Below are 72089 nucleotides of genomic sequence, written 5' to 3'. Positions count from 1 at the left end.
TTTGATGAGGGAGTTAAACATCTGAAATAACTGGGGAAGGAAGGAGATGGGCTAGGATGTCAATAAGGATGGAGAAATAAATGGTGTCACAATTGAAAGCAACATAAGAGTCCCTAAGGCATGGAAATGAACTTTATTATGTAGCCAGCAGGAAAGGTATGGTACTTGACCCTTGGATACTTTTCAATCACCTCATCTCAGCTTTGAGATTAGTTTTCCATTCCACAGTGCATTAATGGAATCACGGTTAATCTGCACATTGCTTCAGATAAATTTTCTGTGGAGTGAGTCAATATGCCTCTTCCCTCTGTAAATACAAGAACTGAAATTTGGGTGCCACTTTTCCATACGGGCGTGGGGGACAGTCCAAGCAGGAGATAAAGAGGAATCAAAGGTCATGTCAGAGGAAGGGAGGGGAGAGAGAGAGACAGAGAGGAGACAGAGATCTAGAAACAGATGTAGAGAGGGAGAGAGAGCAAGGGAGAGCAGAGAGATGAAGATACACTGGAGAAAGAGAGAAATACAAAAATCTCCCAACTGCAGCTCAGCTAGTAGAACTCCAGAGAAATTATAGTTATGTTACCTTATTTGTAGTCATTATATATTATTTAGAAGAAATCCAAAAATTGTGTCTCCCTATAAAATGGCTCCATTTTCTAGGTACACTGTGGCCTTCAAGTTGTGATTATTATTAAAACCCTAAAACCTACTGTTATCATCTGGGACTATACATTATTACATCAAATATCAATGCTGCTGCAACTAAATATAGATCTTGGCAGTCTTCGAATCTGTGGGTGAAGAGGTGGACATTTTCTCAAAAGGAACACATGATACCTTACAATGTCATCTAAGATTCCCCGATATACCTGAAATTTAAAATGGCATTCTCATTTTTTAAAAATCTACCATGTCCTTAATACTTAAAAGGCATTCTATCTGGGTAGTCAGAACCTAAATGTCTAGTTTTCCCTGTTACACTACACACTGCAAAGGCAGCCATAAGAAAGAGGTTTACTCTCTGCCACATATCTTTAATTGCATAGCTTTAGTGCAGTGTGACCCATCTCTTTGGATCTCTTTTTAAGATGTGCTTCTTCACTCTCTCTGAGATGGTAATAATAATGTTGGTATTTGTTAAGCGCTTACTATGTGCAAAGCACTGTTCTAAGCGCTGGGGTAGGAGTGTACCAGCTGTGCAGACCCAGAGCATGGAAAACTGGCAAAGAGTCTGAGCTTTTATGATTCAGGATCATCTACAGCAGAGTGCTTAGGTAGTGTTTTTGCAGACAGTCCAGTTGAGAGGAAAGGGAGAATCGTGCTTTAATAATAAAAGTGGCTGAGATCGATTTTCTATTCTTTTATTCTTAATATACATGTACAAGTTGTGCCTGACCACCAGCCTGGATGCTTCTCACAGGCTGGGACCTTGTCTTCTACTTCCACCTTAATATTAATAAATAATTACTATGGTATTTGTTAAGCACTTACTATGTGCCAGGCACTGTACTAAGTACTGGGTGGTTACGAGAAACTCCAGTTGAACACAGTCCTGTCCCAGATGGGGCTCACAATCTTAATCCCCATTTTACAAACGAGGTAACTGAGGCACAGAGAAGTGAGGTGACTTGCCCAAGGTCACACAGCAGACAAGTGGTGGAGCCGGAATTAGAACCCATCACCTTCTGACTCCTAGGCTGGTTCTCTATCCACTTCGCCATGCTGCTTCACTAAGTAGCACTCTGACCATGGTTTAAGGGACACATCTTTCATTTTCTATTTATTCTGCATTTCCCCAAGATCAATAAATGATGATATTGATGATGTTGATGATGACAATGATGATAAAATAGAATCCAGGCTCCTATTGGCAATTTTGGCTACAAAAATTGGAACCCCTTTCCCCCAACTCCCCACAGCCACCCCCCATTTCACATCTGAAAAAAATAATCTTGGCTCATTCTCCAACCCTTCCTACACCCTAGAAAGTTTAAATGCAAAAGTTAAAGTATTGGGTCCAGAGAAATGGATGGATTTAAATAGAACACTCACCAGATACTTTGCTTGTGAGGTGCCTTGCTGAGGAGCATGTGGTTTTTGATGTTTTCAGCTTGATTTAGCATTGGATAACCTGATGGCTCAGCACTGCGTTAGCAACAACCACTCAGCCCATCTCTGTCTGAGTAGCTGCACAGGGTAGCTGTCTACAAAATAGGAGGGAGGTAATTAGCAATATCCTTCCAGGAGAATAGTCCCAGGGTGAAAATAGGTGGACATCACCTAGAGTGACTAAGGCAGCTCTGAAAAGGACAGAAATGGGGTTGGCTTGAGGGAAAATTTTGCTGCTATCCAATAATGTTGGTGAACAGCTCTCTCTCCAAAGACAGCCCACCCGTTAAAAAATTGTAAATGCAAATTCCTGCAGGTGTGTTTTAACACAAAACTATGCACTTCTGATATTTAGATTATAAACTTCAGAAGGGCAGTGTCCAAATCTTCTATCTTGATTGTATACTCCAGGCCTAGAGCCGTGCTCTGCACATAAAGTTTACTAAACAGTGATGATCACAGTGATCGTGATGGTGATTTAGCAAAGACTGACTTTCTAGGCAATTTCTACATTCTCCCTCCAGGAGATATTTCTGATCCATTTCATTTGCCCACTGGGTCTTCATGTCCCCTTCTTTCCCTCTTTCACTTCAGGATGACTTCCTGCCAACAAATCTGAGAATGTCAAGATCCTTTTGGCAGTTCCAATTTAGGGCCTCTCCTATTGGCAATACTTTCCAGGAGAAGCACCATGGGATGATACTCACTGTCTGTAACCTCTGCCCTTTTGTTAAAGTAGATCCTGTATGAATGGCTACCAAGACTGACCTTGGTGCAGTAAGATTCCCTTCCTTTCTCAGACGTTCCACTTTCTCCCCATCCCTCTCTGCTTCTTTCTCCTCCTCTTTTCTACCTACATGATGAGAAAGCAGGTGGGCTATTTTTAGTTTATCTCCTCTGATAGCAGGGTTGTCTGGGTTGATCAGGGTTAACAACTCAATGCTTGGAGTTTCTCCAGGGGTATTCTCAAAGGTTTGATCAGTAAAGAAAGTCCTCTCCGAAGCCACTCTCAGAGACAATACAGTGGGCTGGATGGGTCTCACTCAATATGGGTTTGCTTATGTTTTGATGTCCTCATGTTCATTCATTCATTCAAACATATTTATTGAGCGTTTACTGTGTGCAGAGCACTATACTTGGGAAGTACAAGTTTGCAACATATAGAGACAGTCCCTACCCAACAACGGGGTCCTGCCACTTCCTCTGAAACTGGAGAGCTCATCTGGTCAAATACCAGTCTCCAGGGATACTCACGATAAAACTCCACAATCAACTTTAGTCTTTCTGCCCTATTTACTCATAGCCAGTTGTCTCCCAGTGCCTGAGATGCCCATCTGTTTCTCCAAATTTCTAATTCCATCTCTCTTATTGACTCTTCTGGAAGGCTTTTCATACTAGGCATGTGGTTCCCCTATGACAGGTAGCACTGAGCAGTCATCTAATTAATTCAAAAAACTTCATCAATCTGGATAATTCAACCCTCCCCCCGCCAAAAAAATCACCATTTTTCCCCTTCAGAATATTGCTTATTTAACCTGGATAATATCCCCATTTGCCTTTGCAAAAGTAACCTACAGATGAGAAGCAGCATGGCTCACTGGAAAGAGCCCGGGCTTTGGAGTCAGAGGTCATGGGTTCAAATCCCGACTCTGCCAGTTGTCAGCTGTGTGACTTTGGACAAGTCACTTAACTTCTCTGTGCCTCAGTTACCTCATCTTTAAAGTGGGGATGAAGCCACCCATGGGACAACCTGATCACCGTGTAACCTCCCCAGAGCTTAGAACAGTGCTTTGCACATAGTAACTGCCTAACAAATGCCATTATTATTATTATTATTATTATTATCCTATGATCAAAGTACTATACTAGGCACCTACTGTGTGCAGAGTACTGTACTAGGCATTTGGAAGAGTATCATCAGTTCTCCCATAATTCGCATGGTCATTATAAGGTTTAGATAGAACATTATTAAGGAATTGGGACCGTTCTTCCCACAAATCGAATTTGCCTGGGTGCAATGCAGTGTGATGTTGAAGAAATGGGTTTGCATATGCACGTCATTAAAGACACATGTGCCACCATATAAATTTTCTGAAATCTAAGATTCATAATGAACACCCCCACACACACAAGCACACATTTTAGGAAACCTTATTGCTCAATAAAATAAAAACTCAGATCCTGCCCTCAAGGAGCTTACGTATACTGGGGGAGGAAGGCAGATAAATTATTTATAAAATAGTGTGAGCTGGGGGGTGAGATGCAGAGTTAAATGATTGTATTGTATCTAGCTGTTTAGTTCAGTGCTTGTAACACAAATACCAAACCTATTATAATTCAGTTGGTGGTACCAGAGTGTGAAAAGATGGGTAACTGAATGAACCCAGTAAATCAGAAGGAGGCTTATAATAATAATGATGGCATTTATTAAGCACATATTATGTGCAAAGTACTGTTCTAAGCACTGGGGAGGTTACAAGGTGATCAGGTTGTTCCACAGGGGCTCACAGTCTTAATCCCCATTTTACAGATGAGGTAACTGAGGCACAGAGAAGTTAAGTGACTTGCCCAAAGTCACACAGCTGACAATTGGCAGAGCTGGGATTTGAACCCATGACCTCTGACTCCAAAGACTTCCCTCAGATAGCAAGGAATCTGAAGGTCTTGGAATTTGGGAAACCCTCCATTGTCTCTGGGCTTGGAAGCAAGAAAGAAATATTGGATTTCAGTGAGAATAATAATAATAATAATAATAATAATAATAACAATAATGGCATTTATTACACACTTACTATGTGCAAAGCACTGTTCTAAGCACTGGGGAGCTTACAAGGTGATCAGGTTGTCCCACAGGGGGCTCACAGTCTTAATCCCCATTTTACAGATGAGGGAACTGAGGCACAGAGAAGTTAAGTGACTTGCCCAAAGTCACACAGCTGACAATTGGCAGAGCCAGGATTCAAACCCTTGACCTCTGACTCCAAAGCCCATGCTCTTTCCACTGAGCCACGCTGAAGAATGCAAGTCTCCCTTCTTCAGTTACTTCGGTGATCAGACAGGTACGACATGAACTCGCCACACAAATGAGCGTGGAAAACGTTCACCACTTGTACCAATTGTTGTCCCAAAAGATTGCCAATCCAGACCAAATTGTTTCAGTCTTCCACTGTCTCTGACTGAGGAAACATCTTGACATGACACTGTCTGCCCCCCCGCCAAACCCTTCAATCTCCCTCATGTGAAAAGATCTCTGGAACGCAATGCCACTTCCACCAGCATCATCTGGCATCAGAGAGGGCATTAATTGGATTATTTTAAAAGGTTTCAGGGAGCAATTACGGTTTCTCACTACAAACTTTGCAGCTGGAGCATCAGTAGCTGCCAGGGATAATGGAGGATGTTTAAAACCAAGCAGCAACACTTTCGTTTTGCTTATTTGTCCAGCATGCTGTGTTTCTCGGGCTTCCTCTTTATTTTAAGTACATAAGAAATGTTCAGTCACCATCATTACCATTATTATCTTTTCTCGGAGCCAGTAACCCAGTTCAGCACAGCTCTGCTTTCATAGTTGGTTCGGGTCTTCTTGTCCTGGGATAAAGCCATCATTTACCACCAGGAATTTCTCATTTGCTCCATCAGTCATTCTGATGCCATGCCATCTCCACAACAACGGTGTAGCCTAGTGGAAAGGACCCAGACCTTGAATTCAGTTGGCCTGGTTTCCAATCCCGGTTCTGTCATTTGCCTGCTGTGAGAGCTTGGACAAATCTCTTAACTTCTCTGTACCTCAGTTTTTTCATCTGTACAGTAGGGCTTAAATAGGGCTACAATAGGCCTTGGGGAGTGACCCTCATGTGGGGCCCTACCAAAGCACTTAGTATTGTTCTTGGAACAATCAATGCAAATATTATTATTATTACACGGGGGAAATCTCCCACAAAGAACCGTAAGTTGGTAGCAATTTCCTGGCTCTGGCCTGAATATACAATGAGTTGACACTACTCACTAGGATCAGATCCTGTGTCTGCACTCCTGTTTTTGTGGTGTCTATAAAGTGGCCCTGGAGTTGCCCAAGAAATAGCCCAGCAGGAGCAGGAGGCACTGCTGATGGCTGTGATCTGTAGCAAATGTTTGATGGCATCACTGAGGCTGATGGCAGTAAAATGCAACTTTGGCACAGGAGCAGAGAGGTGTCTTATCTTTACTGATGAGAGTTGTCAAAGGAGAAGCTCCTTTCAGAACAAATAGGACTTTCTGCCTTGATATTTGAGCAATGTCACATTCCAAAACAAGTCATTTTCCTGGCTCTTAGAAGAAGCCTTCAGAAGAGAGAAAGGATTCAAGAAAGGTAGCAACCGAGGTAGCTGTAATTCTTGGAAAGGCTTGAATAAGCAACTGAAGCCTGTTACACACGTCAGAAAACATCATTAGAGGGGGCAGCCTTTCAGGGTCATTTCTAGGGTCTCTGATCCTTGTCTCTTTAATGCTAATTCCTGAAAATAAAATTGTTGTTGTTTCAGGTGAGGGGTCATTTCTACAACTGAAAAATAGTGTTGTCTAGAGGATAGAGCATGAGCCTGGGAGTCAGAAGGACTGGGTTCTAATCCTGGCTCCATCACTTGACTGTTGTATAACCTTAGGTAAGTCATTAAACTTTTCGGTGCCTCAGTTACCTCATCTGTAAAATGGGGATTAAGATTGTGAGCCCCATGTGGGACAGGGACTGTGTCTAACCTGACTTACTTGTATTTATCCCAGCGCTTAGAACAGTGCTTGGCACATAGAAAGCGCTAAACGAGTACCACAATTATCATTCAATTCCGCTGAGTCAAATCAGGCTCAGACCTGATTTTAGCACTCTCAATGGACACACCTTCCATTACTGAAAATGTTTACTGCATCATCTTTTCACTCTTACTCCATATATAATAATTAATAATTATGGTACTAAGCACTTACTATGTGCCAAGCAGTGTTCTAAGTGCTGGGGTAGATATAAGTTAGTCAGGTTGGACACTGTTCCTGCCCCACAAGGGGCTCACACTCTTAAACCCCATTTTACAGATGAGGGAACTGAGGCCTAGAGATGTTAAGTGACTTGCCCAAGGTCACACATCAGACAACAACCCCTCTCCTGATTTCTGCCTGCTAAGCTGGTCTCGCTGTTGCAGTGGTCTCCTAACAGAAATCGGGGACTGTCTTGACTAATTTAGGCTGCATGGTCAACCTATACCTGATTTTCATAATCATACTAGATTTTCCCTTCAATTTGAATAATGCAGTCATTTTACTTCTCCCCAGTTTACGTCTTCCCTGCTATCACCTCAGCACTTGCCCATCACCTTAGCTCTCTGGCACTCACTACATTTTTGTACCTATCATTTTACGTACACTACTATGTGCCCATGTCTTCTTCCTATGTGTATATGTTTATATACGCTTCCCAATTAGGTTTTAAGCTCCCTGCATGCAGGCATCGTGTCTTCTTCTATTGTACTCCTGGTGTACACCCCCAAGCTCTTAGCACAGCGTCCAACAGGTCTACCGGCAGCAGCAAGAGCCAAAGGGCAGTCATACCTTTATGCTACTATTACAAAAAGAACATGATCGTAACTGCTGGAAAGAGTTGGAAAAAGTATAGAGCAATCTTTAAGCAATACTTAAGCATGCAAGTATGAGTTGCCCAAGCGATAGACGTTTGAACTCCGTTAATTCTCTCCATCCCTCTCCACCGTTGCCCCCACTGCCTCGAAAACCCCCGCAGTGATTCATCTCTCTGTAATTCAGGATTTTCGCAGGCCCTAGCAAGCATTAGCAGAAGAAGACATTATGAATATTTACTTACATTTCTGTGAAACCAGGGCCACACAGAGAAAATCCCTGTACAAGGAAAGATGGGAGGTTTGGCTTTGGTTCTGTTTTTTCCTACCTGCCTCTATTATGCCTGTCCTTTCTCCTGTAAAACGATGAGAGAGGCTTCAGAATACTGATATGGTGATATTGAAGACAGGCCTCCAGTGCCGTATTTACTTAATGATGAATATCTACTCTGTGCCCCTTGGCGAGACCCAGGTATTCAGGTGGGTATGGGATAAGCTAAGTGCTCAATAAATACGATTGAATGAATGAATGAATGAGTAAGCTCAAGGCAAGCAGGGACAGGAGGCCTGGTGTTTTACTACCCACCCTTTCGCCGCGGGTGGAATCAATCCCGAAAGTCTGAAAAGACGTAAATTTCCGTTCAGAAAGGAAACCCACAGGTGGGGTTTTCTGGGCGCATTCTCGGGCGTGTACACCGTGATATATCCCATTATGGATTACCTAGTCTAGTCTGAATGCAGAACTGTTTTATATGCAGATTTAAGGTAATGAGCATTCAAGTTTAAAAAATGGCTCTGGTATCCTGTAGCTTCTCAATAATAATATACTCTTACATTCCAACAGAGAAGGATGGATTATGGGTTTTTCAATTTGCATCAGGCATATTAATTGCAGAGTAGGGCTGCTACATAAAATATCAATGTACTGGAACAAACTCTTAATGTACCAGAATATGAACAGTCACATTCATTTCTTGAAACTTAAAAGAAACCATCCTTTTTGCCTCTCTACCTCTGGATATGGTACAGTTTTTTAGTCAGTTAATGAGAACTACGTAACCACTGTTTTCCAAAAATCTTAATTAGCTTAAGTGTTAATAGGGCTTTTCTAGTCATTGTGCTGGCAAACTACACAACAAGCCATTAGGGAAAGAGGATAATTCTCAGGGTCTGGAAAAAAAAAACTTTTCTGGGAGTTGCTTTTAGGAAACATGATATGGAAGATCAACTTTATGTCCTCGTAGGAGGCAGAGAAACGCCACGCTGAACTTTTATTTGTATTATATTTCTCAAACTGCTAAGAGAAATTCCTAAACTAGTAAAAGTGTAATTGGAAGTGTTATAAGTGATTTTCAACTGGGGATTTGCACTGCAGGTTTAATTGTATAGATCTCTAATTTATAGTATTTTATTTCTTGGGAGCTACTTAAATTATGTATTCTCTCCTAGACATCAGGCTTGTGAAGTTCCTTATTAAAAGGAAAGATGGTAAGGAACAAGTTATTGTTTTTAATTGAGAATGTTCTGATGACTGACATTAATAATGGATACTTTCGTCAGAAAGGGATAAAGATTAGGGAATAGAAATTCTTCAGCAATAAATAGCTTTAATCTAGGTTTAGTTGAAAAAAAAAAACACAGCAGCAATTTACAAGACAGCTTCATATGTAAAAAACACAAGTTGGGCCAGGAAATACAATCTAGCAGAGAGGTAACTGTAAATGTTTATTTTAAATAGACTCTATTTGATTTTTAGTACCGGTCTATTGTTTGTGAGCTTCCTTTTTTAACCCCACATGGTTTTTTGCTTCATATTAGGATTGCTAGTTTTTCTCTGTCTTTTGAGCCATGGCAGAGGATGGGATCCTCCTTTCAAAGCCCAACAGAAAGAAAAAATATTTAAGTGTGCATGCCACAGCTGCAGGCACTGAATTATCACACCAGGGAAGAGAAGAAATACCACCCACATAATCCAACCAGACCCGATTCATTTTGTGTCTGGTGCAATAGCAGCCGTCTTACAGAACCGAAATAAGTTTCCTTTTCAATCTACAGGAGGGGGGAAAAAAACCAAAATGTGAGAATGCCATGGTTTCTGGTGCAAAACAAACATTAAAAAAAAATTTTACTTTTTTAATTCCTCATTTTTCCAACTGCATTTTTGACCTTCCACATTCATATAAGCCTTTGGGGACAGTGGGTCATAAATTAGGGCTGAACCTACAACGAAAGGAACACTGCATTTTTTAGCAATTCCTACAGAAAATCCTTGTGCACTTTCACTCACTGTACCGCATTTGACAGAACAAATATGTACGGATACGATTTCATTTATGAGAACATTGTAAATCACTGGAGCCATAAACTGTGTTCGCTGCATCTGTAGGATACTAAAATTTTGAGAAAGGCTGAAAGCATGTTTTTCTAGTTTGTATTACATTTTCCAGGAGGATCTTAAACCTAGAGAATTAAATTTTAGTTTCTCCAAAGCAGAACGGAAGAAAGCCAAATGGAGTTTTGCGATTGTTTCATTTGCTGGCAATTATTTCAAGTGAACACCTTTTATTTCCAGATGCTTTTCCCTCGCATGAAGTGAGGCAATATGCCACACTGTCCGTGTTCTTTTTTATAATGAGAACTTTGATTGGAAGCAGTTTCCAGTGCCACCTTGAAACTACACTTCTTCAGCCTTTCTTTCGTTCTGTAAACATCTCGGCCAAAACACGGGGAGCCCCCGGACACTAACACGTTAGCGCCTGGGTCAAGAGAAGCTGTCAGTTCTGTTTTTGTAGAGCTTAATCATGAAAACATTTGCTCTACATGGGCTACTCAGGGTAGTTATTAGCCCGGACTCCGGCTCTCTCCCCACTGATCTCCCTCCAGCTCCCCTACCGAATGAAACCACAGGAAACTTCAGCTTGGTGTCAAAGTGCCTACAGATACAAATAGGTGGAATTGCATTTGGATGCCTGCTCCAGCCACCTTCACCTCCACCTGACCACCCAAATGGAGAAACCGGTCTCATTTCTCTGTAAAATTGGCTGGGGAGCACGGTTTTAATCTCTAAAATCCCTGTCAGTGAATGACACTGATGAACGCAGCCTAAGAGGAAGCCTAAACAGAAAAGAAGCCCATGGACGGGGGGGGGGGGGGGGGGGGGGGGGGAAATAACTGTTCTGAGAGCTTTTGCATGGTTCCCGTTGCTAGGGAAACCACTTCTTTGTCTGTACGTGTTTGGAATGACTGCCTCATTAGAACTCCGGCTCTCAGACAGTCGGTTGGTGGGGCGGTGTGCTGTAAAATAAAAGGGGACACATCCAGAGAGTGGCTTAACCCCAAATTAAGAAAAATAATTCTTTAAAAAGGCCAATCAAAAAGATAAAATGTAGACTTCTGTTAGGCAGCCGTGGTATAAGAGTGATCATTGATATTATTCTGGCCTATTCTACTTCTCGGTTTCATGTATTCTTCAAGGTTTTCGGTTGAATCATTCCACGTTTCCCTCCCTCCCCCCACCCTATAGTCCCCACCTCTCTTTTCTGCTTCTTTTTTTAAGGAAGTAAGCAGGGAGGAAATGATATGTGAGAGACAACAAAGAGTATACATGAGACCATTTGGAATTCTCCAAACGGAGAAAAACGCTTTCTTGCCGCAATCATCTTTTTCTTTATGCGTAGCAGCCCTCGGCTTTGCTGCCCCAGAATCAGAGCAGCTTTAATTTTCTCATTCGGGCCAGGAGAGGTAGTGAATATCTATGGAGGGAAAATTGTTGCTCTGACTGAACAAAAACAAGGAATAGTTACCAATATAGAAATTATCCTCAATGACTAAGAAAAGCAATTCACCACAGTCCACCAACTATAAACTCAGAGATGAAAAAAGAGTTGGTGTGAAAATACTAGAAGTTCTAGAAAGTTCCGAGCAGCTTCAAACTGTTACTTATGTTGTTCCTCAACTAGGAGTCAAATTTCCCCTAGGAATTCAATGTAGTCAATATTTTCATCCTTAAAAGATGAGAAAAGGGTAGCACTGAAGAAACCACCACAAGAAAAATAAAAACCTCCTTGCTCACAATTGGGAACCTTCTGCTCATTCCCTGTGGGTTTGCCCCAATCCCAGTGGCAGACACGTGTTTTCCAGTAATGCCACCTCAAGAAACAGAGACACCTCCTACGGAATCCTGGGAATGATTCATCCCAAAGACTCCTTCTGGGGAGCCAGACTGTACTCATTTGATATTCACAAAGATGACTGGAGAGAGCTGGTACTTCTTGACTTTTTTGATCTCTGCCTAAAATTTTGGGTTTGTGTATTTTTTTAATCGTTTTTCCTTTAAAACAGTCTATTTAACTGTTTTGTCTAAGAAAGTACCAAGAAAGTATGGTGTATCACCACCCACTCTGAACTGTAGCCCTAACTCTAACTTTAGTTCTGGCTCTACCTTCAGCCCATGATCTGAACCTTACTCACCAGTCCATTATAGTTGAGTAGCCTATGGTTGACTTTGATTCCTTGAATGGTTGATAATTCAATGTTATTGATAGGTTATTCATTGCAATCAATTTTTCACTCGCTCGTCAGAAGGCCCCAGGCAAACATACCCAGTACTTTTCATCCATTATTTAATTTACTTTCCTGAGGCTTGTGAGAAAAAAGGGTTCTTGCTATTCCCATATTGCACCTGGAGAAACAGATCTTCTGAAAGAGGAAATCCACCTCCGTGATACTGCTTATTGTTTCCTAACTAAATCTTAAAGAGAAAATTCATTGACTCTTTAGCATTAGCCTGAAAATGGTCAATAACTCTTTTACTGGATTTCTATCCCATTGAATAGCAATTCTAAATAAAGAGAGGGGTTCTCAGTGATTCAGTATATTTGTGGCAATTCCAAATTCACTGTTTCAAAGGAGAGGAGGCTCTGGGAGAGTTATTAGAATTTTCCTAGAGGGAACTGGGGAGAAGGCCATGATAGATGAGATGCCTCCAGTCAGTTAAATTGCATTTGGGGGTTCAGTGTAGCAGGAACTTTAGACTGACCAATGCCTTGAATCATAAAACATATTCTGGTTTTCCTACCAGTGAAATACACATATGATCATTTCTGATTAAGCACACTCAATCCACTAGAGGAGAACAATCAGTATTCTGCCTCAGTCTCTATACATGATAAAATAGTTTGGGGGGGGGGGTGGTCTGGCTCTGATCTCTGGAAATCTTTAATATTGGGAATATGGAGTTGAAATCATAATCTCCTGCGTGGTTTGACACATCCAGACCCATATCATTTTTACAAGACAAAGGATTAGATTTCCTTTCTCTTCTACAGACAAAAGAAAGGCATCAAGTGGAGATTGTGGAACCCCTTGAACTTATCAAGAAGAACAGGTTATGACAAAATTTGTTGGTCTGGATTAAGATGACTGAATTTGCGGGGGGAAGGTGAATGCACCTCGTTCCTAAGGAAAAAATGTATTTATACTGTTGGAGTTCATTTTTCACCTTATCCTAAAGATTCCGTCCAAACATCTAGGTCTTTCTCAGTCTTTTCATTTCTTCCTTCATTTTGCATCTTTATCTCTGTTTAATGACATGGTCAGTTTCCAAGTGATTAGTTTTATGAGAAAGCACAGTTCATTAAAAGTGGAATTCTTCCTGGATCCAGTTTTTGAATGTTCACAAGGTGAAATCTGGGCTCACCTTTGGCCACAAGGTGATTCTAGGTAGAGACAGTGTGGTGGAATGGAAAGAGCACAGATCTGGGTACTGAAGGACCCAGGTTCCGATGGGAATAATAAGGCCTGACTTTTTCTACCCCTCCAGGATGTTGTGAATACAACTTTGACTGTGATCCTCATGTGGAGGAGGAACAGTGACCTGAACTCCCTAATCATCTTGTATTTACCCCGGAGCTTGGTATAATGCTTGAAGCATAGTAAGCGCTTAATAAATGCCATAGTTATAATTATTGTTTTAATTACAAAAATGAAATGTGCTGTGAAATCACTGTGAAGCACTAGTAAAATCAAGGGATCTTTTTGTGATAGTTAGGGACCTGCCATCTCTCCTCTCTTTCCCTTCATACAGCAGAAATCCATTTAAAACAGTTTTTTTTTTCCAGAAAAATATAAACTTGATAGAGCTCAGGCCTGGACGTCAGAGGACCTGGGTTTCAATCACAGTTCTGCCACCTGCCTGCTCTGTGGCTTTGGCATGTCACTTAACTTCTCTCTGCCTGAATTACCTTAACTGGAAAATGGGGACTAAGTCTGAGAGCCCTATATGGGACATAGACTATGTCCAACCTGATTGGCTTGTATAATAATAATAATAATAGCTTTTATTAAGTGCTTACTACATGCAAAGCACTGTTCTAAGCACTGGGGAGGTTACAAGGTGATCAGGTTGTACCACAGCAGGCTCACAGTCTTAATCCCCATTTTACAGATGAGGTAACTGAGGCACAGAGAAGTTAAGTGACTTGCCCAAAGTCACACAGCTGACAATTGGCGGAGGCAGGATTTGAACCCATGACCTCTGACTCCAAAGTCTGGGCTCTTTCCACTGAACCACGCTGCTTCTCCTGTATCTACCGCAGCGCTTGCCTGGCACATAGTAAGCACTTAACAAATACCATTTGTAGCTGCTGGCATTTCTGTTCAGTCGACAGGTCTTCCACATCACTACATAATAATACATGTAGTATTCATTTAGCTCTTATTATATGCCAAGCACTTGTCTACCATGAGACCTTAGGCAAGTCACTTCACTTCTCTCTGCCTCATTTACCTCATCTGCAAAATGGGGATCAAGACTGGGACATGGACTGTATTAAACCTGATTACCTTGAATACTCCAGTGCTTAGAACAGTGCCTGACACATAGTAAGCATTTAACAAATATGATTTAAAAAAGCACCATACTAATTGAGGAGGTTGGTGTAAGATAATCAAGTTGGACATGGTCCCTGTCCTAAATGGGGCTCATGGTCTAAATAGGAGAGAGAACAGGTATTGAACCACATTTTATAGGTGAGAAAATCAAGGCACAGAGACTTTAAGTGACTTTCCCAGTCACGCAGCAAGCAGGCTGGGGAGCCGGAATTAGAACCCAAGTCTTCTGACTCTCAGGCTTGTGCTCTTTCCACTTGGCCACGCTACTTCACGTTGTGCTTTCTGTACCCTTTTACAATTTTTCACTCACCTTCCTTCAGTTGCCCCCATCAGCTTATCTGGCAGCAGATGCCCATGGATCCCATTAGCATCATTCTTACATACCAAAATCTGCATTTCTAACAGGCCCTTGAGAGTTCAGATGAAATATACTTATAGCAGATGTTTCTTTGAAGCCTGCACAGAGACAGGCATTATTAGGTCCAAAAGGGCATGCCAGAGGAAAAAGAAAGCACTAAAAATGTATTTCTAAAATGGATTCTGGATGTGTGACACATGTCCTAATGATTCCCATAATCCTCCAGGTCTTTTTTTTTTTGGCAGGGGGTTGGCGGGGTGGGAGAGAGAAGGATTAGCCAGGGAATGGCCAATCAGGATGGAAGGAATGCCTACAATGGAACTTGGAAGTCAGTCACCTTAAGAAAAGGTTGGGAGGGAAGGAAAAGGCACATTTCCCTGGGAGACCATGTGAGGTGTGGATTAGGTGTGGGAAGCAGTGTGGCCTAATGAATAAAACATGGACCTGAGGACCTGGGTTCTAATCCTGGTTCTGCCACTTGCCTGCTGTGTGTCCTTGAGCAAGTCACTTAATTTCTCTGGGCCTCAGTTTCCTCAACTGCAAAATGGGTATTCAATACTTGTTCTCCCTCCTACTTAGACTGTGAGCTCCATGTGGGACAGGAACTACAGTCCCACATGGAGCCTGATTATCTTGTATACATTCCAGCACTTAGAAGAGTGCTTGATACATAGTAAGCACTTAACAAATACCATAAAAAATAGAGGTGAGTGAAGAGACCTGGGATTGGCCGATAACCAGGTCAGTACTGGATCCAAACTAAAAGTGATCTTTGTATTCACGCTATTTGATCAAGGCCCTAAATTTGCGGTCTTTAATCTATGGTAATTTATGTGGTATATTATAATAAAAACAGAACAACATCAGTGAATAATGTTATTTGTGAAGTGCTTATGTGCTAAGCATGCCAAGCACTGTACAAAGCCCTGGGGTAGATACAAGACAATCACTTTGGACATAGTTTCTGTCCACTTGAGGCTCACGGTCTTAATCCCCATTTTATAGATGAGGTAACTGAGGCACAGAGAAGTGAAATGATTTGCCCAGTGTCACACAGCAGACAAGTAGTGGAGCTGGGATTAGATCCCAGGTCCTCTGGCCATTCTGCCTCCCAACAAGAATGCATCTCTGGACAAATATTAGACTTCACTTTGGATCAGAAATGAAAGTTCTGGTCTTCCCTCTCCTGTTACTCTGAAATGAGATCAGGGACTGAGGAGGCCTCAAATATCTTCCCCACACTCTAGGGTCCCCTTTCTTGTACAGAAATCTCCAAACTCCTGGATTGCTATTCCTCAGTTAGAAATGGAACTCAGGTGCTCAGAGGAAGAGTGGCTACACAGAAAGTGTACAGGGTAGGAGTCAGAAGATCTGGGTTCTACTCCCAGCTCTACCCCTACTCTGCTCTGTGAACTTGGGTAAATGATTTAATAATAATAATGCTGGTATTTGTTAAGCGCTCACTATGTGCCAAGCACTGTTTTAAGCACTGGGAATAATCAAGTTAATCAAGGTTGTCCCATGTGGGGCTCACAGTCTTAATTCCCATTTTACAGAAGAGGGAACTGAGGCACAGAGAAGTGAAGTGACTTGCCCAGAGTCACACAGCTGACAAGTGGTGGAGCCGGAATTAGAACCCATGACCTCTGACTCCCAAGCCCATGCTCTTTCCACTGAACCACGTTGCTTCTCTACATGCCTCAGTTTTCTCCTTCCCATTTAGACAATGTACCCCATGCGGGACAGGGCTTCTGGACAATCTGCTTTTTGACCATTCTAAATAGTTTGCTGAAAAGGGAACTTCCAGAATTCCTTTTCTGTCACTGGAATAGGGCCCTGGAACCTCCTCAAATCCCTTTGTGGAGTGAAAAAATAGAAGCCAGGTGTCACATCCTCCCCTACTGCTTAGTAGAGAGCTGTGCACATAAGTGTTCGATAAATACCATTGAAAGAAATGAAAAAAAAATATGAATTCAGGGATCTCAAATAGAATTGATCCAGATACCAGGGAATTTGTTATATTTGACTGATGGAAAATTAATCAAGAAAATTAAGCAATGACATTTACCCGGTTAACCTGATTAGCTGTTTAGACTGAAGCAGATTTAAATGGAATATATTGTCTTGCCTGGAAACTTAGGAGAATGGAATTCATCTCCTAGCTTTCCCCTTCCCTTCCCCTTCCTGACAAATACAGATACTAGAGGTAAGGGAACCTTTGACCCTTTGTTTAATTATCAAATGCATATGAGTGTACATTAGCAAAAAAAAAAAAGCCTCCTTCTAATGTTTTCGATGGTGTGTAAAAACTGACTTCAAAAAACATCTCAGCTCTGTTATTGATTACAATACAGTATTTTAGGCTGGGCAACTCACAACAAAGATAAATTGAACAATGGGTACAAAAGAAAGTTTCACCACAAAGGAACACTTGTCATTGCTGACAAAGTAATAGCCTCTCCCAATTGACCTTCAATTCAGTAGGGAAGTTTAGCTTTGTGAGAGAAAGCTTTCAGGTTGAAACTTTCATGCTGGAAAACTGTTTGCTCAGGTAATCCACTGAAGTATGGCATAGCATTACATCTGTTCTGTAGGGGGAAAAAAATGATTTCAAAGCCAAAGGACAAATCCCTATTGTAAGATTCTTCCACGGAAGTGAATATGTAATAATAATAATGATAGTAATAATGATGGTATTTATTAAACACTTACTATGTGCCAAGCACTGTTCTAAACACTTATTTATTTAGCACTTACTGCATGCCAAACACTCTGGTAGATACATAACTGGCAGGCACAGGCCTAAGAGTCAGAAGGTCATGGGTTCTAATCCTGACTCTGCCACTTGTCTGCTGTGCGACCTAGGGCAAGTCACTTTTCTCTGTGCCTCAGTTACCTCATCTGTAAAATGTGGATCAAGATTATGAGCCTGATATAGGGACTGTGTCCAACTCGATTTGCTTGTCCCCTCCCACCCCCGCAGCACTTAGAAGAGTGTCTGGCACATAGTAAGTGCTTAACAAATACCACAGTTATCATTGTGATTATTAAAGTGCAAGTGGTTTTATAATCTATTATTTTGTGGGGGTTCTCAGTCCTGAAATCTCAGGATTGAGGTGCATCCAGCATTTTCAAAGGCAAGGTTCCGTCACCATCAATAAAAAAAAATAACTCTACCTTAAAATCCCAACTTTAACTTAGGATACCTTTGGACACCACACCCAAAGAGAATATAAATTAGGAGAAGGAGTAGAATAAGTAGTAGTAGTAGTAGTAGTAATAATAATAGTAGTAATGGTATGCATTGAGCATTTGGCAAAGTACAAGACAAACAAAAGACGCTTTCACTGCCCACAAATTCTAACAAGAATTTAAAACTGCTGTTGCATACGCTTTTTTATTTCCTTTAAATTTACTGATTCCTTTTGGATTTGGATTTTTTGGATTTGAATAGTAAAGTCTATTTTCATAAGAAGTTTCATACTACTTACTTTGCATTATCTTCTGACAAAAATTGGCAAGACTCATCATCCTGGCAAGTAAAACTCTGGTATTGCTCTCCCTATTTTCAGGAATTAGAGGAATCCCATTGCCAAAATCATAAGGCCATAAGAAGGCAGGCAAGCATTAGTGACAATATTTAACAGTATTTTGAAATATACAGACGTTAAGGACATTATCCCTGACTTTGAGACTAAATTTATTCCAATGGGGGAAGCCGTAGACACATACTGATGGTTTTACTCTGGTAAAGAGCATGAGCACAGACCAAAATAACTAAATGACTGAAATAAAATAAATGACTAAAAAATAAAGAGACAGATAATAATGTGTGTGTTGTGGTACATTGTGAAATGATATGATTGGGAAGGTGAGGGAGTGTATCAAAAAATCCTTCCTATACGAAGTGACCACTTAGGAGGAGTTTGGAAGGGAAAGAGGAGGGGTCATAGTTCGGCAACCATGGGACCAAACTAGAAGAAAAGTTGTGAGTAATGACAGGCAACATAGGAGACAGAGTTGAAAGCCAGGGAAATTCAGAACTTTACTTGGAAGGACTCAAAGGCAGGAGCTGAGATGAAGAAAGAGAAAAGAGCATGTAGGTAAGAGCTATTAAATAGTTGAAGACAATGTTGTGAGTTTTTGTGTTATATAAGAAGGAGTAAATAGTTATTGGAGATATTTTATTAGGGTAATGATTTGTTCCAAAAGATCAAAATAATGATACACATAGCTGTAAAACAGTCTAAAAAGTGTTGAGTCCAGAAAATATAGAAGTGACCTAGAAGATGATGAGAAGGTATATACAGGAGATATCTGAAGAGGAAACACATATATTTATTAGTTAGTTCATATATTAGTTCAGTGGGAATAGGTGCTGAATAAATTATATTATTAATATTACAACTACCACTACTTTACTTTGACGATTACTACTACTATAGAAGCAGCATGGCTCAGTGGAAAGAGCACGGGCTTTGGAGTCAGAGGTCATGGGTTTGAGTTCCAGCTCCGCCACAAGTGTGCTGTGTGAACTTGGGCAAGTCACTTCACTTCTCTGAGCCTCAGTGACCTTGGGTAGGGACCGTCTCTATATGTTGCCAACTTGTACTTCCCAAGCGCTTAGTACAGTGCTCTGCACACAGTAAGCACTCAATAAATACGACTGAATGAATGGCTGACTGACTGAATGAATAAAATGGGGATGAAGACTGTGAGCCACACGTGGGACAACCTGATCACCTTGTATCCCTCCCAGTGCTTAGAACAGTGCTTTGCACGTAGTAAGCACTTAACAAATGCCAACATTATTATTATTATATATTTATTATGATCCATCATTCAAAAAAGGGTTGGCAATAATAATAATTATTATTATTATGTTATTTGTTAAGTGCTTACTACATGCCAAGCACTGTTCTAAGCACTGGGGTAGATACACAGTCCTTGTCCCATATGGGACTCACATTCTTAATTCCCATTTGGCAGCTGAGGTAACTGAGGCCCAGAGATGTTTAGTGACTTGTCCAAGGTCACACAGCAGACAAGTGGTGGAGCTGGGATTAGAACCCACGTCCTCTGATTCCCAGGCCCGTGCTCTTGTCACTAGGTCATTCTGCTTCTATAGTAGTAGTAGTAATCTTCAAAGTAGTCAAAGCAGTAGTAGTAGCAGTAGAAATATTAATAATATAATTTATTCAGCACCTATTCCCACTGAACTAATTGTTGGGGAAAATAAAAAGCAAAGAAGAGACATGTTCCTGCCCACAAAGGGCTTGCACTCAAATGAGTGTGTGGGGCTTGGGAGACACACATAAAAATGTTTCAATCTAGAGTAATCAAAATGAGAAACTGATAAAAGCTTATCTGCAGGTGCAGAGGATGGGTATTAATAAAGACATATCTAGAAACGGGTGATGGGTTTGTGCAGCTTGGGGTGTTGGGGATTAAGCAGGGAAGGCTAACAAATCTATTTTTGTTTAGTTACCAGACAGCTAATCTGACAAATGACTCTCCCAGACTCTCCCCTATGGGTAGAAACCTTTCCAAAAATGGTTTGGCCTTAGGGAAATACAGGGGTGTGTTCATCATGGGACCTGGATAATAATAATAATAATAATAGAATTTGTTAAGCACTTACTATGTGCCGAACACTGTTCTAAGTTCTGGGGTAGATACAAGGTAATCAGGTTGTCCCATGTGGGGCTCACAGTCTTAATCCCCATTCTACAGATGAGGGAACTGAGGCACAGAGAAGTCAAGTGACTTGCTCAAAGTCACACAGCTGGTCAGTGGTGGAGCCGGAATTAGAACCCACAACCTCTGACTCCCAAGCCCGTGGATTGTAGTCCATTCCTGCTACTGATTTCTGTGTAATCTTGGGAACTCTTTCTGTGCCTCAATTTCCTCCTCTATAAAATGAGATTAGTAACCATCAGCCTCTACTTACCTTAGAGGGTTGTTGCAAGGATGATATGGGATTATTGTTGTGATAATGCATTAGGAAAATAAAACAGTCTGCTACCAATTCCACGTATTAGTAGTAGCAGTAGCAATTTTGTATTTATTAAGTGCTTATTATGTGCCAAGCACTGTACTAAGAGCAGGGGTGTATACAAAATAATAAGAAGGACACAATCTCTGTCCCACATGGTGCTCACCATCTAAGTAGCAGGGAGTAGGATTTTATCCCCATTTTACAGATCATTATCAAGCACTTAGTACAGTAGGAACTCAATAAATACTGATGATAATGAATTGAAGTCTTTGCATCCTCAAAACCTAATTTTCCAGTCATAAAAGTTAAAATTCAAACACCTCAAAAGGACAAGCAATGCTCTGGCTGTTCTTAGTCAGAAATCATCCTCAGCTTTTCCATGAGAAGAAGTCAGACTTGGATATGTAGAAATATCAGCTTTAAAACATTGCTAATAAATGAAACAATGGATCTTGTACCATCTTTTATTGCATTGATATGGTATCCCAGCATTGCAATCCCTGGCAACCTAAAGAGCTCTCTAAACTGCAGGTGTCAGACAAAAGTGTGAAACAGTTGAGCCAGGTAGAGAATTAGATGTGAACATCGAGTGCTTAGTACAGTGCTCTGCACATGGTATGGGTTCAATAAATACCAATGACTGATTGATCAACACCCGAGATAACTGGAAGATGCACTCAATCCTCAAACTGCCCCAGATTAATGCAAAGATGGGCAATTCCAGTGGTAAACGAAGGCCTTCGAGTCATAGCTGCCCCCAACCCCCAGCAACTTTGAACATAATAATAATAATCCTAATTAATTAGTAATTGCAATAATTGTTAGAGCTTACTATATGCGGAGTGCTGGGATATAGACAATACAATCAGATCAGACACAGTCACTGCACCCTATCCAGCTCCCAGACTAAGGGGGAAGGGGAACAATTCATTGAGAGAAAGCTTGGGATCTACCAACTCTATTTTACTTTACTCTCCCAAGTGCTCAGAACAGTGCTCTGAAAGTAGTAAATACTCAATAAATATGATCGATTGATTGACTGAATCCCCATTTCACAGGTGAGGAAACTGAAGTACAGAGCATTGAAGTGACTTCCCCAAGGTCACCCCGCGGACAAGTGGAGGAGCTCAGATTAGAACCCAGGTTTCCTGATTCCCAGTCCTGTGTTTCATCCACTAAGCAACCCTGCTTCCTGGCAGAAGTTCTGGCAATGATACTATTGATAATGGCCCTGGACTGATAGGTTCAAGTTCACTATGAATCTCAGCCCACAGAAAAACACAGACTATCTTGCAATTGCCAGGGCAGAGGGGATGATGGATAAAGAAATACAAACAAAACCTAAGAGGAAAACTGTAAATTGCCTCAAGGGCAAAGGAGCTGAGGAAGGAACCAGTTGAAAGGGATGCAACAGAAGCTGCCTTATTTCCCTGCTGAGATCTGTGATTCCGATCCTATTGCCCATGGACACCTACGGGAGTTTCATATGTATAAGCAGCCAAGCTCAATGGCCGCCTGTTTTGATCTCGGTTGCACAGTGGAGGAAAATGATGCAGGCACCTGTGGGGATTGCTGGTTTGTGCTTTTCTTTGCCTTTTTAAGGAAGATCCTATTGACACTTTGTGACTAAAGTGAAATGAAATACAGAATCCATCTGACTCTTTCCCACCAGCTTTCTATCTTCTGGTTACTATCCCTTTTGTGCTTGGAATACAGAATCAATAGGGAGGGAAAAAAGAGAGGGGAGAGAAAGATAGGGGGAAGAAGCAGGAAGGAGAGATTGAGATAATGTTTGTGAGGGGAGAGGGGAGAGTTAGCGAGAGAGAAGGGGAGAAAAGTGAAGGAAGAGAGAAAGTGAGAGGAGAAAGGGAGGAAAAAAGAGGTAAAAGGAGGGATGGAGGCAGAGGGGGAGTGTGGAAGAAAGGAAAGAACTCACAGTCTAAAGGGGAGATATGTAATCCCCATTTAACAGGTGAGGAAAATGAGGCTCAGATAAGTTAAGTGACTTACCCAAGCAGGCAAGTGGCAGAGCTGGAATTATAACCCAGGTCCCAATTCCGAAGTCCTGTGTTCTCCACACTAGGCAACATTGCTTCTGGTTTAAATCAGGGAAGTCCCCCTGGAGGATGTGATGTTGGAGGAGAGCTTGAAAGGGGAGAAGGGATGCAGTTTGGTAAAGCTTTTAGAATGATTGTTTCAGGCAGGGTTTCGGGTAGGAGGAAAATGGCGAGCGATGAGTATGAAAGGGAGAATTGGAAGTGAAGGATGAAAGCTTTAGTGGGCAAAAAAGCCCAAGATGGGAGGAGGAGAAGGCAGATAGGAAATGGAATGCAGGGTTGGTGGAGACCTTTGAACCTAATGATCAAGAACTATTTCAGGTGGAAAGCAGAAACTTCACAAAACCCAGGAGCCAAGGAAGAAGGATGCCACTGTTGATCCCACCCCTTTAGCCACTTCCTGCTGTGGTTTCTGAACAAATCTGAACTAGATTGGTCACTGCTTCAAGCTGAACAAATTTCCTAAATTTCTGACCAGTCTTAAGTTCCATTCAATCAGTCACTCATTCAGTATTCCAAGCACTTAGCACAGTGGTTTGCACACAGAAAATGTAAAAAACATCATCCGTTGCAAAGTTTCATGAAGGTGTTAGGTGTTGGAAGCAGCATGGCCTAGTGGAAAAAGCACAGGCCTGGAGTCAGAGGACCTAAGTTCTAATTCCAACTCTACCACTCGTTTGCTGTGCCCTTGGGCAAGTCATTTAATTTTTCATGCCGCAGTTTCCTCATCTTTAAAATAGGGATTCGATATCTATTCTCCCTCCTACTTAGACTGTGAGGCTGAGGGGGGACAAGGACTGTGCCCAACATGATTATCTTTTATCTACAACAGCATTTAGACCAGTGCTTGTCATGTAGTAAGCATTTAACAAAGATCACATTCTTGTTTTGATGTCTAAAAACACAGCAGAGCCTCTAATGAGAAACAGAATATGTCATATTTCAGTTACATCATTCTGAATTCTGAACATACATACAGAATTACAAGCCTTCTGCTTATAAAGCCCCATCCCACACCCAGATGTGTTCATACTTTGCTGTCTCTCTAGTCTGACTGATTGCTCCTCTCTCTTTCTATCACCAGTTTGGCTCCATGAGCACTAGACTGTATCATTAGTTATGACTCGTCAATTGTGGCATAATCATATCAATTCCTGCCCAATGTCTTCTGCCCTCATTTAAATATAAATTCTTCTTCTATTGCCAAGTTATCAAATATGTTTTATTCACCGAGGCTCCTAATAAAAAGTGAACAAGCCCATTCTGCATTTTGCATCAGAGGGGGAAAAAAAAGCTGTGGGTATTTTTTTGCTTTCATTTTCTTCGGTCTTGAACTGCCTTTGAAATCCAGCTAACGTGCATTCTAATGTACAGCTTGGGTGTTTTTGATTAGCAATCTGAACTAATACAGATGGTCAGGGCTGAGTTCAGACGTGGCTGCCTCGAGGTGGGGAAAAATTTGTTACCCCCTACTTCTCTGTATGACATCTTCTTGTGCTCCATGTAAACCCAGTGTTCCATATGATGTAATATCTGAATCTGTTCGAATCCCAAACTCCAGGGGAATCCCAGATGCTTCCCCTTGGTTTCTATCTCCACAGAGTTGTCCTGTGTTTTCGCTGATGGCAAAGTTCACATATGAGTAGGTGTATGGCTGAAAAGGCCAACAGGGGCTATACAATCATGGCCACATTGTGCACATAAAAAGACTGCTCCTTGTTGTGTCATCATCTTTTACTTTTTCAATGCCTCTTTTCCCTCCTTCATCCTCATTCCTTATGAAACTTTTGCTCCAAGAGAGGTGCTCCTTTCTTGATAGCTATCCTGACCTATCCCCAGGAACTGACTCCCAGTTTTCAGTTGGGTTGCATTACCTCCCCCTCGCTTTAGAACAATTGTGTTCTCCCAAATCACTGGCCAAACAGGTTGGGAGCCCTTTCAATTCTGACCACTAGTGAACTGCCTCACTGTCTTTACCACACTCATGGGAAGCCAACCGTGCAGATGGTAAAGTCCACCTTCAATCAATCAATCAACGGTATTTATTGAGCACTTACTATATGCAGAGCACTGTACTAAGCACTTGACGGAGTACAGCTCAATAGACTTGGTAGACAAGGTCCCTGCCACCGAGGATCTTACCATCTACACCAACAGCAATAAAAGTCAGTACTCTCTACTAGAAACATTTCTTGTTTAAATGTTAAAGTCAGTCAATCAATCGCATTTACTGAGCACTTACTGGGTGCAGAGCACTTTACTAAGTGCTTGGGAGAGTACGATATAGAAATAAAGTCACATTCCCTCCCCTTAGCAATCAACTTAAAAGGCATGACCAAACATAAAGGATAATTTACAAATTGCTGTAACCCAAAACATACCAATTCATTCTATTTTGAAATTGCAAAGCAAATTTGGCTGCCCAAGTAGTTCAACCAGACTTTGATAAATTAGATCAATCGACAGTACTTATTGAGCGCCCTCTGGGGGAAGATTACTGTACGAAATGCTTGGGAGGGAAAGTAGAAAGGATTTGGTAGAGATGATCTCTGCCACCAAGGTGTTTCTGATGGCATGGAAGTTTATAACTTACAGAGTCTCTGGTCAAGACAGAATTGAAAGTGTCTTGTCTGGTCCTTTCAGAGTGATGCAAGGCTGTGGAGTAGGTCTACTACAGTTCAACCTCTTTTATAAAACCATACTTAAAGATGTGACAAGAGATGCCTGAATCAGTATGTTTTCAAATCACCAGGGAACTCTTCCAATTCGACATAATAATAATAATAATAATAATAATAATAATAATGGTATTTGTTAGGCAGTTACTATGTGCAAAGCAGTGTTCTAAGCACTGCGGTAGATACGAGGTGATCAGGTTGTCCCACGTGGGATTCACAGTCTTAATCCCCATTTTACAGATGGGTATCTGAGGCCCAGAGAAGTTAAGTGACTTTCCCCAAGTCCCACAGTTGACAAGCGGTGGAGCCAGGATTAGAACCCTTGACCTCTGACTCCCAAGCCCGGGCTCTTTCCACCGAGCCACGCTGCTTCTCTACAGTGAACGTGTTTCGAAGTATTGAGATGCTCCTTCAGGAGCTGCTGTCTGCTGCTGGCTCTGGTCGTGAGGTACTTCCAGAAGAAGGCATGAAGAGGTAAAGCAGCCCTGTAGACTGACAATGTTCCTCAAGAAATCTGTGGTGATTACTCGTCCACAGCTATTAAACCCTACGCACCATTCCGAAGCAGTGTGATCTAGGAGAAAGAGCTGTAAATCTGCCTGCTGTAGAACCTTGGGCAAGCTCTTTAATTCCTCTGTGCCTCAGCTTTCTCATCTATAAAGTGGATAGTAAATCCCTGTTCTCTTTCCTCCTTAGACTTTGAGAACCATGTGGGACAGAGACTGTCTGATGGAATCCCCCCCCCCCCCCCCAGCGCATAGCACATAGTAAATGTTCGACAAATGAAACTATTATTATTATTACAAGCAACATAGCTCCTAGAAATAGTAGTCATAGTAGTAGTTGTAATAGCACTGAAGGAGCACACTTAGGCTGCGATTCACTATGCTGTGCCCCTGAGAATTACAATACAGGGAATTGATACTTTCTGGCCTTCAAAGGGCTTACACTCCAGCAGGGGAGAAACTGGTTCTATCACTAAATTCTATCCTAGAATCCTAGACCGGGCACTATCTGAAGTATACTGAAACACAGAGAAGAAGAAAATTAAATCAAGAAGGTCAGAGGGGATTTTGGAAGACTGACAGACTTTTCACATTCAAGATCGTGAGGAAGAAGCAGGAAAGGCATCTGTAAGAGAAACTTGATTCAAGGCTGATGAATTAGAAATTGGAGAGTTCCAGGAGTATGCTTTAATCTTTCCGAAGAGCCCTGGAAACAGTCTCAGACTAGGCTCAAGGCCTTCAGTTGCAAAAGTGAAAATAACATTGGAAACATTACTCAGCGCTCAATTGAAAGCATAAACCTTTCACCAACAATGCCATCCCCTTCAGACTAAATCACACAAACCAAAGTGGGGCATATAATAAGTGGCAGAACAATTGTTTTCTCCAGAACTGATCAATTCCAAATAGATTATGGACTATGGGAAACAGCCAAGCTTGCAATCTCCTAGGAATAAACACTTTACCCAAGATTTACGGCCCTCTTTAGTTATCTACGGTACTATTGAATCTGTTTCAAAAATCAACCATTTCCCAACAGTTCTCATGGACGAAGTGGCATATTATTGCTATTTAAATTAAATTAGACACCCAGCTCCAGACTTCGGTAATGCAACAAGGGTATGTTATAGTAAATTTTGTGTAAAATGGCCAGTTTTCTTACTGGATGGTCCAATTTTCAGCTGGTCTATCAGTCCTCTATCCAGGAAAGATACAGCATCAGGCACCCCTACATCTTGCATTTTTTCCCTCAAATTTTCAGCCTTTCTCAGCTGCAGCTCCTGCAAACAAGTTCCAAATTTCAGAAGGAAGCAGGGAGGAGGATGAAAAACCTCTGGAGTAAAAGTGGGGCATGAATCAAGAAAGGTTGAATGTTTGGGTGAAATCGGTATGCATATGCCATTCAGAGCCGGGGGCAGGGGTGTTGATTATTGGGAGAGCTACTGCCTGATGCATTTGGGGGGAGTTTCAAGCTGGGGGAACAGCTTGAGCAAGGGGAGAATCTGGAGCCAGGTATAATCAGGTGGTCATCCTAAGGAACAAAGAGAGTTGGTTGGAGAGTAATAGTGTCTGCTTATTGGTGTATTGTACTCTCCCAAGTGCTCAGTACAGTTCTCTGCACATAGTAAGCGCTCAATAAATATAATGGAATAAATAGTAGGTGAAAAGAGCAGCTAGGTACATAGGATGAACTGGGGAAAGCCTCGTTGTCAACTATGAGGAGGTTTAGCTTATACAGAAGGACATGTGGCACTCGTGGAGAGTTTTGAGGCATGGAGAGCTATGTCCGTGGTAATGTTTCCAGATGACTATCCTTGCAGTGGATATAGAATAGATGGGAGAGGCTGGAGGCAGGGAGGACCAGAAAGGAAGCAGATACAATGGTCGAGGCTGCAATATGACCAGATCTTGTACCAGAGTTGTATCTGCTGAGATGGCTAGGAAAGGGCGATCTAAGAGATGTTACACAGGGAGAATTTACAGGATTTGGCAATAGATTGTGAGAATTGTAAAACAACAAGGACTCCAGGATTACCCTGAGGATGCAGTCTCCTTGGGTCAGACAGGATGGTGGTTTTATTTTAGTGGCCTGTCAGTGACCATCCTAGCTATGCAGGGGGTATCACTGATTTTAATCATAATAGTAATTATTAATTATTACGGCATTTATTAAGCACTTTATTCCAAGAACTGTGCTAACTGCTGGGGTAAATACAAGATAACTAGATCAGACACAGTGCCTGTCCCTCATGGGGCTCACAGTCAAAGAGGAAGAGAGAACAGATATAATAATAATAATGTTGATGGCTTTTTATTAAGCGCTTACTATGTGCAAAGCACTGTTTTAAGTGCTGGGGAGGTTACAAGGTGATCATGTTGTCCCAAACGGGGCTCACAGTCTTAATCCCCATTTTACAGATGAGGTAACTGAGGCACAGAGAAGTTGAGTGACTTGCCCAAAGTCACACAGCTGACAAGTGGCAGAGCGGGGATTTGAACCCATGACCTCTGACTCCAAAGCCCGTGCTCTTTCCACTGAGCCACGCCGATCTTCTCTCCATTTTTCAGATGAGAAAACTGAGCCACAGATCACAGAGGAGATCATCGGCAGAGTTAGGATTAGAGCCCTGGTCTCCTGTCTCCCAGGCTTCTATTCTTTCCCCCTAGCCCACAAGGTCTTTGGTCTTATTTTCACACTAACAAAACTGGGTTTGAATGAGTCTGTCAATGCCCTTTTTGTTCTCCTCTCGTCTGTCTCTCCCTGATGACTGGTTCTTTCAATCAATCAATCAATCGCATTTATTGAGCCTTTACTATGTTCAGAACACTGTACTCTTGGGAGAATACACTATAACAGAGTTGGTAGACATTTCCTGTCTTGTCTTATGCTGTCGAGTCATCTCTCTGACCCATAACAACGCCACGGACACATCTCTCCCAGAACGCCCCACCTCCATCTGCAATCATTCTCGTAATGTATCCATACGGTTTTCTTGGTAAAAAAATATGGAAGTGGTTTACCATTGCCTCTCTCCACGCAGTAAAATTGAGTCTCCACTCTCAATTCTCTCTCATGCCGCTGCTGCCCAGCACAGGTGAGTTTTGACACTTATCTTCTCACAAGGTAATGGACAGAGGCAGAAAGAAGACCTAAACCCCAAGTCATCAGTGTTCTTGTTAGCGGCATTTTATGGCTGACAGAAGGTGAGGTTGAATCTATGGAATAAAATAAGATTTAGGGATTATTTGAGGATTTAGTTTATCCATGCTCACTATGCCATTAGCATAGAGAATGGAAAGTGAACTGCATATATGAAGAATAACAGTAATTTCTTTGACTGAATTATGATTAAGTAAAAGGAAAACAGTAGGCTGACTCAAAAGTTTTGCCAGTTGTATTCCACTTTCTGTTACCCTACATCAGACTCTTTAATTTGTGAAGAACGGCACCTGATTGAGAATGTCAAATAAGCGCCTGAGGGTAACGAAAATCAGGGAAGGCTTGGTTTGTGAAGGTCAGGTTGGTAGTGGTAGCTTAAACTGACAAATGGAGACTTGTTTTATTTCAGGAAAACAAGTTGGAAGGATTTGAAAACATTCTCAGGTGGTTGGCTGTGATGCACCAAGGTCATTATTTTATACAAAATGAAATATCTAACTATAAACTTGGCTCAATTTGGCAAAGCACATTGCATTCTGGGACTTCAAGGTACAGACCCCAGTTGTTTGCTTTTATAGTCAGTTTGCTTTTATAAACCACTTGGCCTGAAAACAATCTCATTTTGGAAACATTGCCCAAGGTTGTGAGCTTCTGGGATGTGAAGAGTGGTATTGTTACTGCCAGTGATGGGAAAGTTAACAGCATGGCTCAGTGGAAAGAGAACAGGCTTTGGAGTCAGAGGTCATGGGTTCAAATCCAAGCTCTGCCAATTGTCAGCTGTGTGACTTTGGGCAAGTCACTTAACTTCTCTGTGCCTCAGTTCCCTCATCTGTAAATGGGGATTAAGACTGTGAGCGCCCCGTGGGACAACCTGATCACCTTGTAACCTCCCCAGTGCTTAGAATAGTGCTTTGCACATAGTAAGCGCTTAATAAATAAATGCCATTATTATTATTGTTATTATATTAACAGGGTAAGTTTCACATAATGGTAAATGTAAAAACCTCACATTCAAAGACAACCATAGTTCTGGAAATTTGGGCAATATGTGAAATCAGGCTTGATTCTATAGATCTCTGAATCTTATTAGATTGTAAGGTCAATGCGGACAGAGAATGTGTCACTTGCTTGTTTTATACTTTCCATGCATTTAACTCTCTGCATTGCACACATAGGTATTCAATTAACACTACTATTACTACTACTACTACTACTACATGAAAGATTACTTTGGGATCCATTTGATTACAGTGGTTTGGCACAGCTTTCAGAATGCAGTGTGACTGACACTTACACCAACTGTAACCAAATGGTGAAAAAGTTAAATTCTTAAAAATACCCAGGGAGTTAAGATAAAAGGTGAATCACTTGGGTGCATCCAGGTTACCAAAAAGGGAAAAAATTATCCCTGGTAATCTCAAAATCCTAACTAAATAGCGATGAATAAGCAACAGAATTAGTGAGGTTCAGAAAAGAAGAATGCATCCAAATTCAATGATCTTGCCACAAGTTTTTATGGGCAAGGAACATCTCTGCTAATTCTGTTGTACTCTCCCAAGTGTGCTCTGTGCAAAGTAAGTGCTCAACAAATACCATTGATTGATTGATATCAGACAAGACAACCCAAAACGGAAATCAGAGGCTTCCAGGAGCTTCCAGGCCTTCCCTTTGAACATTCTGGATACCCGAGAGTTGTCACAGAGTTTGGGAAAGAGGGGTATATTTTTCAATCATTCAACTCTAACTCTGTAATGGTAGTCTGTCAGATTTAATCATCATTATCTAAGTACTTTTGAGGGCCCCTAAAACTTTCTCTAAAGTCAAAGGATAATAACTGCCAAGCTTCAAGGCTCTCTTCAAAATAGTGTAGGGTTACCTGATGCCCAGGCCACCACCTCCTATCTTACAACACCCCAGGAGCCAACTGTACCCCACCTTCACACACCCAAGAGCCGGGGAAGGTGGGCATCAGCTGTGTTCCTAACATTCAAATAACTGGCTAAGTTGTGGCAGCTTACGGAGAGAAGAGCCCGGGACTGTCCACTCTAAGTACTTATGAGCAGATATGTTTTTATAGTTGTTTATATTGTTGAACTTTTCATTACATCTCCTCAGGCAGCTAGATTGCAAGCTTCTAGAAGGCATGGATTGTGGCTACTTAATCTATCATACCCTTCTAAACCCTTAATACAGTTCTCTGAACCCAGTAGGTCTTGATAAATTCGGTTGGTTGATTAAGTGAATGATTTGTTCGAGATGGCACAATTTTCACTACTTTCTCTTTTCTCCTGGGTGACGAGAATCTGGATCTATACATATTTCTTCGTATCGATCCCCAGTGTCTAACAAGGTGCGCTGCAAATAGCAGTCGCCTTCGGAGGATGGCAACGGTCAGAATGATGAAGAAAGTGATTATAATAACATTGATGATGCAAAGGGAAAGCGTGACAGTCCAGCAATATAATCAGACCGGCCCAAAACCATCAATAGTTGATCAAAATGGATTTGGCTCCATGTTCAGCTCCTGAAATAATTAAATCTTCAAGATCTCTAGAGAAGTGTCCGTGGTTCGACTGGTTAAGGGTACTTCCCAAGTGCTCAGTACAGTGCTCTGCACACAGTAAGCGCACAATAAATACAATTGAATCAATGAATAAATGTACCCCTGCCAAGCCCATTAAAGTAGAAGGCAAAGGACTGTTTCCTCCCTAGACCAATAATTCACTCAGTTTCCTCAGGCTGAGTCTGGACTAGAGCAGAGTCATATCAATGCCCTTCCTCCAACTCAGGATAGAAGAGATTAAGCTCATGAGGAAAGTTGAGCCTTTTGAGCAAAGGATCCATTTTCATCCTGCAATTGTTATCTTTAAATGACACTTAGGAGGAAGTGTTCACAGACATGTGCATTCAGCAGAGATCAGAACAACTCCTTGTGATGGAAGTATGAGATACTCTGGAAGGCGAGAAATGAAAGGCACTTCTCTCCATGCGTTCACTATCTCCAAACCACGCAAATTCAATTCATCTTCTGCACAGGAGGAGTAATGAGATAAAGATATGTTTTAAGCACCGAACGGTAATATTTTGGCGGTATGCCCATATCAGATGAACTCTGGGCTAGCATTTCTTTTTTCTTATTTTCTCCTCTGGAGTGCAAAAAGCAACGAATCTGCACTTTAAGTTTTATCGACAAAGTGAATCAAATATTAAAATGTGAACTTTTTTTTACAGGTATGCGGTAAATAATTTGGTTCTCTGGCCCTGGAATTAAAGATTTCTGGAACAGCTGAAGGAAATGGCATGTATTATTGGTGTCCCCAAATGGCAATGAAAACTGTGCCTTGCCATACCCCTAAGCAATGGAACAGAAAAGTGTGAGCTTGTTCAAATATTCATCAGATCAATAATGGTTTAATTAAAATATGACATTCAAATCCACTTAAGGGGATGCACGTTACAAGTTTAGAATGTCAGTTAAGATTCGATGGCAAAATGTAAAATAAACTTTGACTGTTCCAAGACATGGTGGGAGGAGAAAATGCTGAAAAAAACTAGTTTAATATGAAATAGCCCAGTTGTAAACCTACATGGCCACATATTACATTGTTAGAGATATAGTTAGGCTAACTGCTTTGCTTTTAAGATAGAGTAGTGTCAATAGCTGCTGCTGGGGCATTGGACTCTATCGAAAGAAATTCTCTTGTCAGACTTCTCTTTCTTTTTTCTTGAAATACAGTAGCACCTCCAGTGTATGTATGAGTTGGGTGTTGGATTAAAAAACTGGATAGAATTAATTTTAGATGGTGCATTACCTGATCCTTTGTTTCTAGGACAACAATGGGGTACTAAGCTCCTCTTGATTGTAAGCTCGTTATGGGCAGGGAATGTGCCCATTTATTGCTATAATTGTACTCTTCCAAGCATTTGGTACACTTCTCTGCACACAGTAAGCATTCAATGAATATGATGGAATGAATGAATGAATACTATGGGTTATCATACTGATATAGACTGGGGTTCGCTGAGTAGTTTGGCCATCATTTTCTTCTCCCTGGTAATGAGGAGTTCAACTTTTTAAAAAGAAAAAAAAACGTTTTCTTTCTTACTTTTTTTCGGAGAACATACAGTAACCTTCAGACTGGTTCACCATAGAAAATGTGGAAACCATCTGTGTTTCATAAATTGATTTAAGATTTGAGAATGCATCTTCTAGGAAGGATTGATCTGGAAGAGACTTGTTAGACTGTTTTGGAAACCTTCTCTTTGCTCTGTTTATTGGAGGATTTCCATAGGTGCAGCAGACATTTTTCAGTAACCAAATAAAAAATGTATGGCAGACAGATGAAAGCATAAAACATTGGATTTGACAAGTCACAGGGTTATTACTTGTACAATGGAAATATTTAGTTTTTTGAATCGCAGCTTTGGGAAGATCGGGAGGTGATGTGGGAGAATAGAAAACAACACCAGGCCTTGCAGTTGGCAAGTGCAGCAGCACCGCAAAAAACAGTCTTTACGTGCACCCAAAGTGGATTGGATTTTCCATCACACAACTGTCTTTTGAGCCGCAGCAACATGCAAGTGTAAGATTTTACTGTCAATGAGACTATCTTCAAAAGAGTATGCACACACACACGCACACAAATGTAAACTGAAATGGTTAAAATTTCAATCAGGTTGGGTGACTTCATAAAATGGAATCTCCGGCATAGTTCTTAACCCAAATGTTAACTAATATGGCAACAGCTGCAGGAGTGACAATTCCCATAATTCTGGTCTCTCCCAGAGCTTAGAAAAACAAAGTTTCCTAGTCTGTCTTCAATAGTCCTATTACTGTGATGTAAACATTGCTGATAAATATCCTCTGTGTGTTTCATGAAAATAATCCTATTACCATAAATCTGACATAACACAGATGTTGAAACACTGCACATGGGAGTACACTTGGTAATCAGCTATATATTTTTAAGTTGCATAAGCTAGCTAGCTCATTTCCAACTCTGCAAAGTCGCAAAAATAGTTTAATGAAGTTAACCTTTACTCACCAAAAATTATTTTACAAAAGCCAACCAGATTTGTGTTACTAGCATTAATTGGGTATAATAACAATAGCATTAAGTACTTACTATGTGCAAAGCACTGTTCTAAGCGCTGGGAAGGTTACAAAGTGATCAGGTTGTCCCCGGGCGGCTCACAGTCTCAATCCCCATTTTACAGATCACGGAACTGAGGCACAGGGAAGTTAAGTGACTTGCCCAAAGTCACACAGCTGACAATTTGCGGAGCCGGGGTTTGAACCTATGACCTCTGACTCCAAAACCCAGGTTCTTTCCACTGAGCCACGCTGATAAATTCATGCTTAACTCTGATCCGTAAGTACCTTGCTTTTGTTTTCAGGACCAAAAAAGAATCTTCCTTCTAGAGAGTAGCATTATGCTGACTAGATATTTAGCTTTTATTTCTCTGAACAGGGTTGGAAAGCAATTCAGATTTGAAGTATTCACATGTTTGAATTATCCAGATCACGTGTCCAAATTAATGAATGAATTAGTGGGCTGAGAAATCTTCACTGCATGTTTGAACTGGACAGCTAGGTTTTTCATGAATGTGTTTCTCACTCAGTTCATCCATTAGTTTGGGATGTGGGACATGGTGCCAATGACTCCCACGTATTCCTCTTTGGGAACATCCTAATCTAATCATGCAGAGTCAATATAGGTCAGGGAGTAATTTTGTATAAACTGTATTGGCATTTCCAGCTGCTTCTATGAATCTTGCTTGAGCAATGAAGATTTAATGGCGAGAATAAAATCCTGAAAAATCTAGAAAGTCCTAGATCTCTTCAGACACCTGCGGCAGATTTAGAAGATAATGGGAATCATTTACTTGTGGTCAGAGATGCCCAAAATAATGCTTAGAATCAATCGATCAATGGTATTACTGGGGAAGCAGTGTGGCTCAGTGGAAAGAGCCTGGGCTTTGGACTCAGAGGTCATGGGCTCAAATTCCGGCTCCACCAACTGTCAGCTGTGTGACTTTGGGCAAATCACTTAACTTCTCTGTACCTCAGTTACCTCATCTGTAAAATGGGGATTAAAACTGTGAGCCCCCCGTGGGTCAACCTGATCACCTTGTAACCTCCCCAGCGTTTATAACACTGCTTTGCACATAGTAAGTGCTTAATACCTTTATTATTATTATTATTATAAATATTATTATTATTGAGCGCTTACTCTATGTAGAGCACTGTACTAAGCATTTGAGAGAGTACAATATAAGACTATAAAAGAGATGGTAGACACATTTCCTACCCACAATGAGCTTACAGTCTAGAAGGGTTGACATTTAATATAAATAAATGTCAGTTCCTTTTCAATCTTTTCTGTGCAGCCATGTTCTAAAATGTAGGAAGGAATCTGGAAACTGGTGTCAAGGAACAAACGTCATGAAATGTCCTTGAATCACTCATGTAGGAGATCATCAAACTGGGTAGAACTAAATTAGAATCATGACCCACAATGATCCATGGTAACAGAAGGGCTTCAAGATATGAGCCATTGTAGCCTAAGGAGGGAAGAGCAATGATTTCATTTACGAGAAGATGGGTGTGGAACTCAACGTGGGATCAATGGTGACTAAACTAGGCCCACTGTGTACTTGGAAGGGGCTAATGATGCTTGCTGTGGCCCCATGAAGCTCAGACTAAGACTGATAGCTTTAAATTGAAGCATAAGGGATTGAGGTTGGATTATGGGAGAGCTTTAACAATGGCTGTTATGAATGGAAAAGTGTGATGGAAATAAGTATAGTCATGGCAAAGATTTCTTGAAGTGTTTTTCAAAATAGGACAGTCACTCTTTGCCCCAAGGTGTTTTAAGTAAGGTCTGGCTGCAGAAGGATAGTACAATGGCATCTAGGAGTCCTATTCAGCAACTCAATTCCTACTCCTCTCCCTCTTATTTTTCAGTGGATGTTTGTGTATTTGTCCTGAGGGGAATTTGGGCCAGAAAGAGTATGGGGATAATGGAACCACAGATTGAAGGAAGGAATCATTCCATTCATTTTCTGGCTATCTGACTATTTCATTTAATTATCCTAGCCCATTCTTGTTCCTTGCTACTGCTCTAAATGAATTGTTTTTATTTATAATACACCTTTAACATGCTTAGCAGTTCAGGATGAACAGCAAATGCTTTTGAGCCAATTAGTTAGCAAAATACTGACAAAATGGACCATATTACTCTGAGACTGTGTCTCTGGTGCCAGGCTGGGCAATGTGCTGTTTGAGGAAAAAAAAACCCAGTCAAGCCAATTCCATACACAACTCGGGAAGTAATAGAAATATAATACATTTTTTTTCTCTAGAGGGTTTTATTTGCTTAGAAAATTGTGCTATTCTCTGAATGCCTGCCCCCTTAATTCTGTTACAGTTAACTTAAATTATACAATCTTATATCGCAAGTTTCCGTAGCTTGTGCTAACAAAAATAAATGAAAGCAGGGATTTCAATAACATTTTGCAAACAATTCTGTTATAGCTTGTCAAATATGCACAAGATTTGAGCTCTAAATCCTTTCATGTACGTGTCATTGCCGTGAACATCAGTGAATGGGGAGTGTGGACTTCTGACAACAATCCACTCAAAAAAGGATCCATTGATGGTAGAGGAAGGGGCTTTTAACTGTTTCTGCAGCACTGAAATGTTCTTCCCTTCTGCAAAAGAGTTCTTGTCTGGACCACACAGGTAACACTAAGGACTAGTCTCACCAAATATCTAACATCCAATAATATTTTTAAGAAAATATGTTTGGGGGCATAATTTATCTAGCAGTTTCTGCTTCTACTACTGTGCTTTGCAGTGATTCAAACATCTTTCCCTTACAAGGCAGGAGAGGCCCGGTTTCAGAGAGAGGAAGGAAGTCCCAGCAAATGTCACTTGTTTGGTAGCTAATTACAGAAATAAAACATTTTTAGAATTGTAGAACCACCAAGGTTCTAATTCCACACTCCCCCAGCCTAGAAGTGGATCTATTAATGGGTAAATGGGCTCCAAGACCTCTGAACTTGAGGGGCTCCAACTGACCAAAAAGAAAAAAAAAAGACCCTGAAAACTGGTTGCATGTAGAAATCGGCTTTAAAGCATTAAATCAGTTCGTCCCCACCTTCTATCTTACCTCGCTAATTTTGCTCTACAGCCCAGCCTGCACACTTTGCTCTTCTAATGCCACCCTACTCACTGTACCTTGATCTCACCTATCTAGCTGTTGAACCCTCACTCCGATCCTCCCTCTGGCCTGGAACTCATTTATTGAGCCCTTACTGTATGGAGAACACTCTACTAAGTTCTTGGGGAGTACAATATAAGAGAGTTGCTAGATACATTCACTGCTCACAGGCAGCTTACAACCTAGAGGGGAAGATGGACATTAAATATAGTAACTACTTTGTATCAGTTTTTTTTTTCTTTTCAGTTGGGCTTAACTAACTTGGGCAGACAGATCAGGAATAAACCATCAACTATCTCTATTACATATTCCATTATTTTTATCCTTCTTTGACACTTTTCTGTGTTTATTCAATTTTATAGTCAGTTATTTATTTTGATTGCATTATTGGTAAATGGTTTTATTTTCTGCCTCCCCCATTAGTGGCTCAGAAGCAGCATGGCTCAGTGGAAAGAGCACGGGCTTTGGAGTCAGAGGCCATGGGTTCAAATCCAAGCTCTGCCAATTGTCAGCTGCGTGACTTTGGGCAAGTCACTTAACTTCTCTGTGCCTCAGTTACCTCATCTGGAAAATGGGGATTAAGATTGTGAGCCCCAAGTGGGACAACCTTATCATCTTGTAACCTCCCCAGTTCTTAGAACAGTGCTTTGCACATAGTAAGCACTTAATAAATGACATTATTATTATTATTATTATTATTATTATTACTATTATTAGTGTATAAGCTTGCTGTAGGCAGGGGATGTGTCACTTCTTTGCTTCATTCTTCCCAGGTGCCATACTGTTGCTGCTATTTTAGAAAGGGGATATGGGGAGAGAGGAGAGAAAAAGGAGGGTGACAGTTTGGATGCTAAAGCTAATGAGGAAGAGTCAATGCTGATTATAACTACGCCAAAAATATATTTTCTATACTTCACTCATTATGTCCCTGATTTTTCCATTCAATAAGTGTTTGCACAGTAAACTTGACAGATGCAAAAAGAGAAAAAAAGAAAAGATAGAAATTTGGTGTCTTAGAACAGAGTGATGTGTTTCAGCCAAAATCAAAGGTAAGCATCTTATAAATATTCATCTCCTCTACAGCTTGGTGATGGACTTGCCCAGACTAACACATGTGTATGTTTTTCGGGTGTGTGTCTGTGTGCCTGTGTGTGTATCTTTACGCGGTTGTGAGCCACAGTACATTTGCACAAATGTTTGCGATATTTTCTACGTCAGTCCTAAGGTGATATAATGAGACTGCAGTTTAGAGTTTGAGATGAGAAGCAGTTCATAGCAGATAAAAAAGCTTAAGTATAATGCTGAATAACTGCTGTGACAAACTATACAGTGTTTAAGAACTTGTTCTTCAGTGACACAAACATTAATGTCAGCATTATCATCTTCAAATATAAAGGTCAACCCTTTCTCTCTCTCTCTCTGTATATATATATATATATATATATATATATACACATATACATATGTATATATATTTGTCATTTGAAGGATGAACAAATGCACTGAAAGAATATAGTACACAAATTAAATGAGAAGGGTTGTATTGAAATTTTCAAATTAATTAATAATAAAACCTCCACAGATGCTTTCCTAATGGGTACACTGCTCTGAAGATATATCTTATATTAACCAAAACAAAATATGTCAATTTCCAAAATGACAAATAGAAATAAACTTCCATCCATAATATCTAATGGAAATTTGTTTTGATAAAGGACAATTGAACTGAATCATTAATATAAGCAAGAGCAATAAGAATAATTCTCAATTATAAGTAAAAAAAAAATCATGGGGTGAATTGTGGTCTAATTCAAAGGGTACTGTTTTAGGGATCAGGAGATCTTGGTTCTAGCATCTGCTACTCGTCTGCTAAGTGACCTGTGCAAGCTATTTAAACTCTCTGAGCTTTGGTCTCTCATCTATAAAATGGGATGCTAATCCTTACCTCACAGGGTCGTTGTCAGGAGAAGATGAAATCATCGATGTGAAAGCTTTTGGAAAAATAAAAGCTGTATAAAAATTAAAGATGCAATTGTGTTTTCTAAATAACAGTAACCGAGAATCATGGTCGGAAGAGAACAGGACTAGTTTTCCTGTCCACTGCATGAGGGACAATGTAAAGGTCTCAGGATTTTTTGATAAGAGAATCAAAACCAGTAGAGCAAGTCTTGTCAAGTGTAGGGAGAAACTAAAGAAACAAATTCAATTAAGTTGTTGATTGGCTCTTGAAACAGCTAAGACCTTGATGAACGTTGACATCTGTGGAGTAATAAGTATTATATCTGGAAAAATAACTGGAGCTCTACTCTATCTTGTTTTAAAATGCCCAGAGAAGACTAAAGAGGCTTGGGAAGGACTGCATTTAGTTACAAGGTCCTGGACCTGAAAGTGAGTTTCTTACCAGTTTCTCAGCATTATTCAATACATTGAATATATTCCCTCAATATAAAGCCAGAATCACTGAAGTAAGAGGGCTATCTGACTCAGAAAGCATCATATATCACAGAAGTTCTATAAGGCAGCTCCCAGCCAAGTGGCTGTTATTCCTAGTTTAGTCTGGTGAGATAGGATTTTATGGCTGGCTCCCAAAATGAATGGCCAAAGTTCATCATAGAATGGCCATAGAACATCAAATCACTTCAGCCTTAATGTAAAAGTCAGAGTGACCATTCATATCCATAAGCGAGCAGAGTAAATGGGATTTTCCCATTGATTGGAGAATGGAATTCTTATTATTATGAACTGCTTCCCATCAAAGCTGTGTCTTAATGGAATAGCCATGATGGGTCATAGGCTTTGGCTATTTCACTGTGTTTCACCTGCCCAGTTTCATATCCCTGTAAAAATGGATAGTCCCTCAGAAGCCCCCAGTCTTGATGGATGTTTGACTGCAGATCTGGTGCGGCTAATGAGAAGATGGTGAACACTCATGCACCCGCTATCGAGATTTATGAACCATTAACAAAGTGCAGGAAGCAAAACCAAGCAGAGTTAGTGGACCAATCCCTCTAGCTTCCCTTAAGTGAAACAGAATTAGGCAATGAGCAAAAACCTTTTCTAGAAACCTTGGCAAGCTCTGACAAGGGTTTCTGAATCCCCCAGAGTTTTGGGGGTTTTTTGTCTTTAGCTCCAGCCCATCCTTCACTGATAAACTAGAGAGGCATGAGGAAACAGACTTCAGAGTCCCTCTTCCATGGGTGTAGTCTAAGATAGGCAGGCCATTTTCCCAAATGGGGCTCAGGAGTAGGAGAAGGGAGTTTCCCTGCTCTGTCTCTCCTTTTAATCTCTCTTTCAAGCACCCGCTGCTGCTAGGAATTACTTGCCAGACTGTGTCTGCTCATTCTCCTGCCCTCTCTGTATTGCCCCAGCGCCTTAGTTAAACCGATTATTATTAATAATTCTGGAATTTGTTTAGTGATCACCACGTGCCAGGATAATAAGCTCAACCAAAATGGGCATTATTCATGGAAGACTTCCTGGAGGAGGTGGAATTCCAGAAGGGATTTGAAAATCTGTGACTCGGAGGATTTGAAGTGGACGGGGTTTCCAGAAAGAGCATCATTGTGTTCAAGGGGTAGGAAGAAGAGGTGCTTGGAAATCTGAGACAAGCAAAGAGTGATGTGGGTATGAAGGGTACCAAGAGGCTTGAAGCCAGTGATAAGGGAGGCCTACCTTGAAAATAAATAAATTTCAAGGTAGAAATAAATAGGCTTTTGAGGTTTAGAAGGAGTGGAGAGATGTGTCTAGTAAGACTTTGAAGGAAGATGATTCAGCAGCAGGGGGTATAAGAGATTAAAGTGCGGTTAGCCTGGTAGTTAGGAGACCGGTAATAAAAAACAAAACAAAAACCTAGCTAAAGAAATTGGTGAAAGCAAAAGAAAGGGTGAGATGAAACGATTGGCAAGAATTTGTGACATCATATTCTACTGCGCCAAAAACTAGGATTTGGGCTGGAAACATTTCAAAGTTTGAAGTGCAAGAACATATTTGATGAACTGTATAAACTTTATAATGAATAAATTAAGGGTGTCAATAACTTGGTGCCAGCTGGAAGAAAGATTATAAACCTGCATCAAGCTATGCAGAGGTGGAATTAGCTCAAAATGCATAGAGAGCATCCTTCTTGGATCTGGATCTTGAGAAGTAGTGTGGCTCAGTGGCAAGAGCCTGGGCTTGGGAGTCAGAGGTCCTGCGTTCGAATCCCGGCTCCACCGCTTGTCAGCTGTGTGACTTTGGGCAAGTCACTTCACTTCTCTGTGCCTCAATTCCCTCATCTGTAAAATGGGAATTAAGACTGTGAGCTCCACGCAAGACAACCTGATCACCTTGTATCCTCCCCAGAGCTTAGAACAGTGCTTCGCACATAGTAAGTGCTTAACAAATGAAAACATTATTATTATTATCTGGATCTGATCTGAGAGTTTTGAAGATCTAGATTCTAATCCAAGGCTCTGTCACTTATCTGCTGCGTGACCTTGGATAAATCACTTAACTTCTCTGTGCCTCAATTTCCTCATCTGTAAATTGGGGGGTTAAAATTTGTCTCTTCTGCCCTCTCCCCAGCCTTAGACTTGGAATCTCACATGGGGTAGAGACTGTTTCTGACTTGATTATCTCATCTATCCAAGCACTTAGAAGAATACTTGACATTAAGTAAGCATCTAACAAATACCATCATTATTGTTATTTTACTGCATGGACCCAGCATCCTCCATGGAGTTAAGCATCCTCTAAGGTAGATCCAGGAATCTTCAAATGGATATAAACAGCCCTGACTGTCCCCATCCAGGAAGATGGGTCCTGGGTCCATTTCATCATTTCATCAGTCCTCAAAGAAATCCAAAGTGATGTCAAGCTGAAAGCAGCCATTCAGGTCCAAAAAGCCCTGCACAATTTTTTGCCATTTCTTATACTGCCTGAATTTTCTCTCACACATTTTCTCTTGATGGCTTGCACTACTGTATTTAAAATGAGACTTTTTCCCCTTTGAAATGTTAACCGTCAATGTATTATTCATAACATTTTTTTCTGAATTAATAATTCATTGGCTACCAAAAAGCTGAAATTCTAAATGCTGCATAGAAGTAGATGATCAGACAAGAAGGCAGTTTTCTTACCTATAGAGCCATAATTATATCCCAGCTCCTGTAACTAACCGATGCTGATGATTCAAAAGGAAAACTAATATAGGCACCAGTGTTTGCTTTAGAAAGAAATACTTTGCTATCAATGAATTATGCAATCCTCCATTTATCAGTAGTTTCATAAACAGAAAACATTAACAACAGTAAGTAAATTTTATAATGTAACTTTAATAACAGTAAACTCAGTGTGGAAATATCCATCAACAACAATAGCAGAGCCTATAGTCCTGATTTGCTCTCAATTTCCTCATTGTAGGGTAGAGTACTTATGTAGGGAAATTCAATAGGCTAAAAGGGCAAAAGTTCAAATAACTAATTAGTAGGAGATAGAGGCATATTCATATAAGCATCAGACTTATGGATAATAGTAATAATAATTGTGGTATTTGTTAAGCACTGTGCCAGGCACTGTACTAAGTGCTGGAGTGGATACAAGCAAATCGGGTTGGACACCATCCCTGTCCCACATGGGACTCACTGTGTTAATCCCCGTTTTAAAGATGAGGTAACTGAGGCACAGAGAAGTTAAGTGATTGGCCCAAGGCCACACAGCAGACAAGTGGCAGAGTCAGAATCAGAACTCATGACCTCTGACTCCAGGCCCGTGCTTTATCCACTACGCTAGTAGAGTTATGTTTGAAACCAAAAAACAGCCCTGGCTCTCTCTTCTCTCTCTACCTCTCTCTCTCCGTATATAAACATATAAATGTTTATTTATCAATGTCTATGTTAATATTCAATATTAAATACCCAGGAAGACTAGAATAAACAGGACAATTTAATTTTGAATGCAATTCCTTCATCTTTTGAAAAGTTACATGAGCCATACATTTTAAGTGAACTTTAAAAAGGATTTTATAGTCTTTGGTCTCACTTCTTTTTGAAGCCTCAAAGTTTAGAAAATTGAAAATACAAATATCATACTTTGGAAGAGTTATCTCTGGAACATCATATATGCTCTACCATTATTTTATAATGCTATGACTAAAGATATGCAAATTGAATAGGTAAGGAAACGCATTTTCAGCAGAAATATATTTAATGTAGTTTATGTAAAATGCACTTATTTTGGAATGCCTAAGGAGAAATAAAGAAGCATATTCACAACAATATGCTAATGTTTACAATGCGTGAAAATGCTTTTAGCATATTATATTTAAATTGGGTTTCCATGAAAACAGTAACAGAGGGTGTCACCACCATCACCACAAAACCTACTGAATTGGCGAATAGAACTGAGTTTTACAGCTATTTCTTTGCTCTCCATCTGAATTTCCCTAATGAAAACAGAAAACCAAATTTGAAATCGCAATCTATCAGTTGCCTAAAGGTAGTCTATGATGTAGAACTTTACCCATGCCCTCTTTTTCCCTGTAGTTTCCAACACTGATTGTTGCCTTCCATCCCTTCAATCCATCATCCTCCTCCCAACATTAGGTGAGAGTCTCCTGAGTGGGAAATTCTGGTCTCTTCCTAGACAGACTGTTGGATCAGGGGCTTCGTCTCAGGCCAAACTCCCAAACTCCCCTGAACAAAGTCTTCAGCTTCTGTACAATTTATGCAGCCTTGCAGGAGCCTAGGCAAAGGACTGGACTGTTAAGAAGAGGCCATTGCTTGGACCAAGGCAACAAGAGGTTAAGAAGTAATCAGTCAATCAGTGATATTTATTGAGCGCCTACTGAGTGCAAAGTACTGTATCCTGTGAACTCCTTGAGTGACCAGGATTTTTTTTTAATGGCATTTGTTAAAGGCTTACTATGTGTCAGGCACTTTACTAATTGTACTAATAAAAGATAGTTTGGATGCAGTCCATGCCCCACATGGGGCTCACAATATTAATCCTCACTTTTACAGATGAGATAATGGAGGAACAGAGAGATGAAGCGACTTGTCCAAGGTCACACAGCAGACAAGTGGTGGAGCCAGGATTAGAACTCCAGTCCTTCTGACTTCTAGGATGGTGCTGGATCCACTAAGCAATGCTGCTTCTCATTGAATCAGACCTGACTATCTTGTAAGTACAGCAGCAGCAAGGCACAAACTCCACAGCCTAGTGAAAAGAGCCCAGGCCATGAGAGTCAGAGTTCCTGGGTTCTAATCCCAGCTCTGCTCCTTGTCTGCTGAGTGACCTTGGGCAAGTCACTTAACTTCTCTATGCCTCATTTATTTTATTTGTAAAATGGAATTTAGATCTATGTTCTCCATCCCTCTTAGATTCTGAACCTCATGTAGGACAGTGACTTTGTCTCATTGGCACATACTGCTTCGACCCCAGTGGCTAGTACAGTGCTTTTTTTATAGCATTTATTAAGTGCTTACTATGTGCAAAGCACTGTTCTAAGCGCTGGATAATAGTGGCATTTATTAAGTGCTTACTAGGTGCAAAGCACTGTTCTAAGCGCTGGGGAGCTTACAAGGTGATCAGGTTGTCCCACGTGGGGCTCACAGTCTTAATCCCCATTTTACAGGTGAGGGAACTGAGGAACAGAGAAGTTAAGTGACTTGCCCTAAGTCACACAGCTGACAAGTGCTGGAGCCAGGATTTGAACCGATGCCCTCTGACTCCAAAGCCCAGGCTCTTTCCACTGAGCCACGCTGCTCTGCTTGGTATATAATAAGAGTTTAACACATATCGTTATTATTAAGGAGTTTACCATCTAATTGGAGAGGCTGGCAAACCAAAATGACTTGCAAGGAGTGGGAATCGGAATATTTGCATCTTTGCACAAGGCTAGGTACACATATGACCCTGCCCACTTCGCTTATGCCACTTAAATCTGCCACTATACTAAGTGCCCAGATTCTTCCCTGTGTACAGGGGGCAGAAGGAGGCACCGTTTGTCCATCTGGGTTAGCTTTCTAACTGGGCTGCAAAGGATAGGTGAAATTGTATGGGTGAATGATGAATTTCAATTTTCTACACCTCACTAAGTCTGGCTTGGGGATAGAGTGAAATTTGCAAAGCTAAAAATGCCTTTATGGTCATTCTATTTTCAGACCACGTTAACAACCTTGTTTTTTTTCTACTTATTTCCCCTGTGATGCAATTTGATTATTAAGAATTTATATTGTATCTGCAAGATGCTTTCAATCATTTCTATTACCTATTCTTCCTATACAGTGAAATAGGTTGGAGCTATTTAATTTTACAGATAAGGAGACAGGCACAGAGAAGTTAATGATTTCTCACGCTTTACCTTTTTTTAAAAAAATTCTTCACCATGTCCTAGAATATGATAGAAAACAGACATACTCACTTGCCAACAGAAGATCTCGAGGACTCTCGACTATGGTCTAAGAACTGAGTCTACGTGAGTCGTTTCCAAACCGTATTGTTGAGCTAAAAAACATGTACTTTCCCCTCTTCACTATCATTCTACAGAAAGGTAACACATTTTTAAACTGTAAAGAAGTTTGGGGGAATTCATTGGTACTGAACTAGCTCAATTTCTTCTTATTGATATCATAATATAAAGGAATTGAAAAGCTAACTCTTTTATGGTACAGCCTGCTTTTTTTAATGCAGGGGTTGCCTACTTGCAAGAATGTGAAACCTTCTGCTATATTAATGGCTGTGGCTGATTACAAGCCATGTTTCCGAAAGGTGTGCTACCAAAGAGATTGTGTTGTAAGCTCAACATTCTTCACTACCCTAGTAAGTTTCTAGCCACAATGTCTAAGGAGAATGTGTAGAACTGAGCAAACAAGAGACATCTCGAAGGAGTTGGTGCTAATTTAGTTTGAAAATGCTTGCTGACAGTAAGACCTGCATTATCAAGTGAAGAAATGATTCCATTCTCTAGCATTGGCTTTCTGGCAAATATCTAATGGCTATATGTCTTCTCTGAGGGAAGGCTAGACTGTTCTGGTCACCCTGTGAATGAATATTTTACTCTTTGAAATTCCTGAACCTGCAGCCAAGTCATATCCTAGCAGGTCAATTTTTAATGCATCTTCTCTAAGGGGAGAAAGCAGATCAAGTGACATAAACTGGGTTGAGATGTGCAATCCAGAGTCTCAGAGCTAAAACCTTTCGCCAAGGTTTCACCAACCTTTCTCAGGACCAAGGGCCTCAACCGTCTTTTCCAATGGGAGAGTTTATCAGACACAGAAAGAAGGTCTCTGTGCCAGCAGCTAGAGAGAATAAGATCTCACTATAGAAGATGATAATAGGGAATTTCCTGTGGTAGTCTCAGGGCTTCATCTGGAAGATCGATGCAGGAATCTGAACAGAATATATCCTCCTCTTCCTGCTTAGGTTGAGAGCCCCATATGGGACCTGGCTATCTTGAATCTATCCCAGTGTTTAGTGCAGTGCTTGGCACATAGTAAGTTCTTAACAGAAACCATGATTATAATTAGTATTATATATATATTATATACTACTACAACTACTACTACTAATAATAAAACAGGAGATGCATGCTCTGATTTGGGAGTTCTGTCATTCTTGGTGGTCTACCAGTAATTTGTTTTTAATGATACTTGTTAAGTGCTTACTATATGTCAAGCACTGTACTAAGCACTGGGGTAGATACAAGATAATCAGGTTGGACTCTCCAAGCCACATGGGAAGCAGCATGGCTCAGTGGAAAGAGCATGGGCTTGGCAATCAGAGGTCATGGGTTCAAACCCCGGCTCCACCAATTGTCAGCTGTGTGACTTTGGGCAAGTCATTTAACTTCTCTGTGCCTCAGTTACTTCATCTGTAAAATGGGGATTAAGACTGTGAGCCCCACCTGGGACAACCTGATTATCTTGTATCCTCCCCAGCACTTAGAACAGTGCTTTGCACATAGCACTTAACAAATGCCATTATTATTATTATTAAGTCTAAATCAGAGGGAGGAGAGTTCAATCTCCATTTTATTTGGTGGCAGCAAATAGGAGAGAGTTTGCTTCCTCCATGCAAAAGCTTTGTCAAGATTAGGACACTAAGAGACCCCAGAAAATGAAGGCAGAGGCAGGCCCCCTTTGGGGCAAGTGAAGCAAAGCAGAAATGATCTAACTTTACATGCACACAACATGGAGTGGAGAGCCTTGGGCACATTGATCTTTTCAATATCAGCCACTCAGCTGGATAGGATTTCCCACCAATGTCATCTCTGAAAATAGAGGGTAGCAATTAATAGGAATAATAACCACTAATATTGATATTATTATTACAAGTGCCATCCATATCAAAATATTGATATAGAGAATATGAATGGAAGACTATGGGCCAACAATCCTTAAGTGCTTAGTCAGTACTTTGCAGATAGTAAGCGCTAAATAAATATGATTGAATGAATGAATATAGCGATTCAGGCTCATTTTTAAGAAAATCAGCATGCTCATCAGAGACTGGAAATAATCCTTTAGTTTTATATCTCCATCCCACTGGAGACTAAATCCTGGACCATATAGCCTTATACCCCCTAATAGTTCCATCACTAAGATTCATTTGACTAAAATTATAAATGTTCTCTCCTTTTCCTTCTTTTTTTCCCCTTTGGTCTTCCTTATGCCTTCTTGAAAACATGAGAAATCATCAGGAAATCATTTAATTACAAGGAAGGAAACCAAATTCTTAAATAATAATAATAGCAAAGGCTATTTAAGCCTCCTCTCATAATAGAGAATCTTTTTTTTAAGTCCCCAAAGCAAAATTAGTACCATCTAGTACGTGTGGGGTGGGAAAAAGGCTAATTCAAAGTGAATTAATCTGCAGTTCATTAACAACCACTAATGTTGCTTTTGGGAGTGAAGGAAATTAGCAGGATTATAATTGCGAGCAACAAGTGACTTCATAAACATTCAATTGCTTGTCAAGGATGTCCGATATCCTCTTCAATGTCCACAGATCATAAATCGGATTTTTCTATTCTACCCCAGAGTGGGAGTCTAATATAACACCGTGCCTCTGAAAAGATAGGCCAGTGACCAGAGCAAATTCCTAGATGCCAGCCAAACTGTTGAATTGTAATATGAAGTGAGTGAAAGTACAAAATAACCCAGTCTCTTTCATCTCCTTCTTTTACTAAGCTCTTTTCACTTAAACTGGTGTTAGGGGTACGCTCAACTCACTGAGTGGAAAGAGTGCGAGGCAGCCAAACTGTGCATTCCGAGCACCGCAGAGGAAATAGAAGGAGCAAGATAATGTTCCAGTTTCCATCTTTCTGTATGTGAGGACGTTGGGGGTTGGAGCACAGGGCTATGTGGAATTTCTGGATCCTCTGAATCACTTTCTCCTCTCCTGGAAAATGGAGTTCTGATATTGGCTCCTATGGGGGCTTGTTAGGTTCCCAAGCAGACACACTGCAACAGCCCTGAATAACAAGCAAGTTGGGCAGACAGAAATTATTGGGATGCCTGCGGTGGCTACAGTCAGTCTCTTCTAGCAGGGTCACTTTATGGGAGACAATAAAGAGCATGAAAAGGATTTAGGAGAGGCACTCTGCTTAGAAACTGACAGATTCTTTTATGATGGAAGAATTTCCACACCCATAAAACAGAACTCGTCCAAGCCTTTTCCTAAGCAACGTTCTGGGTTTTATTTATGTAACCAGCCTCGCTGCAAGTTTCATGAATGCAAAAATCCAAAGATCCTCCAGTGGCTTAAACAAAGCCTGGGAAAGAAATTGTTTCCACCTTTACCATTTGCCTTGTTTCTAAATGTGATTTGCTCAATCTGCTTTGTTTCCATCGTGTGTCATTGAAAGCCTGCATCAGTAATTCAGTCATTTGCAGGTTGACAGGTGAGACATAAGCACCTCCTTCAGCCCCCCGCCCCCCACTCATAGTTTAAAGAAACCCTAGTCCATTGTATTTAGATTAATGAGCACTGGGTCTCCCCTAAATGTGCTCTTGACAAGACTTTCAACCAACAGTAAACATGAAATAGCCTGCTTGTAACAAATAAAGCAGGATAAATTAAAAGAAAACAGATACAGAGCTGCATCTGTCAACAACTTCCTTTTAATTAACTGACCCTGAGAAAATGTTAACCTTTTCAAAATCTACTCTTTGTCATTTTCATATTTGCACTTAATTAATTTTGGTTTTGAGACAGTGTAAATAAGGAAATAGGTTCAAACTCACCACATCTTGAACTCGCCGCTGATTTGTTGAGTATGCCCTTTCAGTTCTCCTACAGTGTGGGGACTTCCTTTTCAACCAACTCTATATTATGGAAAATTACACTGTTATGGCATGATTCAAACATAAAAATATTTACAACTAGAGGGGTCAAACTAATTGATTACACAGATACACATGAATACTGAGGAGGGTGTAAATAAGTTCATAAATGCTAGAATATATGTTGTATTATATTTATATAATTGTTTCATATAAAACACATTTAGGGGCAACCCAATGCTCATAAATCTAGACCCACCGGGCTATGGCAACTTTAATCTCTATGTGTGTTTGTGTATTTGTGTATGTCACTTCTGTCAGCCTGCTATTGTACAACTGTAATACGAATAATAGGATTTATTTAACACACTAAATACCAAGCAGTGGGGTAGGTACAAGATAATTAGATCTGAGACAGTTCATGTCCCTCATTAAATTCACAATCTAAGAGGTATGGAGAGCAGTTATCTTATTCACATTTTGTAGATGGGGAAACCAAGGCCCAAGAAATTAGGTGATTTCCCCAAGGTCACACAACAGGCTAAGGAAGAGAAGGACTAGACTAGAACCCTGGCTTCCTCACTCCAAGTCCCCTGTTCTTTCCAAGCTTCTCCCAAAGACTTTCAATCATGCTCCCAGCCTGTTAAGTTGAAACAGCGTTCCCAAAAGATCAGAAGCATATTCTGATATAGCATCCTTTGGCGTGGAGGTAGAGAATAGGTTGAATGGTCTGATCCTACCCTACCCATATGCGCTACTCTGAGAGTGATGAAGAAAGGGTCATTTCGGACACCTTTGTCTTTGTTTCCCTACCATTAAAAAAATAGATATTTTATCTCCATTAATACAGTGCCTGTTGAAATGTGTTTTCCAGGCTACAGAAAGCACCTGGTTTGGTACAAGTGTGCCATTATCCCTCTGTTAAAAATTAGCCATAAAGCAACCAACCCTTAAATTGAAGGATTTTTTTTAAAGTTAATTGTAGTGTCAGGTGGAAAAATGTAAGCGGATCTGATCACCCAGGAATGGAAATAGCATGTGTTTCTACCAGGCAATCATAAAACAATCAAAATCCTTTAAAGTTGTTTTCTGTTGCAACTTCAACCTTGGCCTTGAAGACAGTGAGCTGACCTTAAAATAACAAAATCATCTAAATGTTCCTGTTAACTTTATAGACCAGTTAAAAGAGTGTATTGCTTTGTTAAATGTTCTAATTATACATACACACATAATTGGAATATAACATTTCCAGATTGCTTTCACAAGGATAATCACTTTCACTCTTTAGCTATTTATCAGCAATTACGTTGTATACAACAGAGAGGAATGAAAGAGACAGACAGACAATCATACAAAAGTGCAGGTGGCATTGCGGAGGCATGCTAATGGGTGATGATTTTTAAGAATTTAAAAAGTTTCCAAAGTGATTTTTTCTACCAGTCCAACAGATTGTTTTTCACTGAACTCTGATGAGGTCCAGGATTTTACTCCCGTCTGGAGTGCTAGACCAACCCAGCAAAGAGTTATGAGAATGATAAAAGTGTGGAACCTCTACACATAAAAAGGAAAGATTTCAAGGAATTGGTGACATTGCTTTCCAAACTAGGTGTCTCATTTCTCGAGGAAAACTTGGGGTATAGATTATGGCTGATGGAAATCCATTCCCTGATCCACCACAATCTCAACACACCCTATTTCTGTGACAGAGCTATATCTGTATTTAACTGCATAAGGTAATAAGTTGGTTGAAAACCCAGCTGCGCCTGACCCCTCCACAGAAAATGTCTAATGAAAAGGAACAGTCTGGGGAAAATGAGTGTCTTCAGAGAAGGGGAAAGAAATGGTCAACTGCAAAAAAATAGCTATTCCAATGGACTTATGGTACAGAAGAAATCCACCTGAGGCCCTGAAATGGTGATAATGCTATTGTATTAATATGTATTGCATTGTTGTATTGTACTAGAAATTTCTCTCATACCCCTGGAGGGGAATGATGGGGGGTAAGGGGGAAGGGGGTCGAAGACATCTCTAACATGTATAAACCTCTTTGTACTTATCTTCAGTACTTTTGTCATTTTAATTATTATTATACTAAAGAGAAGCAGCATAGCTTAGTGGATAGAGCACGGGCTTGGGAGTCAGAAGGTCATGAGTTCTACTCCTGGCTCTGCCACTTGTCTGCTGTGTGACCTTGGGCAAGCCACTTAACTTCTCTGTGCCTCAGTGACATCTGAAAGTAATTTACAAGGCTGGCTCAAAGTGGCAGTGTAGATTCCCTCTTAATAATAATAATAAAAGTTGTGGCATTTGTTAAGTGCTTACTACATGTCAGGTCCTGTACTAAGCTCTGGGGTAGATACAAACTAATCAGGTTAAGCACGGTCTCCGTCTCCATGGGGCTCACAATCTTAATCCCCATTTTACCGATGAGGGAACTGAGGCCTAGAGAAGTGAAGCGACTTGCCCAGTGTCACACAGCAGACAAGTGGCGGTGTCAGGATTAGAACCCAGGTCCTTCTGACTCCCACGGCCTTGCTCTAGCCACTGGTCCATGCTGCTTCTCTGCACATAATGGAGGCATATTCTCTGAACACTTTCCCTGGGGATCCCAGGACATTCAGCTCTCAGCTCAGCCCCAAGCTCAGCCAAGAGTCACTAGCAGACTGACTGCAATCTACATCGTCGCTGACCAGCTGCTAGGTGGACAGAGGCCTCAAGGAAAAGCTCTTAGTCAAGGCTTATTTAGGATCAGGGCTCCCTGGGGCTCAGCCCTGGGAGCTGAGCTCTGGGAACTTTCCAGAACTTCATCTTTTCTTAGGAGGGCTTATAGCCCTTATAGCCCTGGGAAAGGTGAGGCAACTCCTCAAATCCCACCTGTAGCTGTAAAACCTCTCTGGATGAACTGGCTCCATCCTTGGGAGAGGTGACAGCTGGCCAGTTTTCAATATCCCAGCTCTCTTCTCAGGAAAATATGCTCTTACGAGGGTGTGCTAGATTCAAACAGTTGGAAGGGAAAGGGGCCGTCATTACTTTCCATAAGCCCTGACTGGTGGTGACCATTTCTAGCTTGTGGATGTCCCATAATATACAGGGCTTCCTCACCTGAGTCAGAGAACGCTGTTCCAAAATATCCTCCAGACAGCCCTTTCTCAATCTCTAATAAAAAATAGTCCCAGGACTGATTTTACTCATTTATCTGATCCAATTACTCCATCATTATCCCTATTTAGTATATAATTTGGGAGGCAGCAGGGTTTCTGGGAGTCAGGAGACTTGGGTTCTGGTCCCAGCTCTGACACTGGCTTGCTCTGTGACCTTGTGCAAATTGCTAATTCCCTTCATGCCTCAGTTTCTTCCTCTGTCGAACAAGGGTAATTAAGAATTCCTGATGGGGATGCCGTGGCTTTAAATGGCTTTCATCAGTATGTGAAAGTGTTTGGAAAAACAAATTTCAAATCTCGAAGTGACTCAAAGCCTCAATTTTCAATTTCTATCTCTAGGACAAAAATTCATTACTCTCTCATTTAATATTTTGGACATACCAATTTCCTTTTTTTTTTTCTGTCCTCCTGGCAAAAGATCTTTCAATTTTTGCCCAAGGCTCAAACAGATGGCGGTTCCTACCACTACATCTGATTTATCCTGCGAAGAACTTGATAACCTACAATAGGCTGCACCACTTACCTACACTTTCAGACATTGTAATGTAATTATTTAACTAGCAAACTGTCCATGTCCTGATGCATCTCCCTAGTCTTTTGTTTAGATTGTGGAGTGTTATAAGGGCAGAGTCAGAGCTCAAAGCGAAAATGGAAAAGTGGCTTCGACATCAATTCACTGACTGCAAACCGATAGGTAAACCAAAATGAACCAGATTTAACTATTTGGCTAAAGAGGGCCTTAAAAGTTTGCATTAAGAAATGAGGGGAAAAGAAAATAAAACCCAGGTCGGTTAATGTGCTGGTTTCCAGTCAACAACAACATTTACTCCTGGGTCTGTTCTTTCTGACAATTAAAGCTTTGCCTTGAACAGGGAGCAAGCACATAGAAAAGTGGACTGTTGCTAGGATGCCAACTCCCACTAACATAGGCAACGTGGAGGAAAATAGCATAAAAGAGGCTCTATTTGCACAGCATGAAATGGAGATATTCAAGCAGGGTCAGTTCACCGAAGATGGAAGGACCAAAATAACCCAAAGTCATTTTTCACTTAAATGCAGTTTACAAGTAATTTGAAGTAATTTCCATCTTCAAAAATATGTTTGAACATTTACTTTAGGTAGCCAATCTGCCGATATATTGTTAAAATCATTTAAGTTTACTGGAAAAAAAAACACAAGCCCTCCAAATTAGTTGAGCTGTCTGATGTTGAATCTCTGGTTTTCATTTCTTAGTCGAGAAACATTCTGAATAGAGATTTTCCAAAGCAATAGCTTCCATGATATTTCAAAAATATGCTTATGGGGCTTCTGCTATTATCTATGAATAGGATGTTATTTGAAGCAGAAAAATAGCTCTTAAAAGGGATGCTGAGCAATTACTAGATGCATCCTAGCAGTGGCATCCTGCTTGCTTCTCTTTTTGTTTTATAAAATAGTTTTAAATCCTTAGCATGAGTGGACTGATAAAGAAAATCTTTTATGGATGCCTTCATTATGCCTTCCCTTTTTATGTTTTTATGAATCCCATTTCTTACTGCTTCTCTACTAATTAATTAAGCAATAAACCATAAAAAATGATATTTGACTGCATCCTTACTTTCTATTTTGCAGACTTAGCAGCTATTCTGTGAGATATATGTGTGTGTATGTGCAAATGCCTATACAGTACTACATTTATATTTTAATTAACTGTGTATTAAAAACTCCATCTGAAATATATAGCAGCCAATTGGTAATGTGGGACCAGTTCAAGGACAGAGGCTTGGACTGTAACTGCAAAATCCATTCCACTACAAATGGGAAGACTAAAGAGGCTTTGCTTTGTTGTTCTTGGGTTTGTATTATTATTACAGTGGCTCTTTCACCCAGCTCCATATACACTTTTCTTGTGTTGCAGTAGCTGTTCTATTATCCAGAAGATATAATTAGAGCAATCAATTGCCTTGCTTTTAACAAAGATAATCCATGAGAGGGCACCAAGTGTGGTGTCTGTGTTGCTGGAATTGATTCAGACCCTCTAAGTTTATTTTGATTTTTTTTTTCTGACTTCAACCAAATCTCGAAGTTATTTTTTCATCTTCATGGTAGTGAAACTATTTTATGTATTTCAGTCACTATATTCTAGGTGATGAATTTGTTAATCAGTGGCATTTACTGGGCACTTACGGTGTGCAGAGGACTGTACTAAGCACTTGGGAGAGTGCTGGTAAGCACAATCTCAGCTCATAAGGAATTTACAGTCTGGGGGGTGCTTAAAATCTACTGGGGATTAGCATACGGTTTAACTATAGTCCTTCAGAATGCACTCAAAGATAGAATCTTAGGTAATACAGATCAATGTCACCCACTCCATTTATCCATGCAGTGCATTTAGGTTATAGTATAAGAGCGTCCTATTTCTAAAGATCTCTAAATATGATATAATGGACAGAGCATGGAGATGGGAATCAGGAAATCTGGATTCTAGATGCAGTTCTGCCACTGTCAGAGGTCACTCTGTTGCCTGAATTTAGGCAAGTTACCTCTTTGGGGTTTCAGTTTCTTCATCTGTATAATGGCCATAATGCATCCATCCCAAGGAAGTTGTGAGAATGAATGAGATGACTTATGAGAAAGTGCTTTGGGAAAACACATTTACAAATTCCTCCTATGTAACTGGTGCCACCAATATCTGGACATACTAGCCAGCTGAGAACAAGGGGCTTTGCTTATAATTTCTTGGGTCACTTTCATCACGGAGAAGTGGCAAAACTAAAGATTAAGATCAAGTCTGAAAGGATGTTGTCCTCCTGCTTTATCTTTGCCTTGCTTTGCCCTGTTCAGTCCTAAGGCCTGTGGACTTTTGAGCCATATACTGGGACTGGGTTGGTCAGAAGATGAGAGCCCTGAGACATGAGGGTCGCCTAACTGCCGAAAGCACCAGAGGTTAGAGTCTTGTGGGAGTCTCATCTCAAAGAGATCCAGGACTTAGGCCCTTGAGGGACTTTACCTTGTATGTGTCTGCTTCTTGATAGATACACGAGATCCCATAAGGGTCTGTAAGGAATGAAGTTGGTGAAAATATTGCACTGTTCCCTTCTCCGTTACTGTCCGCTTTCCTGGTATATAGGGAATACTTTAAATCTCCTTGGGGCAGGAGCAAGGGAAGGGAACAAGGCTGGGACCTTGAAGGAGGGAAATTCTGAAAGGTTTTGTGCCATTCAGGCAGATTTAGTGGGGTCAGGATTCCCTGAGTTGGGCTAATGGTTTATTGCTCCAAAAACCATTTATCTGGATTTTGGTCGCATACATAGAAAATGCATGCTGAAGGTATTACTGTGGTGAGTTGCACAGCTGAAAAGGCAGGTACCATTCTTAAACTGGATACATTAGGACAATTTCACGATTTGGTGTGTGTGTCTTTCACAAAGAAGCGGTGGGAATTTCAAATTGGAGAGGGACAAAGACACAGGTAGAACAACCCAAGTTTATAACCTATGTGGGTGACTAAGGCATTTGAGGTGGTAAAATGATGAGAGAACCATCAGGAATTTGGAGAGTTACCTGCAATTTTTCCTGGACCAGACTTTGATTTTCCAGTGTCTCTTCCCATATATCCTTTCCCTAAATCACTATTGGAAATCCTGGCCAGAGGTGTGGATTGGCTATGTTGAGTCATTATAGCTTTGGAAATGGTCTGTTTATTACTAGAAGCACCATGGCTCAGTGGAAAGAGCCCGGGCTTTGGAGTCAGAGATCATGAGTTCAAATCCTGGCTCCGCCAATTGTCAGCTGTGTGACTTTGGGCAAGTCACTTAACTTCCCTGTGCCTCAGTTACCCCATCTGTAAAATGGGGATTAAGACTGTGAGCCTCCCGTGGGACAACCTGATCACCCTGTTACCTCCCCAGTGCTTAGAACAGTGCTTTGCACATAGTATGTGCTTAATAAATGCCATATTCTTATTATTATTATCACCATCATCCTCATTTTACAGAAGAAATGAGAATGTCCCAGGTTCAAGAAGGAATTCTGAAGGACTGGGCATTCATCTGGGAGTTAGGACACTGGAATTCTTTTCCTGGAACTGCCACCACCCTGTTGTGTGACCTGGGGTGAGTCACTTCAGTTTTCTGTACCTCAGTTTCTTCATCTCTAAAATGAGGCTAAGGATACCTGACACCATATGGGTTAGGGACTATGCCCAATATAATAATAATAATAATAACTGTGGTACTTGTTAAGCGCTTACTATGTTCTAGGCAGAGTGATAAGCATTGGGGTGGATACAAGTAAATTGGGTTGGACACAGTCTCTGTACCACATGGAGATCCCAGTCTTAACTCCCATTTTCCAGATGAGGTAACTGAGGCCCGGAGAAGTTAAGTAACTTTCCCATGGTCATGCAGCAGACAAGTGGTGGAGGCAGGATTAGAACCCAGGTCCTTTTGACTCCCGGGCCCATTCTCTATTATTATGCTGTTTTTACTCCAGTGCTTAGCACAGTGCTTGGCACATAATAAGCACTTAATAGAAATGATGATGATGATGATAGCAATAATAGTAACTCACCATAAGATTCAGGCCACTAACTTTTTTTTTCCTTCCTAGACTGGACAACAGCATGCTTTCAACTTTAACTTTTTCAAAGACAGGGGCCTGGACTTTTTGAGATCCATTCCATCTCTCCGATCCTAAGATCCTATCATTACTCTGGACTTCTTCGACTCTCCTGACTCTTCAAACTAATAAACAAGAGCAGTCTCAAACTTGAAAAGATAATCCTGTGGTTTTCGTTGTTCGCCTCAATGAAATTTAAAGGGAGATATGATTGAATTGCTTTGTTCATTTTTGGAGAGGGAGAGGTTGGGAGGCAGTGAATGTTAGCCCCATCAATACTGAAGGACAGGGAAGGCTGACAAGCTCCAGATGCTGGACAGGCAATACAACATAATTCTGTCACAGGATTTTAACCCACCCAAAGGAATTAAAGGAGATTTGAGTTCAATAGGAATACATGAGATTGCTTTTAAATGAAAAGCAAGCGAGTTGGTGGTCCTTCTGCCTTGCGGGATATTGGGTTAGAGAGAAGGAAACACTAAGTCAATTGTCGGAATGAGAAAGTCTATCACCAAGGAGTACTCTCCTACTTTTCTTAGCTCCCTTAATCCATTATCAGCCCCACCTCCCCAAAACAATGAAGCTGTTAGGCCCCAAGCCTCAGTCAAGGAAGCACTATTTCAATCAATCAATCCATTAGCGGTATTTACTGAGTACCAAACATTGTGCTCAACACTTGGAAGAGACCAAAAGAAACAAGACCCACTTGCCCTGCCCTCAAAAAGCTGACAATGTAATTGAAAAGACCAGTGTGACCAAACCACAGGTGGGCAGGCAGTTAGAGTAACTGTGAGTCACACTCACAATAGTCACGCTCGATGACTGAGAGTCCTGGGCCTACTGCACCGGCAGCATTCAATTTCTGGAGCTGCACACAGTAAGCGCTCAATAAATACGATTGATGAATATATTAAGACCACCAAGTATTTCTTATCATTTGAGACACAGACGCGTGTCTTAAAAGCGTCGCTTCTGTCCATCCTCTCTATGGATACCTTCACCATAAAGTAGTTTTTGAGCAATCTGCTTTCATCCTTCCTCCTCACATGTTCCATCCAACCAAGGTGTCATGTGAATAACATTACTTCATTGTTATTACTGATAGTCTCATAATCCCATAGTGACTTGAATATTTTCACTTAAGTGAGGAATTATTTTTTGAATCTGAGCAAAATATATTGTGCTAAAAAAAGTGTTTAACATTCCTGCCATACTAATATAATACATTTATATTCCAAATGATTCTCAGTTCTTTGTTAAATTTCAATTTTGCTTATTTTGTTTTAATCTCTGGTGATGTATTTGGCATTTGGAATTTTGGGTTCCCCTATCAATTTTACTGAATGAGTGTCAGATTCAAAATGAGGAGAATCAACAGGCCTCTAAATGCCTTTATATAAGTAAATAATGCAATAAGATAACCATTTGGAAAGTGAAAAGCCAGTAAGAGGGTCTTTCCAAAGAAGGCCACTGCTCATATCCTTACTCACCATAAAGATCTGGTCAAATGATCATTAAATCATCAACATTTTCATGCAAATACGTTACTGACCTGTTAAGTATATGTGTGGAAAAGTGTTATACCTCATAGTTCACTACTGATTAAAAACTAAACAAAAATGACAAGTGTTTTACAGTGAAAATCTTGTTACATTGATGCTGGTTAGTATGCAGTAGAAGGGTGTAAATTGAAATACTCCATTTTGTAGACAGAGATAAGCAAGATTCTGAAATCGTAAAGTTCCCCTTTGGGATTAGGCTAGATGGAGCAAGGTACACTAATCATAAATGCTCCCTAGCTGTCTTGGGAATGCTTGGGGTAGAAGAATAGTCAGGAAATATGCTGAACCTTAAGAAAAGTAAGAAACAGTCAAAGGGACAAGTTGATAAATAATGATATCTTCCACCTTCTCTTTGTGAAGTGATTACATTTGAAACTGGAGAATTTCATTTGGTTTGTAACTCTTCTCCTAAAAGAGGTACGTAATGTAATGCAAGTTATTATTCCTGAGGATCGCTAGCTTGTTCTAACTCACCTTTATGGCCACGAATCCAAGGTGTCTGCCTGTTCATGGAATTGATATATTTCCTGGGCCAATGCGACTGTGAACCATGAAGTTTAGAATGAGTCTTTTCTTCCAGCCTGGTTTCAATAGCTACTGTGTATCTCAGTCTCATCTCTCTCACATGCTCTTGCTCATGTCCTCCCTCCTTTCTGGAACTCTCTCTCCATTAAATCCAGCAGACCACTACTCTTCAATCAATTGTATTTATTGAATGCTTACTGTGTGCAGAGCTCTGCAATAAGCACTTGGAAGAGCATGATATAGCAGAGGTGGCAGATGCGGTCCCTGCCCACAAAGATCTTGCAGCCTAGATGGGGAGACAGATATTAGTATTAATGAATAAATTACGGATATGTACATAAGTGCTATGGGGCTGAGGAAGGGTTGAATGAAGTGTGCAACCAGCGCTTAGTACAGTGCTTTGCACATAGTAAGCGCTTAATAAATGCCATCATTATTGTTATTACTGAAATAACACCTCCTCCAGGAAGCCTTCCTTGATCAATCCCTCACATTATCACGCTATTCCCCCCCCCCCACACCATTATGTGTAATGTATGCACTTTTTTTAATGGCATTTATTAAGCTCTTACTATGTGCAAAGCACTGTTCTAAGCCTTCACCACACAAAGACTCAGGCACTTACTAGTTAGCAAGTTCTTTGTGAGTAAGGATCATATCTATCAACTCTTTTGTACTCTCCCAAGTGTTCAGTAAGTGCTCGGAACACAATAAGCGCTCAATAAGTACCATTTCTTGAACAACACGTATCTACAAATCTTTAAATTTGGTGGTCTACAAATCTTTAAATTTGGTGGCCTATCCTACCTGTAATTCATTTTAGTGTCTGTCTCCCCTGCTAAATTGTAAAATCCTTAAAGTCAGAGATAATCTCCATGAACTTTATTATAGTCTCCTAAACACTGAGTGCAGAGCTCTGCACAGAGTAAGTCCTCAATTAATACCATTGATGGATTGATATCCTAGGGTGTGGAAAGAAAGCAAAGCAGATAATGATTTCAATCCATAAACTGTGACATTGCTGCTTTGAAAGCTTACAAATCTCTTCCCAAAGTAGAATCTTTTTTTGACACTGAAGATGGAGAGTGGAAGTATCTAACTCATTAAAAATATGTGGTTATGAAGAGTGTATTAGGATACAGATTAATTTTCTGCCAGTTACTAGGAAGATTGGAAACTTTAAAGCTTTCATTATGCCCTTTTTTATGATCCTGTGCAGCTCAGTAAAAATGATGGCAGCATTTTATCTGGAACAGTTCGAGAAGAATGTATTTTTAAAAATACATTTTTATTGAACTTTTTGCTGAAAATATAGGGCTACGATGCTACTCATAACCACATTATCATAAATAACTGCCACAATAAACATCAGTTAGAAAGATTTTTATGGGAAATAATATCCAAAGATAAATAGTAATTTCTCACTGTCTAAGGTCACTATTTAACAGCTGTTAGAGAGCTGTCCTTTCCTTACAGGGAATACAGGAGACGGATGTGGGCTGGAATCTCTTGTTTCTAAATAGGTGTAACACGATTCTAAAAAGTAATTTGTACTCTGAATTTTGCATTTCAGAAGTATTCATTTAATCACTAATTTAACGATTTCTGGATCTGGATTCTTAATCCCAGCTGGGCAAATCACTTGGTTTCCTTGTGCCTCAGTTTACTCATCTACAAAGCCTCTTCTCCCTCCCTCTTAGACTATGAGCCTCATGTGGGACAAGGATCATCTCCCACCATTGTAAGTACTTAACAAATACCACAATTAAAGCTCCCCCTCTAGACTTTAAACTCGTTATGGACAGAGAACATTTTTGCTAATTCTGTTGTGTTGTACTCTCCCAAGCACTTAGAACAGTGCTCTGCAAATAATAAGCGCTCAATAAACGTCATTAATTGACTGATTGTATTATAATCTATCAGTAGAGTGGGGTGTGTGTGTTTGTGTGTGAGAGTGTGAGTATAAGCCTGAGTTTAAGCCTGTGGTATTCTGTGGTGACACTGTAATCTTAAAGGTTTCTGTTTATTGGGCTCTTTTGGTTTTAGTTTTATGATTTCTTTCATCAAACCAGGCTTAGAACATAAGCTCCTTGTGGGCAAGAAATACGTCTACCAACTTGGTTATATTGTACTCTCCCAAGAACTTAGTACAGTACTCCACTCACAGTAAGCACTCAATAAATATGATTGATTGATTTGTTGATTACTTACCCGTGACATGCTGAACAGATGTAATTCTACTGGCTAATTGCTTTTCCTCCTCTCAGCTTTGAGGGAACTGGAGAAGAACAGGTTACCTCTGTATGTCTAGATGCATACCATGCCTTTTCCCACACTTGGCAAAGTTCCTACAGGACTAGCTGTTAGTATAGAAAAGTTGCAGGGAAATGAGGTTTAGGACAATACAGGTGAGTTTGCCTGGACGACCTCCCAGGTTATTGGCAGAGATTAGCAAAATAACTTGCTGAAGGAGGGAAGTTGCTGACTAAAAATTGGCTCACAGGCAGATCTGTGAAGAGTTGATTTCCTGTTTTCTACCTGAAACTTTTACCAAGGTTAAACAGCTTCCAGATATTTATTGCTGCTGAAATTCTGCCATGTCTGATCTGATTATCTTGCACCCAGCCTCGAGCTTAGCATAACACTTTGGCACATAGTAAGTGTTTAAGAAGCAGCATATTTATTTTCCCCTCTATACGATCCCCCCCCAAAAAAAAATCAAAGTCCTGAGAACGGCAGATAAAATAATGGAAGAAGCACAAAAAGTTTGACCTTTTCTTTACATTCTTCCTCACCTAAGCCCTTGTTTGCTTCTTCTAAGTGGTGCATCTTGGGAGTCAAGGAATTGTCTAACTCAGTGAAGGGGGCAGGCTGGATCAAAGTGTCCTTGCACTTGATCAAACCTAGGGAAATATTAGGAGTGTGAGTGTCATGAGTCAGAATCCCTTCTCTCACTGTCAACTTCTACCAGATTCTTCTCTTCTATTAATAATAACTGTGGTATCTGTTAAGCACTTCCTGTGTGCCAAGCACTCTACCAAAGATTCAAGATAATTAGGTCAGATTCAGTGCCTCTCCCACATGGGGTTCACAGTCTAAGAAGGATTGAGAATGGTATTTAATCCCCAATTTACAGATAATGAAACTGAGGCGCAGAGTAATTAAGTGACTCACCCAATATCACACAGCAGGCAAGTAATAGAGACAGTCTTTTCACTAGACCACACTGCCTCCCCATCATCTTGGTGAACAGATGCAGATATCTCTTCCCATGCAATCAATGAACAAACAACCCTCCACAAAATACACCTCCCACTCCACACTCCCATTCCCCACTGTTCAGTCAGGCACAGCTCCATGAATTCCTATTCCCAGACACAGCTTGGGTCTTCTCCATCTTGTGTTCAAGTTCTGCCAGAATACTCAGCCAGGAGTTTCTCACTTGTTGTCACAACATTTATGAAGCACACCGTGCTACCACTGATATTACAAACATGGGGAATTCCCTACAACATTTTTCCCCCCCTTTTAACACCTTTAATCACAGAACATAGATTTTTCTGATGCAATGTGAGTCTTAGATGGTCCCGCACCCTAAATTCTCCAATCTACATCCAAATATAAAGACCTTCCTCTTCCCCAATTTCAAATCCCTTTTAGCCAACTGGCTTTAAATACTTTATTGCAAAAACCACAGTTTATCATAACTAACTTGGATCTGCAAAACAACCCTTCCATTCTTCAAACCATTTGAATTGAGGAGAATAACAAGTACACGAAACACAAACTTTATCAGCCCTTCCTATAAACTGCAGTAAGGAGCCATCATAAAATGAATAAATCAACCAGGGAGTGGATTTATTCCTTACTATCACAGTAACTCTAGCTAGGAGTAACATGATGGCCATCTGCTTGAAACATAAATAGAATTTTTTCCAACACCCGTAACTATTAAGTCCCCCAGGAGTATTTCACTTTAACAGACAAACAGATAGTCTTAATTTTTAAAGATGTAAAGTCCCAGCACAGTTCATTCTCTCCCATCCTTCCCATCAAGCTTGTCAGTAAATCACCAGTACTAGATTAACCCTTGCTGTACTAGCATACCAAAAAATTCAAAGAATTAGCCTTCCCTGACTAATCCCTCATATTCTCCTCTCCCACTCCCTTCTGTGACACCCTAGCACTTGGATTTTCTCCCTTTCCTCACCCCTCCCTCTGCCCCACAGCACCTATGTATAGATCTATAATTTATTTAGTAACATTAACATGTGTCTCCACCTCTAGACTGTAAACTCATTTTGGGCAGAGAACATATCTACCAATTCTGTTCATTCATTCATTCATTCAATTGTATTTATTGAGCACTTACTGTGTGCAGAGTGTACTAAGCGCTTGGGAAGTACAAGTCGGCAACACATAGAGACGGTCCCTACCCAACAGCGGGCTCACAGTCTAGCAAACAGTAAGCACTCAGAAAATATGACTGATTGACTGATTGAAGGATGAAAGACAAAGACACAGCGAGACAGAGATAGAAAGAAACAGAGTTACCCTTAGTTTTTGAAAATGATGCTACTGCCAATGAGAACAGTTGAATGAACATAAAAATACAATAGTAGCATGAAGCCAAAGATCATTTTGTTGAATCCTGGGCAGGAATTGTGTCCTGTTGAATTTTCTCAAGTGCTCAGTTCTATGCTTTGCACTCATGAGGTAGTCAATAAATACTATTGTCGGTACTACTAATATTCCAATTTGTCTGTATTAGCTAGGTGTCTGTCCATTTGCAAAAGGCAAGCCAGATGAAAACGAAATAACAAGATCTTGATGGTGCTACGGAGCTGTAACCACTAGCAAGCTAGCAGGTAGCTTGGTGACTAGGAAACTACAACAGTTTTTCCTAATTATGTGTTCTAAGGAGATGTGAGATCCGATTCATTGAAATAAGGCAACTGGAGAGTGACTGGATAGTGGCTATCCGTGATTAGCAGCTGGCACCTCTTCCCAACCACCCATCAACTAGGACCACACCAGAGAGGGAAGTGGCAGTCAGAGGAGAGAGCAGGCAGAAAAAGTCTGAAACAACTCCTGTCAGTCAGGTTGATTAGCCGCTTTCAATTCCTAGTCAGGTTTGGAGCCCAGACTAATTGTATGTAGTCTTGCTAACAGAGTTTTGTCTACAGTGGTAAATTTGTCGCTGCAGCTTTACTGATGTAGTAATGAACCAGGCACTGCTAATTTAGTTTGGGGAACAGTGTTAGACTTTCCCAGAGGGAACTTGGACCACAAAACACTATTTTTTTTTTTACTGAAAAACCAAACATGCTCCCATTGTGCAGACATGTCCAACTCCTTCTCACTGAATTGAATTGGAAAATCGAATCCTAAGTATTCCTAAAAGAATAAACCTGGAGAATAAAAGAATCCTCGGAATCAAGGTGGGCAGATAATGAGCGGCATCCATTTTGAGAATTTGCAGAAGATTCCTGTCTAGATATTTGTAGAGCTGAAAATCAAGGTGTTTTTCTCAGTCTTTCAAGCATCTGAATTTCCCCACCGTAAATCTAACTCTACGGGAACCAGTCTGTTGCATCAGTGGTTCAGTCACCAGCATCAGGGCAAATCTATCTGATAAAAATGACAGAATCTACATCTTTCATAACAAGCCTACAAAATTTGCCTCATTAGCTAGATAATTATAGGGAGATTTCCTGCTAGAGCATTTTGTGGCAATTTGGCATGGAATAAAGTATTAAATTATGGCTGGGAAGGCTGGGTATCTTATCCTTATCTCCCCTCCCAAACCCTGACCTCTCCCAGACTTTTCCATCACCATAGAAGGCACTACCATTCTTTCTGTCTCACAAGCCCGTGGCCTTGGTGCCATCCTTGACGCCTCTCTAATTCACCCCACACATCCAATCCGTCACCAAAACCTGCCGGTCTCACCTCCACAACATCGCCAAGATCCGTCCTTTCCTCTCCATTCAAACCGCAGCAATAAATATATGGCTCAGCAATTCTACAAAATTCTATTAACTGACTGAAATTCCCACACTCACATGAAAAGACTGTGGCACTCCACACTATCATTTGTGTTTGGAACCATAAATTCTGGTTGGAGTCAGTACTTAGTCCCATTACTCATGAGGCATCATGGCTCAGTGGAAAAATAATGGGCTTGGGAGTCAGAGGATGTGGGTTCTAATCCCGGCTCCTCCACCTGTCTGCTGTGTGACCTTGGGCAAGTCACTTAACTTCTCCGGGCTTCAGTTACCTCATCTGTAAAATGGGGATTAAGACTGTGAGCCCCACGTGGGACAACCTGATTACCTTATACCTACCCCAGTGTTCAGAACAGTGCTTGGCACATAGTAAGCACTTAACAAATACCATAATTATTATTGTTATAATGAACGCAAAGGTGAGTGAGGCTTTAAGAATGATATTCAAGAGCAATATTACTACTGGACACCGGCAGTGGAAAGTTTCACAGACAAGCGTATTAGAGATGAAGTAGGTCAATGGTTGGGGTTGGAGGGAAATGATCGTCTATGAAAAAATCTCTAATTCCAAAAATATATAAATAAATAAGCATCATGTATGGAGTGCACGCTGGATTCGGTATTGTCTACCATTAAGCTTAGCGTGTGAATTTTGTAAGGTAAAGCAAACTACTTCTGTTGTGGAAAGACAATAATTATTATTCTTGAACTTGTAATAGTGATAATTTGAATTTATAGAATACTTTCATTTTCACACTGATCACCTCATGAGAAGCAGCATAGTCTAGTGGAAAGAATATGGGCCCGGGAGTCAGGAAACCTGGGCTCTAATCCCGGATACACAAGTTATCTGCTGGGTGACCTTGGGTAAGCCAATTAACTACTCTGTGCCTGTTTCTACATCTGTAAAATGGGGATTAAATACCTGTTCTCCCTCCCCCATGAAGAACAGGGACTGTCTTTTAACTGATTATCCTGTGCCTAACCCAGATCTTATTACAGTGCTGGGCATGTGGTAAATCCTTAATAAATACCATTTTATCCTCACAGCATTTCTGCAAGCTAGGGAAAGGTTGGTATTCTCCCATTTTTCGAGTGAGAAAATTGAAGCAAAAAGAGATCCAATGACTTGCAGAAGGTCACCCGACAGGGCAAAGACAGAGCTGAGATTAAAATCCAGGTTTTCTGACTCTCAAAGCCATGTATTCTTCCACTACTCCATACTGCCTCCCATATTCATTCATTCAATCATATTTATTGAGCGCTTACTGTGTGCAGAGCACTGTACTAAGCGCTTGGGAAGTACAAGTTGGCATCATATAGAGATGGTCCCTACCCAACAGCAGTCTCTATACGTTGCCAACTTGTACTTCCCAAGTGCTTAGTACAGTGCCCTGCACACAGTAAGCGCTCAATAAATATGACTGAATGAATGAATGAATATTTTCAACCACATAGTCAATAGGGAAAGAAAATGAATCCTGTTGATGACACCTCTGATGCCAATTCTCTCTCCAAGAGTTTCAAAGTACAATTTAATCCTGAAATCATCCTTGAAAGTGTTATTTATGCATTATCAGGCCCATTTTACAGAAAAGGAAATTCAGTAAATTAGTAGTGAAGCCAGTTTGGTAGGGATTAGCAAACACATAGTACAAAAAGCTCACCAGCAACTTGTGGGAAGGGATCGTGTTTACCAGCTGTAATGATAATAATAGTAACAATGATTGTGGCATTGGTTAAGCACTTACTATGTGACAAGCCCTGTTCTGGTGCTTGGATACAATTTATTGCATTATACTCTCGCAAGCACATGCTCTGCACACTGTAAGTGCTCAATAAATATAATTGATTATTGATTGATCATAATTCCCATAGCCTAGTCAAGATCTCATTTTTGCCATTAGCTCTAGAAGAGTAATCAGCGTACAACCCTTACGCCCCAGCCTTGTGAAATATTCCCCCAAAATAAAAAGTGCTCTGCAGAGAAAGGCCGACATTGTGATGCAACCTAAAGAAAGAAGTGTTAAAATCAATTCTTGCTGGGCAGAGATCAAGTGTCAGTGCCATAGCATAGAATTGTAATATTCAGAAAAAATGAGACCAGGTGAAAATTCTAGTTTCCGATTTCCCAAGCTGCTGGAAGGAAATACATAGCTAGAGAAAGCTTCCATCCATAAAACAGCATTACTGTAATCAGGGAGTAGCAATAATGACCCTGATTAATTGCTTCCAATGTGCGACACTGTGTTCTAAGTGCCAGGGAGACCTATACGGATGTTCATTCAGATTCAGTCCTGGCCCACAGGAGGTTGACAGTCCATTAAGGATAGACACACAGGAAAAGAATAACAAAGAAAATTACACACAGACAACACCAGTTTCATAAAAACAATGAAAAGACCCATTATCACTGCTGGAGGGTATGGTCCCCAGCCTCCTTATCGCTCTGAGCGGGGACATCCGAGGTCCAAATCATGACTATCTCCCCAGGGTTGTAACTGTTCTCTGGGAAGGCTTGGGTCTGGTCTGGCGGGTGACGTAGTAATGGGTGAGGCTAAAGATCTCTAGAGAAGCAGCGTGGCTCAGTGGAAAGAGCACGGGCTTGGGAGTCAGAGGTCGTGGGTTCAAATCCCGGCTCCGCCACTTGCCAGCTGTGTGACTTTGGGCAAGTCACTTCATTTCTCTGGGCCTCAGTTACCTCATCTGTGAAATGGGGATTAGGATTGTGAGCCCCACATGGGACAACCTGATCACCTTGTATCCTCCCCAGAGCTTAGAACAGTGCTTTATACATAGTAAGCGCTTGACAGATACCAAAATAATAATTATTATTATCCCAAAAGCATCCCTTGTTCCAGTGCCTGGAGAAATAAGATGATGAAGCATATTTCAACCTCCTCTATTCAAGTTCACACCCTTGATTCTTGAAATGTTAAGAAGACTGAATCGAGGTGACAGTCTATTGGGGGATCAAATGCTCTAGAGCCCAGAAAATGGCAGTTCCCTTTCAGAATAATCAATGAAAATATCTATTCCTTTTCATTACATAGTGGGGCAGTTCACTCTTCTACACAATTGGCTTATACCTCTCCTTAGTGGATTAGGACAAAGACCATTGTTGAAATATAGAATTTGGGAATCAAGTCAACTAAAAGAAAGGTCACAGAGACATAACGAGAGTATAAATGTTTTAAATCCCCATTTTGTGCATGAGTAAACTGAGGCATAGAGAAGTTAAATGAATTTCCCAAGGCCATAAAGAAAGCAAGTGGCAGAGGCAGAATTCGAACTCAGATCCTCTAACTCCAAGGCCCAGGTTTTTTCCACATCAGGCCATGCTGCTACTCAATTCACTTGGAAGTTTTTTGGATTGACTGTGCCTCCATTTCCACAAGACATACACTAATAGCCTATGGGAAGTAGAATGATCCAGTTCTTCCCTATGTGTTTGGTAGCATACCTCAACAGCATACGTTGTTTCAAAATTTTAATACTGTGGCAAGAGGTGATTTTTGAATACTAGGGCATAGTTTCCGACAGGCTACATTTTAGAAGCTGGAGAGCTTGCCGAACCATTTCAGCTCTTCTCCATTTGACATTTTCTCTTTCTCCTTTCATTAGAAATACTCCTCTATGGTCTTGAAAAGCACCAAAGAAGAACATTTGTGAAAGAGTTCATTCTCAAGCTAGTGCATGTTGAAATGGAAGCAATACAAATATCCAAAGAGTAGTTATTCTCCTGGCTCAGAAATATTGCTTTCCTGTGTATCCACAGATGGCTGCAAGCCTCTTTTGAGTCCGTTCCTCTCAAATGTACTGATGTGGCCAACCCATAGCAGTGATGCCGACTACTCCAATAAAACAACCAAGCTCCCCCATTTCTCAGTGTTGCTTGCTCCTTTAAATTAGTGATTTTTGCCTAATTAACTGGGCTCCTGGGATCAGAATGAGAAGCAGCATGGCTCAGTGGAAAGAGCACGGGCTTTGGAGTCAGAGGTCATGGGTTCAAACCCCGGTTCTGCCAATTGTCAGCTGTGTGACTTTGGGCAAGTCACTTAACTTCTCTGGGCCTCAGTTACCTCATCTGTAAAATGGGGATGAAGACTGTGAGCCTCCCATGAGACAACCTGATCACCTTGTAACCTCCCCAGCGCTTAGAACAGTGCTTGGCACATAGTAAGCACTTAATAAATGCCATTATTATTATTATTATTATCTACACTTGTCATTCCCGAGCATGACTTCCAATTCTTCCATTGATATTCAGGGACCAAGTGACCGGCAATCAGATGAGTGGAAATTTTCTCTCTCTCTCCTCCAATCCCAAGAAAACCTTCCCTCATTCCAGTGTTTGCTGTTCAAGTCCCAACTGTGCTGTAGAATTTAACTGGGTAAGACAGCAAGACAGCACATTTTGCAGATTAAACCAATAAATGCACAAACATAAAAAGAAACAAATCTCATAATTGTGGATTTCAATTAAAGAAAGGAGGATCAAAGCAAACATTCTGCTTGAAATTACACAGCTGCTATCTATACAAAATGAGAAAAACTTCTGGAGCTAGCCATAATTCTGTAGGATAGAAATCCACAGCCAGTCCTGCAGTGGGGCAGATTGTCTATGCTGCTCACGTCCCAATCAGTAATACAGAAATATTGAGTAATAAATTCCCTGCCTCTCTTGATCTGCAAGGCTCCCACCATCTGTGAAAGACAATTTGTAACAGCCTCAATATTAAGATTCAGTAAACAGACAATCACTTGCATTGTGCCACAGAGTGGCTACATTTAGGGGAAAGCATAAAGCAAAACAATTAGTAACACCAAGACCTCTCTATTTCAAAATTATCGTGCCACCAAAACAGCTAGTTTCGATTGCAGGGTTTTCTCTTGAACCGGAGAGTGATGCCGAAGATTGCACACAATTCTCTTACCTCAGTGGGCTGTATATAGGCCTCACCCTAATGTGCTGAATTATTATTGATGGCTGAAGCAGTTCTGCTCTGTCGGTGAACCAATAATGTCAAGGCAGTACCTGCAAGATTAATTATAGGAGAAAATGGGCTGAGGTTTCCAGGGACTCAGACATTAATAGAGACTGAGCATTAGTTTCAAGGGATTCAGCAGACAGTCGAACAAATGCCTCAGACAATGTTATACATGCTAAATCCTGGCAGCTCCCTCTTTCCAGCACGGAAAAGTTGAGAACCATTGTTTCTTACTGTGGGTTACAAAACAATATGAATAAAATATCAGCAAGTTCAAAACTGACAAGTCCTACCCTGGAGTTACAAACCTCGACCTGAACGATACAGATGGGCAAGGACACCCAGCAGATAACAATGAGCGGATCTCGGAACTCTATTCCCCTTGTACTCAATTTGACCTCTGCGGAAATTGAATGTGAGCATCCAAACAACCCTTGCATTGGTTAGTCAGAAGATGCGCTTGCAAATTGAAGCTGAGGAACTGGCTCTACCATCGTTTTCTTACCGGTTTAATTTAGGGAGTAGAACTAAGCAGCTTGTGAATCAAATCCCCACCGTAGCTAATAAATCGGATACCCCTGCCAATCTAGGAACTCAGCAGACACCTGTAAGGCGCAACAAAGGAGTTCAGCAGTCTCCCCAAGCAGGGAATTGCATGAAAGTGATTCTCTTTCTCCAGTGCCTTATAAACTTTCACTTTTTAAAGACTTTTGGCTACGAGAGACCCTACGTTACCCAGTAGAGTACACTAAAGGAAGGTGTAGCCATGGCAACTATAAAATGTGGTGACTGGAGGTTTGAAAAAGCAGGCTGCTGGATTTATGTCAGTGCTGAGAACAGCCTTCTCACCATCCGTTAAAATGGACTATTCAAGATTTTCCACCTGCATCTGAATCTTCAAAGAATGCTAGTGCCCTATCCTCTCCCCAACAATGACAAGTCAGAGAGAAACGATGGGCCTTTTGATATATCGGTTTGAATCTTCCTGAGTGTTCAGAGTGATAGCGAGAAGTGAGTTATCAGGTACCTCCTCATGAGTAAAGACAAATGTCATTGTCAGTCTTAAATGGATAGCGCCAAATAGCCCGCTCGGGACAGAACTCTTAATTCCAAGTACCAGGCAGGACCACAGCAGTCTATAAATCACCACCCAGGCCACCACATGGTGCCACTCTTACTGGCTTTAGGGCGAGTTGACTGCTGCATTTCCCCTTTCCCCAGATATCCAAGCTGAAATTTTTCAGTAAAATAATGGTAGCATTTGTTAAGCACTTACTATGTGCCAAACTCTAGGGTAGATACAATACAAACAGATCAGATATCGCCCCTGTCCCATGAGAGTCTCACACTCTGAGGGAGAGAAGAAACAGGTATTTAATTCCCATTTGACAGATGATG

The 72089-nt window shown here is 40.8% G+C and overlaps 1 long non-coding RNA gene across 2 annotated transcripts; it reads right to left on the bottom strand.

The window, feature by feature from the left end:
* Positions 1–27389: 27389 nt before the first annotated feature.
* LOC119937184 lies at positions 27390–70716 on the bottom strand. Of its 2 annotated transcripts, none has more exons than XR_005453940.1 (4): positions 70638–70716; positions 49807–49887; positions 39528–39573; positions 27390–27477 (listed from the first exon to the last, which is right to left on the bottom strand). It is a non-coding gene; the product is annotated as an uncharacterized LOC119937184 (long non-coding RNA). The 2 variants fall into 2 exon arrangements; XR_005453939.1 differs by lacking the exon at positions 70638–70716 and adding an exon at positions 59642–59719.
* Positions 70717–72089: the final 1373 nt, after the last annotated feature.

The sequence above is a fragment of the Tachyglossus aculeatus genome, chromosome 14, assembly GCF_015852505.1.
Source record: "Tachyglossus aculeatus isolate mTacAcu1 chromosome 14, mTacAcu1.pri, whole genome shotgun sequence".
NCBI classification, from domain to species: Eukaryota; Metazoa; Chordata; class Mammalia; order Monotremata; family Tachyglossidae; genus Tachyglossus; species Tachyglossus aculeatus.
This window is presented reverse-complemented; position numbering and strand designations above follow the sequence as displayed.